This window comes from Chiloscyllium punctatum, chromosome 29 (genome assembly GCF_047496795.1).
Source record: "Chiloscyllium punctatum isolate Juve2018m chromosome 29, sChiPun1.3, whole genome shotgun sequence".
Taxonomy (NCBI): Eukaryota; Metazoa; Chordata; class Chondrichthyes; order Orectolobiformes; family Hemiscylliidae; genus Chiloscyllium; species Chiloscyllium punctatum.
Window position 1 is genome coordinate 58,606,167 of NC_092767.1, and position 72,089 is coordinate 58,678,255.

Below are 72,089 nucleotides of genomic sequence, written 5' to 3' on the forward strand. Positions count from 1 at the left end.
CCATGCTGGGCCTCTGGCTCACATTCGGTCTGTACATTGGGCCTCTGCCTAACATTTGGTCTGTATGTTGGACCTCTGCCTCAGGTTCGGTCTGTACGTTGGGCCTCCGCCTCACGTTTGGTCTGTACATTGGGCCTCCGCCTCACCTTCGGTCTGTGTGTTGGGCTTCAGCCTCATCTTTGGTCTTTGTGCTGCGAACCTCATCTTCAGCACATGCGCTGGGTCTCAGCGTTGCCTTTGGTCCATAGCCAATCCTTGATCTCACCTTCAGTCTGCGCACCAGGCATCGGGAACTCACCAAGAGTCCCGGGTCAGGCCGTCAGTCACTGCCTCGCATTGCACATCTAGCCGACTGCCATTCTCGAGAAGTTAATAGAAAGAAAACTAGAAAAAATTAGTAAAACTAGAAAAAGAAAAAGTGAATGAGAAAAGAAGAAAATGAAAAGGAAGAAGTGTGGACAGAGTTGAACCTACTCTGCCTCCATCTTGCAGAGATGTCTACTGACACAAATCCACGTTGGACCTACTCGCCAACTGTCATGAGTTCTCGCTGGGCCTACCCACCAGCCCGAATGAGTCCACACTGGGTATACTCGCCAACCGCCCACAAGTCCACGCTGGGCCGACTGACCGCCAATGCTGTCGCCACCAGTGTGTATGATTTATTCAGCAAACTTCAATCACATCTCGATGCATTCCATGCCAAAAAAGATACTTTTGTATTTTGCCCTGATTTTTTCTTACTCCCAAATGACCTTCTACTGGCAATACATGTGCTACCCACAACACCTCCTTTCTGTAACCCACCAGTAATACAACTTGATGATCTTCTGCCCATTTCTGCCTGAATATGTGATGGTCTCCATTACATCATCACGATGTCAGTTTTAATGCAGTAACATTTTGGGATACACTCAGATTCTTCTTCAAAGTATGCTTTTTGATGCAACTGCTTTAGTTTTTCACTTTCTGTTGTAATTCAGCTAGCTTTGTTGAACTAAACATATCTTTGTCCTCCACCTGTTCTTGTTTTGTCTCAATCATTTGATCAAAGATACTTTCTGATAATTGAACTTCAACTTCCTTACCTTTCCTCTTTGATTCCTCCTCCTGTTGCAAACTATGGCTTTGTTACTATACAGTCAGGAAAAAAACACCAAGACATACTTTCTGTAACAGCTCAGTTGTCTGATTTTCCACTGGCTTTTCAACCACAGTAGGCATCACTCTGCTATATCATGCCAAAGATAAACTGTATTTCCAGAATCAAGACTTTCTCCGTCATGCTAATTTAGACCACTCTCCAACCTCACTTTATATCATGGAAGACTGCTATCGCACCCTGAATTTCCAATCTATTCATATCTGCCTATTTTCCATGGTCCTTTGTAGTCTCTATCCCAATTTAATGGCTCAATCATTCGCCAGACCATGAATGTCAACTCACTAATATCCATCATGGGCTGACCTCAGGAATGATGAAAGATGAGATAAAATAAAGGTCTATAAAATTAAGTGATCAGTGTCTACTTTGCAATTTGACTTTATTGAAAATAACTCTTGTGCCGCACTAATCCAGTAATGTAAATTCTCGGGCTTCTGTCAATTGAGTGAAATGGCAAAAATTGTTTTTTCAATATTGCAACTGGGATAAATCCTGAGACAGTGTTAACATTTCCAATGAGGTTTGACAGTTTGAATGGTTCATTGACATCTCAACAGCTTTGACCATTCTTTGACGTGCAATTTTAAACACGTTTGTTAGCAGCATTAACAATCCCAAGAGACATCTGACCTCTTCCAAAGGGAATGTATCACTTCCAAACATGTCCTGGCACCATATCCTTTTGACTTCAAAAGTTATGCTGTCTCTCCAAATGAATTCTCAACTTTAGATCTGTTCCTACCATGTTTAAGTTGCACACTTTAAGATTCAGACTATTCCTCCCAAATGACATGACTAGAGGCTGCTGATGATTTAGATGAGTGGTTTCCTTCAGGAAAAATGATTGCATAGTTTAGAACACATCCCTATTCCACCCACCACACTCCCAACTTCCCACAAAAGCAGCAAAGGCTGGCTTTAATGGTGGGACTCTGAATTCAGGCATGATCATGTGACTGGAGAGCTTACCTATGTGAAAATTCAGGCCTTAGTCTCTCAAACATCTGGCAAGTCTCTCATACAAGCAAAGCAGTACAAAATGGTGAATCTAAAACTACTGTGTATCAGATTGTGATGGATATTCTCAAATGGGACAAACGGTTAGTGGAGTCCTAGAGATCAGATCAGACCAACCTCCCAGATGTTGCATATAGTTTCACTTCTTCAAATAAAAGAACACAACTAATTGAGTGACTGATCCTCTTCATGCAGTTAGCAGGTTTGTGTAATAAAGAAGACACAAGGAGGAGATGAGGAGAGATGTTTTGATGGTGACACAGCTGGCGGTGGCCGATATATGGTGAGGCATGATCCATTGAATGTAGAGGCTGGTGGGGTGCATGATGAGCAGGGCAAGTGTGAGGGTATTTGTCAGCCTAGATGAGCCTTCAAGGCACAGATAATCTTTGTACTGGAGAAATGCCAACTTCCAACTTTGCATGCAATGCGAATTAATAGATAGTTGCTTCTATATTGAGAACTCAAATTCTCTGCTGTATGAACATACCCAAGGACTGAGCAGGGCTGTGAATTAAAACTCAGCTAGTTAACCTCCAGTCACAGTTATTTATGGAAGTAATGAAAGAAGATTTGCATGACTTGGAGGTGCCGGTATTGTGTTGGGGTGGACAAAGTTAGAAATCACACAACACCAGCTTATAATCCAACAGGTTTATTTGGAAACACTAGCTTTTGAAACATCGCTCCTTCATCAGGTATTTGCAGTAGATTTTCACTAATCCTTAAAAACAACTCCCTGACCAGATCAGAAGTATTTTCTTTACTCATACATATGGTGTGCATGATTTGGAGATGCCAGTGTTGGACTGGGGTGTACAAAGTTAAAAATCACACAACACCGGGATATAGTCCAACAGGTTTATTTAGAAGCATTAGCTTTCGGAGTGCTGTGCATCTTGGAGCTGCTCGGAATGAACCTTGAGAAAAACCACTGCATCACTCTCCAGATACATTCCAGAAGGAGATCCTTTTCCCTGTATATTGTAACAAAATGCACATGACAAGAAATAAACAAATCAAATTGAGATGTGTGACATGCTCTAACGCCCTACATTCAAAGGCAACATGTGGTGGTGCACAGAGTCCAGGCATATTTGAAGGATCTCACAGGTGCTGCCTTTCTCAGAGACAGCCAAGCGATGTCACACAAAGTTCTGGTGATGAGGCATTCTACCGAAAGACTTTGACGATCTGTTCAGGGAACAACCCGACACAATCCACCCGCTCCTTTTCCCACAGGGTCTCAAGGATACTTCGTGCTGACCACTTCCTGATGGACATGTGGCCCAGTGAATCATCATAGGATCCCTACAGTGTGGAAGCAGGCTATTCAGCCCATCAAGTTCACCCAGACTCACCATCCTACTCCTGTATCCTCGCATTTCCGTGGCTAACCCACCTCGCCTGCACATCCTGGGATGCTATGGGGCAGTTTCGCATGGCTAATTCACCTAACCTGTACATCTTTCAACTGTGTGAGGAAACCCACACAGACACAGGGAGAACTTACCTTCCACTCCTGTCACCTTCGCTTGCCCACCGCAAGATTTGCTAAACCTGCACGCACACCTCCCCCCTCACCTCTATCCAAGGCCCCAAAGGATCCTTCCACATCCAACAGAGACTTACCTGTACTTCCACACACGTCATCCACTGTGTCCGTTGCTCTCGATGTGGTCTCTTCTACATTGGGCAGACAGGATGACAACTTGCGGAATGTTTCAGAGAACATTTCTAGTACACATGCACCAATCAATCCCAATGTGGCCGAACACTTCAACACCCCCTCTCACTCTACCAAGGACATGCAAGTCCTTGGCCTCCTCCACCACTACCAAACTCTCGCCATCCAACGCCTGGAGGAAGAACACCTCATCTTCTGCCTGGAGGCCTCCAACCACATGGGATCAATGTTGATTTCACCAGTTTCCTCATTTCTCCTACCCCCACCTTATTCCTGATCGAACCTTTCAACTCGGCATTGCCCTCTTGAACTGTCCCATGTGTCCATATCCCTTCCCACCTATCTGCTCCGACCTATCACTATCATCTACCTATCGCATTCCCAGGTATTTTTCCCCTAGCCCCATCCCCCTCATACCTGATGAAGAGATACTGCTCGGAACGTTGACTGTCCTGCTCCTCAGATGTTTCCTAACTGGCTGTGCTTTCTCAGCACCACATATTTTGTCTCTAATCTCCAGCATCTGCAGTCCTCACTTTCTCCTCGGCCATCAGGATGGGGAAAGTGCTGGGTACATTATTTTCTCCCTCCCCCCGCCTTAACCAGAGCTTTGTACTTGGTGTCCCTGTGGACACGGTCCACCTTATATCTCAAACTAAGTGGAAGGTGGCCCTGGTGACTGCAATGGCACAGGTTCGGGGAATGGGCCAGACCTGCGCCACGTACATCAACAGAGAGAGTGCCTCAAACCTGATGACCAGGAAATGGAGTGGGAGTACAGCTCCCAAGAACCTCAGCTTAGTGATGTGCCCCCTCCAAGTTTTTATGCACACCCTAGCCCCTCCAAAACATATTACCAGCACCTTCAGGTAACCTATCCTAACCTTGAAGGGGAGAAAGGAAGGATCAGACCAGGTTCCAAAGAACATGACCTCACTCTTACCTCGATGTATCTTGGCTGCCGAGATTGGTTCGAACTGGTCAGCAGAGGCTCAGGAGTCTGTTCACTGACAGTGGATCTGATCAGAAAATGGTGACATCATCCATGTACAGGGAGGCTTTGACCTGCAGGCCCGTGCTGCATGGAATAGTCACCCCTCCTAGGCTCACATCCTTCCTGTTGGACTCAGCAAAGGGCTCTATACTACACACAAACAAGGCAAGGGAGAGTGGGCAGCCCTGCCTGACTCCAGATCTGGTCAGAAAACTTTCGGATTCCCACCCATTGATTGGGACTGTGCTAACGATGTTGGTGTGGAGCAGTCAGATCCAAATACGGATTCCCTCTCCAAAGTCTATTTTGGAGTGCACGTCTCTCACGGAGGTGTGTAATATCTTGTCAAAGGCCCTCTCCTGGTCCAGGCTGATGAGGCAGAAAGGACCACCAGCACCACCACCACTACCTCATCCCTGCACATAGGAGATCATATCCCTGAGGGTCTCAGAGCTCATCCTGTTCAGTACAGCGCCAGTTTGGTCAGGGTGAAGTGCTGGTCCTACAGCAGACCTGACCTGGTTGGTGATGACCTGAATCAGGATTTTGTAATCTGCAGTCAGCAGTGAAATCGGTCACCAATTTCTGATTTCCCCGCTCTCCCCCTTTTCACTTGGAGACGAGATACATTTCCTTATGGATTTGCACCTGCCAGAAGCATACTGTCATACACCTCCAGCAGGCCCTGGCCAAAACAAATTCCACAGAGCCAAATACAAGTTGGCCAGTAAGCCATCCCTTCTGGAAGGGTTATTCTTTTCAAAGGACTCAAGAGCCTTAGTCAGCTCATCCAGAGAAAATGTATGGTCCAGCCTCTCCGTTTAATATTGCCTAAGACATCCATGATAGAGGATGGAAATGCATGAGAGACTGCTCTGCCTGTGAGCTTCATGTCATCTAATCTGGCGTAAAAGGAGTTGCTGATCCTCGGGATGGCGCAGTGAGATGACGCTGCTAATGACCAAATATGGGGCTGACACTGAATTATTTAGAATACAGGTCTCTTCCCATCCAACGCTCACCCCACCAAAGTCTTCCACCTGAGGCAACCATCTCATTTGCCCAGTAGCAGCACCTACCTTGACGGTGAGCAGAATGGGAACATTATTGTGGTTCCAGGAGACCAATAAAGTAACAGTGCTGGTGTTTGAATAGACACAATTGTGGGCTCTGTCAGCTGAGGTGCAGTTTATCACATAATCCCTGCAGTATGGAAACAGGCTCTTCGGCCCAACAAGTCCACACCAACCCTGCAAAGAGTAACCCACCCAGACTCATTCCCCTACATTTTACCCCTGACTAATGCTCCTCACCTACACATCCCTGAACACTATTGGCAATTTAGCACGGCCAATTCACCTAACCTGCGCATCTTTGGATTGTAGGATGAAACCGGAGCACCCAGAAGAAACCCATGCAGACACGGAGAGAATGTGCAAACTCCAACAGACAATCGCCCGAGGCTGGAATTGAACCCAGGACCCTGTGTGCCACTGTGCCACCTATTGGAATGGAAGTTGGGGGAAAAAAAGAAAATATTTGGAAACACTGCTGCAGATTGCTTCCTCATCTGAGCAAGCATGTTGGAAATGGAGAAACTGGGAAAATGGAATAGTCCTGATGTGAAGCTGTGCGGCGATATCACTACTCCCCATCACACTTCTCAATATCTCCTTCCAATTATGTTTATGTAAATGGCTCACTCTAACTACAATATCTAACCCTGCAGAAATACTTATTTCATTATTATATTTGTTTTCAATCCATTTGCCTATAACAGTTCAGGCAGCTCTGGTGAAGAAAGAAAAACAGGGTTAACAGTACAGGAATGTTATCCATATTCATTAGAAAGGCTAAATATTTGAAGGTGCGTGCAACAAATGGATTAAAGAAATGTTGAATTTGAATTCAGGAGGACAATGCAAAGGGAAAGGTTTGCCCTCACCTCGTCAATGATGCCACAATGTGAAAGCCAAGGTGGCAATTATTCATGGCAGTCAGGACTGGTCATTTACCAGCCAATATTCTTTATAGGATCCATTGCAACAGGCCCAATCCAGTAATCTATAGATGCAACCTTGGACAGAGCAATCACAGAATTCAGAATATCCCTTTCTTGTATTCCAGTCAGTTGAATTTCAAAAGTTCCAGCTACTGAGAGTTGTGTAAGGTGGAGTGGGAATGTGAGCAGTTACAGGGTGGGATGTCGGAGAGAGGTGCAGAGAGCCAGGTGAGCTGAGGGATAGGGTGGGTTAAGTTTTGAGGGTGGTCAGCTATCACTGGGAGAAGTCAATTGAGTGTCTTCTATTGGATGGTAGATGTCCAGGTGATTGGGCAAGTGCTGTGTGGTTAGTGGAAGAATGAGTGGATGGTTGGGGAGAGGGGTAGGGGTAAGATGGTTGGGTGTGTGAGATCAGCCCAAAGTTTGTTGTTGAGGGCTGGTGGTGGGACCAGATCAGGGGTTTGGAAGGGGGGGCAGCTGTGCAAGGAATTGGGAGTTTGTGGTGAGCCACTGGGGAGGCGGGGGAGGGGGGGGGGGGCGTTGGGGAGGCACTCAGTTTCATAAGTACCTGGGTGATGGAGCTGGTTTTATTTCCTCTAACATCTCCTAGGTTACTCTCAAGCCCTTCAGTTTAGTTGGGGATGAGGGGGGGATGCGGGTGGGAGTTGGGGTTTACTGTTTTGGAGTGTTAGACATTGCAAGGGGAGAGACTGGATATATCGAGGGAGAGTTGGCAGAGTCTCCAATTGCACTGGAAACTAGGAAATGAGTCACTGATCAGCAGAACACATGGTCCAACTGTTGCTTTCAGATCTTTCCTATGGCCTGTTAAATGGTTGAAGCCATTAAGTGAAGTGAAACATCATATTCTTCCAAGGGTCTCCTGCCTGCTTTCTTGCCTGTGGGTGGTTCATGAAGTCCAACCCAATGTTTCAGGTCAATGATTTTCCAGTAACAGGTTACCACCTCAAACATTAACCCTGCTGCTCTCTCTACTGAAACGACCAGACCCGCGATAAATAAGCAGGCAGTGAGATGGAGAAATGTAAGAATGATTGATACATGCACAGGATGTGAGCCATGTCACAGTCAACAGTGGAGAGAGAAATGGAGAAGCTTGATGGAGAGCAATGACACAGACAACATAGCTCACAATCAGCTTCCTATAAGAACTCCAATTCATTCTCCCAGTTTCTCCATTTTCATCACATCTGTTCAAGAAACACAGAAGCATTGGAAATAGGAGCCGGAGTAGGACATCTGGCCCTTCGAGCTTGCTCTATCATTCAATATGACCATGGCTGATCATCCAACACAGTACATTTGATTCCTTTGGCCCTAACAATTATATCTAATTGTACCTTCTTGAAAACATGCAATGTTTTGGCCTAAGTTGCTTTCTGCGGCAGAGAATTCCATAGGCTCACCCCTCTTTGGGTGAAATGTCTCTTTGTCCTCGCCCTAAATGGCCTGCCCTGATTCTGGAACCTTCCACACTAATGCTTCCAATGTGACTTCTCTTTCCCAAGGAGGATTCCTTGATTGATAGAGACACCAGTCTCATCCATTCTATTATCAACCCTTCTGCTCTCACCCATTTCTCTCTCTCTCTCAGAGGCTTTGCACTTCAATCTGCCAGAAGAGAACCATTGGGAGCCATGTATCTCCCCAATCTTCATTAAAGGAATTTTTCACAAATCGTTGTATGAACCTTGTTTTCTGGCATATTGATGCTCATCCATATTTTCAATGCTGGCCAATTACTATACATTCATCTTTTGATGTTGGATGAGAAAACAATAGAATTTGATGATTGCATCATTGAGTTGATATGGCAGACTTTGTGAATTTTGTTGTTTTCTGACAGAATACCTTACGTAAATCTTGTGCACCACTGGTACAGGCCTTGCATTCTGGAATGTCATCTTCCTTCATGTCTCTGAGAATGAGGTTACAGAGTTCTGTGGACAATATAACCAACACCCAATCACTCATCCTGTTACTTTCATCCCAGGTGAAGCCACTTGCTTGCTCTTCCTCTATGGATGCATTTGCTCCTTGGTAGCTTTTTTGTTAGGTTGACTGGATATCTTTCTCCAGCCTGTAATCACTTCCCATTTTACATTGAGCTGCATATTTGCTGTTCTTTCACAAAGGCCCCATATTAGATCATGTGGTACATATTGATCTTCTCAGTTGACTTAGAAATTGCTGCAAAACTTTTCAGAGGGAAATCTGAAGTTTCTACCTAAATATCAATTTTTACTCTTTAGAATTTGTGCATCTTTAAATGAATGAACTATGGTGATTACTGATAAGTAATTACACATTTGTACAATTACACATGTCTCAACACATTTCATCCCTGTGAAGTCAGAGTTTACATCATCATGAGGTGTATGAAAATCTGTGTTTTTGCTCAGCCTGGAATTAATAGAACATAGAACATAGAACATACAACATAGAACATAGAAGAATACAGCGCAGTACAGGCCCTTCGGCCCTCGATGTTGCGCCGATCAAAGCCCACCTAACCTACACTAACCCACTATCCTCCATATACCTATCCAATGCCCGCTTAAATACCCATAAAGAGGGAGAGTCCACTACTGCTACTGGAAGGGCATTCCATGAACTTACGACTCGCTGAGTGAAGAACCTACCCCGAACATCAGTCCTATATCTACCCCCCCTTAATTTAAAGCTATGCCCCCTTGTAATAGCTGACTCCATACGTGGAAAAAGGTTCTCACTGTCAACCCTATCTAACCCCCTAATCATCTTGTACACCTCTATCTATTCACCCCTAAAACTTCTTTTCTCCAATGAAAACAACCCCAAGTGCCTCAGCCTTTCTTCATAGGATCTTCCTACCATACCAGGCAACATCCTGGTAAACTTCCTCTGCACCCGTTCCAGTGCCTCCACATCCTTCCTATAGTATGGCGACCAAAACTGCACACAATATTCCAGATGCGGCCGCACCAGAGTCTTATACAACTGCAGCATGACCTCAGGACTCCGGAACTCAATTCCTCTACCAATAAAAGCCAGTACGCCATATGCCTTCTTCACTGCACTATTTACCTGGGTGGCAACTTTCAGAGATCTGTGTACATGGACACCAAGATCCCTCTGCTCTTCCACACTACCAAGTAGTCTACCATTAGCCCAGTAATCCATCTTTTTATTACTCTGACCAAAGTGAATCACTTCACACTTAGCTACATTGAACTCCATTTGCCACCTTTCTGCCCAGCTCTGCAGCTTCTCTATATCCCGCTGTAAGCTGCCATATCCTTCCTCACTGTCTACAACTCCTCCGACTTTCGTATCATCCGCAAACTTGCTCACCCAACCTTCTAACCCTTCCTCCAGGTCATTTATAAAAATGACAAACAGCAATGGTCCCAAAACAGATCCTTGCGGAACACCGCTAGTGACGGCACTCCAAGATGAACCTTTGCCATCAACTACTACCCTCTGTCTTCTTCCAGAGAGCCAATTCCTAATCCAAACCTCCAACTCACCCTCAATGCCATATCTCTGTATTTTCTGCAGTAGCCTACCATGGGGGACCTTATCAAACGCCTTACTAAAATCCATATATACCACATCTACCGCTTTCCCCTCATCTACCTCCTTAGTCACCTTCTCAAAGAATTCAATAAGGTTTGTGAGGCACGACCTACCCTTCACAAAACCATGCTGACTATCCTTGATCACATCATTCTTATCCAGATGTGCATAAATCCTATCCCTTACAATTCTCTCTAAGACTTTGCCCACAACAGAAGTGAGACTCACTGGCCTTTAGTTACTAGGATTATCCCTACTCCCCTTCTTGAACAAGGGAACCACGTTTGCTAGCCTCCAGTCCTCTGGCACTACTCCTGTCGACAAAGAGGACACAAAAATCAAGGCCAATGGCTCTGCAATCTCCTCCCTTGCTTCCCAGAGAATCTTAGGAAAAATGCCATCAGGCCCAGGGGACTTATCTATTTTCATCCTTGCCAGAATTTCCAACACCTCTTCTCTACATATCTCAAAGCCATCCATTCTACTTATTCGTGCCTCAGTATTCATATCGACAACAATGTCCTGTTCCTGAGTGAATACTGATGAAAAGTATTCATTCAGCACCTCCCCAATCTCTTCAGCCTCCACACGCAACTTCCCATTACTATCCTTGATTGGACCTATTCCTACCCTAGTCATTCTTTTATTCCTAACATACCTATAGAAAGCCTTAGGGTTTTCCCTAATCCTACCAACTAAGGACCTTTCATGTCCCCTCCTTGCTGCTCTTAGCTCTCTCTTCAGGTCCTTCCGGGCTACCTTATAACTCTCAATTGCCCCTATTGAACCTTCACGCCTCATCTTTACAAAGGTCGCCCTCTTCCATTTAACAAGGGATTCCAACTCCTTATTAAACCACGGCTCCCTCACACGACCCTTTCCTCCCTGCCTGATAGGTACGTACTTATCAAGGACACTCAATAGTTGCTCCTTGAACAAGTTCCACATATCAATTACGCTCTTGCCTTGGAATCTACTTTTCCAATCCACACATCCTAAGTCATGCCTCAACGCATCATAATTTCCCTGCCCCCAGCTATAACTCTTGCCCTGTAGTACACACTTATCCCTCTCCATCACTAGAGTAAAAATCACCGAATTGTGGTCACTGTCCCCAAAGTGCTCACCTACCTCTAGTTCTAATACCTGGCCTGGTTCGTTACCCAGAACCAAATCCAGTATGGCCTCACCTCTTGTTGGCTTATCTACATATTGTGTCAGGAAACTCTCCTGCACACATTGCACAAACACTGACCCATCTAACGAACTTGAGCTATAGCTTTCCCAATCAATATCAGGAAAGTTAAAGTCTCCCATAACAATCACCCTATTACTGTCACTCTTCTCCTGAATCATCTTCGCAATCCTTTCTTCAACGATTCTAGGACTATTAGGAGGCCTGTAAAAGACTCCTAACAGGGTGACCTCACCTCTCCTATTCCTAACCTCAACCCAAACTACCTCAGATGGCAAATCTTCATCCATCTTCCTTTCCACCGCTGTAATACTATCTTTGACAAGCAAAGCCACACCCCCCCCTCTTTTACCCCCACCTCTGACCCTACTAAAACATTTAAACCCTGGAACCTGCAACAGCCAATCCTGTCCCTGATCTAGCCACGTCTCCGTAATAGCCACAACATCGAAGTCCCAGGTACCAACCCACGCTGCGAGTTCACCTACCTTATTTCGTACACTTCTGGCATTAAAGTATACACACTTCAAGCCACTCTTCTGTTTACAGGCACCCTCCTTTAAGATTGATGCCATATTCCTAACCTCCCTACACTCCAGGTCCTGCACCCTAACGCTACAGTCTGGGTTCCCATGCCCCTGCAGAGTTAGTTTAAACCCCCCCCAAGAGCACTAGCAAACCCCCCCCAAGGATACTGGTGCCCCTCAGGTTCAGGTGCAGACCATCCTGTTTATAGAGATCCCACCTTCCCCAGAAAGAACCCCAGTTATCCAAGTACCGAAATCCCTCCCTCCTGCACCATCCCTGTAGCCACGCATTTAACTGTTCTCTCTCCCTATTCCTCAACTCTCTATCACGTGGCACGGGTAACAAACCAGAGACAACAACTCTGTTCGTTCTAACTCTGAGCTTCCAACTTAGCTCCCTAAAAGCCTGTCGAACGTCCTCAGCACTCCTCCTACCTATGTCATTGGTGCCAATATGGACCACGACTTCAGGCTGCTCCCCCTCCCCCTTAAGGACCCGGAAAACACGATCAGAGACATCACGTACCCTTGTACCTGGGAGGCAACATACCAAACGTGAGTCTCTCTCGTTCCCACAAAACCGCCTATCTGTGCCCCGAACTATCGAGTCCCCAATTATTATTGCTCTGCTCTTCTCCACCCTTCCCTTCTGAGCAACGGGGACAGGCTCCGTGCCAGAGGCCTGAGGCCTGAGCCCCGTTACTTACCCCTGGTAAGTCGTCCCCCCCACAAGTATCCAAAACGGTATACTTGTTCTTAATGTAGTTAACTTTTATATCAACTTTTACTTGAGTTGATATGGTGTACCTCAGTCTGTGTACATGTCTGTCCATCTATCAGATGACCTCTCAGCAGTGTGTTTTTTTATTTGTTCAATTATTCATTTCTGATCAATACTTTGACTGCATTTTATTCCTGGAATCGGTCACGATGGGGTTTGGAATGTTTACTCAAAAATGAATTCTGTTTACAGTCCTGACGGGATTGGGGATAACTCAGTTAATTTTTAATCACACTCCTGCCTTAAATCAGCCCTAAAATAAATTTAAAAATCACACAACACCAGACTGTAGTCCAACAGGTTTATTTGGAAGCAGGAGATTTCAGAGCACCACTCCGAAATAAATTTAGGAAGACACTAGTGGCCCACTTATAGAACTTGAAATTTTAATTATCCCAACACAACATTGGAATATGGATGAAGCTCCAATCAGAATTGTTCATATTGTCTCAGTCTTTCAGAGCTGGGCCAGATGAGTGAAGCTTGGTTCAATAGCTGTGGGATACCAATGTGTGTCTCTGCACAGTACGTGAGGAGACTGCCAAACAACCTTAGATCCCAGGGAACAAGAGTCCACTTTGAACCCACACAAGCAAATCAATTCATGTTGTTTCACTGTGAGGAAGAGACGCTTGCTGAAATACCTGCACTACTGTGTGTTTTAAAATGCCAATGGAAATGTGGTGAGTAAGAATGAAAGAGGGAAAAAGAGAAGGAAAGAAAGAGGGAGAGAGCAAAATTAAAGATGAAAGATAGCATTAAAAAGATTTGAGTTTCTATCATGTGCCTAACTGAACCAACAGGCTATGCAGATTCACTTTTTAACATATGTTTAATCACTGTTGCTATGTGGAAAATGTGGTAGGTAATTTGCATATAGCAAGATTCCGCAATTAGTAATCTGACCAGGTAATCCGTATTTTCTCATAATCATATTTGAGTTTTAAATATTGGCCTCAGGCACTATGCTGTATTCCCTTCTATGCCTCAAAGATTGTCATGAGATTTTTTATGTCTGGATGAAGAACAGATCTGGTGTCAGTTTAATACTTCAGCTAAAAGCTTGCACATCTGACAGTGCAGCACTCCCTCAGTAGGACACTCCAACAATGCAGCACTCCCTCAGTACTGACTCACTGACAGTGCAGCACTCCCTCAATACTGACTCACTGACAGTGCAGCACTCTCTCAGTAATGACTCACTGACAGTGCAGCACTCCCTTAGTAGGGCACTCCAACAATGCAGAATCCCTCAATACTAACTCACTGACAGTGCTGCACCCCTTCTGTACTGACGCACTGACAGTGCAGAGCTTTTTCAGTACTGACCCTCTGACAGTGCAGCACTCCCTCAGTACTTTTAGATCATATGGATAGAAAATAGGGAGACATATGCTTACTATGAACAGAGCATCAAATGAGTACCAACTAGTAGACAACAAGAAAGAATATTTGTGTCCTCAACATTCAGCACAATCACTCTGTGTGTGCATATCTCTCTCTCTCTTTCTCCTCTGCTTCTTTAGGATAATTGTGTCGCTCCTTCTCATGCGCCCAGTTTTCTGCAGCATTTCCCTGGATGGTTTCCATGGCCAGTTCACATCTCTCAATTACCCTCAAGGCTACCCTGACAATGAGCAGCAGAGCTGGGATATCCAAGTTCCGAGGGGCTATGGCATCAAACTCTACTTCAGCCACATCAACATTGAGCCATCAGCCAACTGTGCCTATGACTATGTGCAGGTAACCCATTTAGCTGAGAACAGCCTTTATTGTCAAGTGCACTTGAATCAATGCAGTGTAAAGTTTGTAATGTCGCCTCTCGATGCCATCTTAGGTACAGAACACCTAGTTACAGATACTTTTAAGTGTTGTCGCAGATTTAAAAGAGCAAAAAAGAGACTAGTATGGGAATACCGAGTTTAAGGGTTCAGAATAAGAATAAAAAGTGTCTTTAAAGTACTCAGGTTAAACTCATTTTCCAACAGGAGTCTGCGCCCGCTGGGCTTCAGAACACAAGGCCATGCTGCCTTCAGGCGCTGGCCTCTGTCCACGACTCTCTCTGCTATCCGCTCCGGGACGTGACCATGACTCGCTCTGTTCCCAGCTCCGGGATGCAGCCTGCACCTGCTCTGCTCCCAGTTACGGAAATCAGCTCGCACAATCTCTACTCTCTGCTGTGGGACCCGTCCCACACTCTCCCTGCTCCCCACTCCAGGACCCAGCCTGCACTCTCTCTGCTCCCTACTCCAGGACCCAGCCTGCACTCTCTCAGCTCCCCACTCCAGGAATCGGCCTGCACTCTCTCAGCTCCCCACTCCAGGACCCAGCCTGCACTCTCTCAGCTCCCCACTTCAGGACCCAGCCTGCACTCTCTCTGCTCCCCACTCCGGGACCCAGCCTGCACTCTCTCAGCTCCCCACTCCAGGACTCGGCCTGCACTCTCTCAGCTCCCCACTCCAGGACCCAGCCTGCACTCTCTCAGCTCCCCACTCCAGGACCCAGCCTGCACTCTCTCTGCTCCCCACTCCGGGACCCAGCCTGCACTCTCTCAGCTCCCCACTCCAGGACTCGGCCTGCATTCGCTCTGCTCCCTATTCCAAGACTTGGAACACACTCTCTCTGCTCCCCTCTCCGGGACTCTGCTCACACTCTCTCTCCTCCTCACTCCGGGACTCGGCCCAAGCTTGTCCATAGAGAGCACAAATTGCCAAATTGTTATTACAGTCCAAGTTGAGTGATGAACATGAATTTAGTTGTCAGGTTTTCCTCCTGACAATAAGATAACTTGCTTGCCTATCTTTATATTTATCATTGTACAAGTCTAAATTCTTGGTAATGATCTCTTTGTTTTTGTAACATACATCTCTATTATTTTAGGAACATGGGAACTGGAGTAGGCCATTCAGCCATTGAGCCTGCCCTACCCACTCGAGATTATTGCTGATCAACATCCCAATTCTACTTTAGAACCAGAAGTGGTAGCAGAAGAAGGCCTTTCAGTCCATTGAACATTTACTTTACTTTTCTCACAATAACAAATGATTCCCTTAATGGTTAGGAATTTGTCTATCTCAGCCTTAATGACCCAGCCTCAAGACTTCTCTGTGGTAAAGAATTTCACAAATTCATCACTCTCTGAGAGAAACAAATCCTCTTCATCATTGTTTTAAAAGGGTAACATCTTCCTTTGAGATTGTGCCCTCTAGTCCGAGGCTCTCCCACAAGGAGAGCAACCTCTCTGCATCATCCCTATCAAATCCACTATGAAACTTAAGTGTTGCATTAATGTAATCTCTCATTCTTCTAACTCCAATGTTTACAAGCCCAAACTACTCAACATCTCCTCATAAGAACATCCTTCCTTACACAGGATCAAAATAATGGACCTTCTCTGGACTCCTTCCAATGTCAGTATATCTTTCCTTGGATATGGGAAACCAAACCATGTTCGCAGTATTCCTCCTGTTGTATGATTAGTGCCTTCTATATATATAACTAGAACTCCTTATTTTTATAATCGAACCCCTTTGAAACGCTTTGCTGGACGATTTTCACATCCTTTGATGTGATTAGCTTCCAGAAATCTATTGATTCCTGTCTTGAATCTGTTTAATGATTAAGCTTCCACAGCCCTTTGGGGTGGAGAATTCCAAAGATTTACCACTCTATGAGTGAATAAGTTCCTTCCTATCTCAGTGTTAAGTAGCCTACCCTTGGTTCTAGGATGATGCCTCCCTTAGTGGCTCAGTGGTTAGCACTGCCGCCTCACAGCACCAGGGACCCGGGTTTGATTCCAACCTCAAGTGACTGTCTGCGTGGTGTTTGCATGTTCTCCCAGTGTCTGCATGGATTTCCTCTGGGTGCTCGAGTTTCCTCCAATAGTCCAAAGATTTGAAGGTTAGGTGAATTGGCCATGCTAAATTGCCCATAGTGTTCAGTGATGTGTAGATTAGATGCATTAGTAAGGGGTAAATGTCGAGGAATAGGGTAGGGGAATGGTCTGGGTGGGTTACCCTTTGGAGGGGCAGTATGGACTTGATGGGCCAAATGGCCTGTTTCCACACTGTAAGGATTCTATAAATTCTGGAGCCTCCATCTCCAGAGCAGACTCGATGGGCTAAATGGTTTAATTTGTGATCTTACAATTGAGGAGAAACATCCTCTCCATGTTCATCCTCTTACGTCCTGAAATCATTTTGTAACTTTCAATGAGACAACCTCTCATTCTTCAAAACTGTAGAGAATACCTGATGAAGGGCTTTTGCCCAAAACTTCGATTCTCCTGCTCCTCAGATGCTGCCTGACCTGCTGTGCTTTTCCAGCACCACACTCTCGACTCTAATCTACAGCGTCATTTTCACCTTGTGGAGAATATACCTCAATGTCTCCTCCTAAAACAATCCTGCCATCCCAAGGGTTAATCTGATAAACCTCCACTGTGTTTCCTTAACAGCAAATACATTCTTCTGTAAATAAGGAGACCAAAGCAATACACAATACTCCAGCTCCAGCCTCACCAAGTCTGTATACAACTGCAATAAGGCATCTTTACTTCTGTTCTCAAAGATTGGGCAGAATGAAAATGGATTTATGAAAGAGAATCATATTTGACACACTTGGGGTTTTTGAGGATACATTTGTAACATGTGTGTGGTGCACATGGATTTCCTGAAGGCTTTTGATAAGGTCTCACAGGAGATTAGTAAATAAAATTACAGAGTGTGGAATTAGGAAAATATACTAGAATGGATTGAGAATTAGTTAATAGATAACAAACAGCAATAAACAATTTAGCTTCCGAATTGCTTACTGCAGCTGCATGGCAGCTGTTAGAAACACATGGACAAGGAATGCCGTACCCTATTGGATATGCACATTACTCGACCTCTTACATTTTCACAAATATTCTACCTTTCCCATTTTACTCGTAAACTAAAATCTTCACACGTATTTACATATTCCATCTGACATGCTTTAACCCATTCAATTAGGCTGTCCAATCTTCTTGAAGCCACCTCACAATCTACATTCACACCTAGCTTGATGTCATTAGCACAGTTAGAAATATTACAATTGATCTCCACATTCAAACCGTTCCTATAAGGGTCGTAAAAACTTGTAGACAGTGCAGTAACCCTGACAGTATCCCATTTGCAAAAACCTGCTATCCTAATAATGATCCTTTTATTCCTAAACTCTGCTTTCTATCTATTAACTAATTCTCAATCCATTCTAGTATATTTTCCTAATTCCACACTCTGTAATTTTATTTACTAATCTCCTGTGAGACCGATCAAAAACCTTCAGGAAATCATTATGCACCACACACACATACCTATGTTACAAATATATCCTCAAAAACTCCAAGTGTGTCAAATATGATTCTCTTTCATAAATCCATTTTCATTCAACCCAATCTTGCCATTCTTTCCAAATGTACAGATATCACACATTTTATAACTCTAACATTTTTCCCACCACAGATGGCAAGCTAACAGGTCTGTTGTTCTCCACTTACTCTCTCTCTCTCCCTTCCTTCTTAAATATTAGGGCTATATTTACCACTTTCTAGTCAGCAGGAATCTTTCCAGAATTGTTCGAATTAAGAATGGTATTCACCAATGACTCTATTATCTCTATTGCTGCTTTCTTAAATACTTGGGGATTAAGCTCAACTGCTCCAGAAGGCTTATAAACCCTTAATTAATCCACGATGACCTCTTTACTAATACAAATGTCTTTTAGCTTTTCAGTTGCACAAGTCCCATGGTTGCCTCACTTCTGGGAGGTTTTCTGTGTCCTTGAAGACAGATGCAAAATAACTGGTTTATTTGCATTACCAATTCTCCATTATAAACTCTCTAAGCTCCACATCCAAAAGCCCTTCATTTACCCCTTCTATTATTTTTCCTTTCATGAGTAGGAGCTTGTATGGTCAGCATTTATGTTCTTTGCTAGCTTCCATCTACATTTTGTTTTTCCTTTGCTTGTCAGTTTGTTGGTTGTCCTTTGTTCAGTCCTAATTTTCTCCCAATCCTCATGCCTGCCACTATTTCTGACATTCTTATAAACATGGAAACAGACCCTTCAGTCCAACCCGTCCATGCCAACCAGATATCCCAATCCAATCTAGTCCCACGTGCCAGCACCCGACCCATATCCCTCCAAACCCTTCCTATTCATATACCCATCCAAATGCTTCCTAAATGTTGCAATTGTACCAGCCTCCACCTCATCCTCTGGCAGCTCATTCCATACACATACCATCCTCTGCATGAAAAAGTTGCCCCTTAGGTCTCTTTTATATCTTTCCCCTCTCACCCTAAACCTATGCCTTCTAGTAATGGACTCCCCGATCCCAGGGAAAAGACTTTGTCTATTTATCCTATCCATGTCCCTCATAATTTTGTAAACCTCTATAAGGTCACCCCTCAGCCTCTGACGCTTCAGGGAAAACAGCCCCAGCCTGTTCAGCCTTTCCCTGTAGCTCAGATCCTCCAACCCTAGCAACATCCTTGTAAGTGTTTTCTGAACCCTGTCAAGTTTCTCAACATCTTTCCGATAGGAAGGACACCAGAATTGCATGCAATATTCCAACAGAGGCCTAACCAATGTCCTGTACAGCCGCAACATGATCTCCCAACTCCTGTACTCAATACTCTGACCAATAAAGGAAAGCATACCAAATGCCTTCTTCACTATCCTATCTACCTGTGACTCCACTTTCAATGAGCTATGAACCTGCACTCCAAGGTCTCTTTGTTCAGCAACGCTCCCTAGGACCTTACCATTAAGTGTATAAGTCCTGCTAAGGTGTGCTTTCCCAAAATGCAGCACCTCGCATTTATCTGAATTAAACTCCATCTGCCACTTCTCAGCCCATTAGCCCATTTGATCCGGATCCTGTTGTAATCTGAGGTAACCCTCTTCGCTGTCCACTACACCTCCAATTTTGGTGTCATCTGCAAACTTACTAACTGCACCTCTTATGCTCGCATCCAAATCATTTATGTAAATGACAAAAAGTAGAGGGCCCAGCACCGATCCTTGTGGCACTTCACTGGTCACAGGCCTCCAGTCTGAAAAACAACCCTCCACTACCACCTTTGAGCCAGTTCTGTATCCAAATGGCTAGTTCTCCCTGTATTCCATGAGATCTAACCTTGGTAATTAGTCTCCCATATCGAACGCCTTACTGAAGTCCAAAAAAATCACATCTACTGCTCTGCCCTCATCAATCTTCTTTGTTACATCTTCAAAAAACTCAGTCAAGTTTGTGAGACATGATTTCCCATGCACAAAGCCATGTTGACTACCCCGAATCAGTCCTTGCCTTCCCAAATACATGTACATCCTGTCCCTCAGGATTCCCTCCAACAACTTGCCCACCACTGAGGTCAGGCTCACCGGTCTATAGTTCCCTGGCTTGTCTTTACCGCCCTTCTTAAACAGTGGCACCAAGTTTGTCAACCTCCAGTCTTCCAGCACCTCACCTGTGACTATCGATGATACAAATATCTCAGCAAGAGGACCAGCAATCACTTCTCTAGCTTCCCACAGAGTTTTCGGGTACACCTGATCAGGTCCTGGGGACTTATCCACCTTTATCCATTTCAAGACGATACAGACAGGACAGTATTTCTTTAAATATTTTCCATTGTCTGTCAATTATAAAATAATTTAAAGTATTTTCACCAATCCACCTCAGCAAGCTTATTCCTCATTGCCTCAGAATTTTCTTTGCTCAGATTTAATGTTGTAGCTTCAGAAAGAACTATGTTCAAACTTCATTTAAAATTCTATTGTATTATAACCATTATTTTGCAAAGGTCCCTTTACAGTGACATTATTAATTAATCCTTTTTCATTACATAACACCAAATCCAAAATAGACTGATTCCCTAGTTAGTCCCTCAACATATTGTCCCAGAAAACTATCTCACACATACTCCAGGGGTTCATCCATTTGTGGTGACTTGCTTAACCCTATTATATGCAGATTTACATTGCCCATTAATACTCAGGTTACACGTACTTGTAATTTCCTAATTTAGAGCATTCCAATATTAGAACTATGTTTTAGCATTCTATAAACAATTCACAGCAATGTTTGCTTTCTCTCACTGACTTGTAGGTCCATGCAAACTGATTCGACATCTTGATCTTTTAATCAAACACCCTATCTTACTAACACACTCATATATTTCCTTACTAGGAGTACTACTCTACTTCCTTTTGTTTTGTCCCAGACCCCTAAATAGAGAATATTCTTGTATGTTCAGTGCCAAGTCTCTTTAATGGCAACTAAATAATAACCATTTACCTCAGCTTGCACATTCAAATCATTAACTTCTTTTGTGAATGGTGCACGCTTTTATATGAAGTGCTTTAATTCATCCCTTTGAATATTATTTTCCATTTAAACCTATTTGATTTATCTGTCTGCCTGTCTATCCATCATCCACCTCATGTACCTATAATGTGTCTTTATCTGTCCATCAATGTAATTGTCTATCTTTATGTTTCTTCACAGCCATCATATGTTGTCTGGCTATTTTTAGATTTTATACATAAGATTATCTATGTTTCCATCTATCTTGCAGTCTATACCTCAATCTCCCCATTTTTCTATACAACAATTTCCATTGATTTTAGGGTCTCACAGTTGAAATTATGAAACTAATTTTATTGTGTCATTTCATTTTCCCAGATCTTTTGTGATGAAGCACTTCATCCTCCGATCTGTGGCAGTAGCAAAGAGGAGGAAGATTTCCAATTCCCCCAAGAATACCACACCACAGGAAATTGGATGAAAGTCACTTTTAAATCAGATTTCTCCAATGAAGAACGTTATACTGGATTTGTTGCTTACTATACAGCAGTTGGTATGAAGTTATTAGAAACTCAATACAGAATAGCATAAGGTCATTTGGGCCATCTAATTTGTGCTGATGTGTGTTCTAACATAATACTTCCTCCTTACGCTTCATTTCATGCCATCCTTCTATTCCGCTTTCCCTGTGCATTAAAACAGGATGTATGTCTTGTGTATGTGCCTCTGTGCATTTCTGTGGTTTTGAATCTGTGTGTATGAGTGTGTGTGTGTGTATGAGTGTGTGTGTGTGTACATGTGTGTGTGTGGTCATATGAACTTTGTGTATGCGTGTGAATCTGTTCATATATCCCAGTCTGTGAATGAGTCTGCGCGTGTGTGAGAACGTAGATGGAGGTGTTTGTATATCTGTGTGTACACATCTATGTGTGTAGGTCCATGTTTATGTGTCTATATTTAATTGTGTATGTGACAGTGTATGTGTGTTTGTTGTATACTGACATTGTGCATTATTCTGAGCATATATCCATGAATCTGTATCTGTGTGCATTTGTGTTTGTATGTGTCCATATGTCAGTGTGACACTAGGTGTGTGTTTTTTCTTTATGTGTAAGTATATGCTTTTGTTGTATTTTTCCAAGGGACGTGATGGTCCAGTAGTATTAACACCAGACTATTAATCCAGACACCCAGATAGTAATCTGGGGACCTCAACGTAAGAGTCCCTGACATCAAGGCCACATTTCACCACATGAGCAAACCTGGAATCAGTGGAATCAGGGTGGAAACTGTCCACTGGTTGGAGTCAATCTGAAAGATAGGATGATGATTGTGGTTGTTGGTTGTTGGTCATCTCAACTCGAGGAGATCTCTGCAGGGGTTACCTCATGTAGTGCTCTAGGCCCAACTATCTTCAGCCACCTCATCATCACATTCTTTCCATTATTGGGTCAGGTGTTCAAGAAGGCAGCTTACCACTACCTTCCCAAGGGCAATAAATGCAGGTGCCACAGTGATGCACTCATCGAAAGAATGAATTTAAATAAAAAATGCATCAAGACCTGAACAACATTCAGGCTTGAGCTGACAAGGGCTAAGTAAACTCACACCAGGTTAATGTCCATCTCCAGCAAGAGAGATTTTAACTATCCTCACTTGACATTCAATGACATCACCATTGCCGAATCACCCACTGTCACCATCCTCAGGACACCTATTGACTACAAACTGAACTGGACTTGCCATATAAATGCAGTGGCTGCAAGAGTTTGGAATCCTTTGGTGAATAACTCACCTCCTGACACCCCGAACCTTCCACTATCCACAAAGCACAAGTCAGGAATGTGATGGAGTAGGCCTCACTTGCCTGGATGAGTGCAGCTCCAACAATGTGCAAGGAACTTGATATTAAGCAGGATAAAAGATGCCCATTTTATTGGCACGATATCTGCCATCTTAAATATTTAGTCCAATGTCAACATGGTACACCATCTACAAGATGCTCTGCAATAATTCATCAAGGGGCCTTGAACAGCAGCTTTCAAACCACTACCACCTAGAACATGAGCAGCTGATGCAGGTGAACACCACTTCTGTAAGTTTTTTAAAATTCACTCATGGGACCTGGACATCGCTGGTTGGCCACCATTTTATTGCCCATACCTGTTTGCCCTTGCAAAGGCGGTGGTGAGCTACCTTCTTGAACCTCTGCAGTCGACATGTTGTATTTTGGCACATAAAGCCTTTAGGGAGGAAACACCAGAATTTTGACCCAGTGACAGCGAGGGAACATTTCCAAGTCAGGATGGTGAGTGGCTTGGAGGGGAACTTGCAGGTGGTGGTGTTCCTGTTTACCTGTTGCCCTTATCCTTTTCAATGGAAGTAGTCTTGCATTTGGAAGATGCTGTCTGAAGATCTTTGATGAATTTCTGCAATGCATCTTGTCAACAGTATAAACTGCTGTTATTGAGTGGTGCTGGTGGAGGGAGTGAATGCTTGTGAATGTATAGCCAATCAAGTGGGTTGCTTTAGCCTGGATGGATTAAGCTTCTTGACTTTTATTGGAGATGGGGAGTATTCTATCACACCCCTAACCTGTGCCTTATAGTTGGTGGACACTTTGGGGAGTCAGGAGTTGAGTTACTCACTGCAGTATTTCTAAACTCTGACGTGTTCTCGTGGCCACTGTGGTGGGTCCAGTTAGGTTTTTGGCCAATGATAACATCATTAGATGTCAAGGGGTAGTGATTAGATTGTCTCTTATTAGAGATGACCATTGCCTGGCATTTGTGTGGCATGGATGTTATGTGCCATTTCTCAGCCCAAGACTGGATATTGTCCAGAGCTTGTTGCATTTGAGTATGGACTACATTCACTATTGATGGAGTAAAGAATGGTGCTAGACATTGTGCATTCATTGGTGAAATTCCCACTTCTGACCTTATGATGGAGGGAATTATTAATGAAGCAGTTGAAGATGGTTGGGCGTAGGACACTATCCTAACTCCTTCAGAGATGTTCTGGAGCTGTGAATACTGACCTCCAACAATCTCAACCATCTTCCTAAGTGCCAGCCATAAATCCAACCAGTGGAGAGTTTGCCCTCTGATACCCATTGATTCCAGTTCTGCTGAGGCTCCTTGATGCCACACCTGGTTGAATGCAGCCTTAATGTCAAGGGCTGCCACTTTCACCTCAAAGTTCTCCTTTCTGCCACACAATATCCTGATTTGGAACTTTGTCATCATTCCTTCAATGTCACTGGGTGAAAATCCTGGAACGTACTTCCTAAGAGCACTGTGTCCTAACACGACCTGGAATGTAACAGCATGAGAGGGCATCTCACCACCTTTCTCCAGCACAATTGATGCTGTCCTATGCAGCAATGCCCACGTCCTTATATGATTAATTAAAAGATCTTTACCCCCATTTGTGATTCCTAATTCTGTCCCTGCACGAGCAACATCGCTGCAGTATTGTGAACAAGCATCAGACATCATGGGTGCTGAGCAATGGTGGTTCACATCAAAATGGTCTCACTTTTGCATGCTGTGAGACCATGTATGGTCTGAGGCCAGTATTCTCGACTATAATTGTCAAACTCTGCCTAATCAAACCTTCAACTTCAGTAACACATCAGTATCTGGTCAGCTGTCAATGGTGCCTTATGCATTAACACCATCACCACCACCATACTGGCATGTGTCCCTTCCACTGTCTTGAGAATTTGGGATAGGAATTTCAGCATCATTGACATTTCGAGCAGTGTGCAGCCTGCAGTGCCCATCATCAATTTCCCCCCCGCACAAAATAAACTTAACTTGTTGCCCCCATCTCAGAGCAGGGTGGGTCAAATGGAGTTCTGAGGAAGGGTCGCTGGACCTAAAACATGAACTCTAATTTCTCTCCGCAGATGCTGCCAGACCTGCAGAGGTTTTCCAGCAAGTTTTGTTTTTTTTTAAATCTGATTTCAGCATCTGCAGTTCTTTTGGTTTTTATTTAGAGGACACTGGCCTAGTCTGTCTAGCATTTCCTATTATGGCAACGTGCTCATTCCAGTCTGGGTGTTGAGTTATCAGCCTAAACTCAGCTGCTCGCATAATTTACTGCACTGCTGCAGATGTGTGACAGTGTCCAACCAACCATAACTCCCAAGAATATGAATACCAAGGAGAGGGCTAATCCTCTGTATAGAAATGGGTTTGAGAGTTGGGAAATTGCCCAACTCACAGTTACTGTTCCCTTGACAAAATCCTATATTTCAATTCTTGACTCTGTCTCTTTCCTCTTCCCTGTCCCACCTAATTGTCCCTGGCAATTTTGGTCTGCATCTGCCCAAAGCTCAAGGAGAGAAACCATAAAACTGACAAGTGACATATACCTGTCTCTATCTCATTGTAGATGTTGATGAATGTAAGGAAGAGGATCCTTGCAGCCATTATTGCAACAACTATATTGGAGGATTTCATTGCTCCTGCCGCCCAGGCTACCTCTTGCAAGAAAACCAAAGAATCTGTGGGGGTAAAAAGTTTTCTATCTTTCACTTAAATATTTCATTGTGTCATACCACCACAAAGTTGGAATTAGAGAATGGGAAGGATCCTATCCACCAATGCCCACATCCTTTGAATGATTAAATAAAAGGTCACCTCTATTTGAGATTCCTAATTCAATCCCTACCAGAGCAACATTACGGCAGTATTTTGAACAAGCATCAGACATCATGAGTGCCTGGCGATGGTGACTCACATTAAAGGAAAGGATCCATTTTGATTCACTGACTGCATCCCAGTGCACTAAATGAGCCAATCAGCTAAGCCTCCACCCTTCACCTACAATTTTGCAATATCGGTTTCTTTTTTGTTGCTTCCTTGCTTTTCTTGATCTCAACATTTCACTGCTTCCTAAATAAGCAATTTTCAAACTTTGCTCGTGTTAAGGTGCACACTTTTCTCAGCTCAAGCTTGTTGTGAGTTAGATCCCACTCCAGAGACTGAAGCACAACAATTTAGGCAGGGAAATCCAATGCAATGTTGAGGAAGTGCTGCACTGTCAGAAGTACTTCCAATTGGGACCGAGTTGTGTTCCCTTCTGTAATGCAAGATAACCAGACTACCAAATTGGGCACAACAAGATCCTATGTGAAAACCCAGGAGCTCAATTTCTATTTTGATTGAATTTTTAAAGGATTTCATATTGGCCCAGCGCAGTGGGGAGAACAACTATGTCATTTATGAGAAATAAAGAGCCTTGGGACTTCCTGAGTCATAGAGTCATAGAGATGTACAGAATGGAAACAGACACTTCAGTCCAACCCGCCCATGCTGACCAGACATCCCAACCCAGTCTAGTCCCACCTGCTAGCACCCAGCCCATAACCCTCCGAACCCTTCCTATTCATACACCCATCTGAATGCCTCTTAACTGCTGCAATTGTACCAGCCTCTACCACGTCCTTTGGCAGCTCATTCCATACACGTACCACTCTCTGTGTGAAGAAGTTGCCCCTTAGGTCTCTTTTATATCTCAACCCTTTCACTGTAAACCTATGCCCTCTAGTTCTGAACTTCCCAACCCCCGGGAAAAGACTTTGCCGATTTATCCTATCCATGTCCCTCATAATTTTATAAACCTCTATAACCTCAGCCACCGACGCTTAGGGAAAACAGCCCCAGCCTGTTCAGCCTCTCCCTATAGCTCAAATCCTCCAACCTGGCAATATCCTTGTAAATCTTTTCTGAACCCTTTCAAGTTTCACAACATCTTTCCAATAGGAAGGACACCAGAATTGCATGCAATATTCCAACAGTGGCCTAACCAATGTCCTGTACAGCTGCAACATGACCTCCCAACTCCTGTACTCAATACTCTGACCAATAAAGGAAAGCATACCAAATGCCTTCTTCACTATCCTATCTACCTGCAATTTCACTTTCAAGAAGCTATGAACCTGCACTCCAAGGTCTCTTTGTTCAGCAACACTCCCTAGGAGCTTACCATGAAGTGTATAAGTCCTGCTAAGATTTGCTTTCCCAAAATGCAGCACCTCGCATTTATCTGAATTGAACTCCATCTGCCACTTCTCAGATCATTGGCTCATCTGGTCAAGATCCTGTTGCAACCTGGGGTAACCTTCTTTGCTGTCCACTATATCTCCAATTTTGGTGTCATCTGCAACCTTACTAAATGTACCTCTTATGCTCACATCCAAATCATTTATGCAAATGACAAAAATTAGAGGATCCAGCACCAATCCTTGTGGCACTGTCACAGGCCTCCAGTCTGAAAAGCAACCCTCCATCACCACCTCTGTCTTCTACCTTTGAGCCAGTTCTGTATCCAAATGGCTAGTTCTCCCTGTATTCCATGAGATCTAACCTTGCTAATCATTCTCCCATGGGGAGGATGGGCGACAATATCTTCCTGAGTCTATCCTCAGCAATTCTTCTTTTGAAGGAGTCCCTGAATGGTGAAACTGGGGCCTATACCTGATTTGTGCACAAGAGTTAACCATTATTTTCCCATTGAAGAAAGAATGCGAGGTACATGTTCCAACATTACATAACCCTTGATTTTCCATTAGAGGCAAATGTTTTTGACAATACCCTCTTAATGGCTAATAGAGATATAAGACAATATCCTTTGACATTCCACATAACCTCCTGTAATACATCTACTGAATACCAATAGAGATTTATGGTATATACCCCTATTTAGGGTATATATGCTAATCTGATAGTGTAAGAGAACATGTCACAGAAATGTAACCCTATCTGATGTAACACTCCTTTTGAATTAACACTGATTACAGTTGTTATTCTGTCAGTCTGATATCTATTCTGTGCTTTTCCAACAATAGTGAACTGCAGTGGGGAAGTGTTCACAAAATTCAAGGGTATCATCACCAGCCCAAATTATCCTGAAGCTTATGCAGAGAATTCCGAGTGCCATTACAGAGTCCAGATCGACCCAGGATTTGAGGTGATCATGCAATTTGCAGAGGACTTCGAGGTGGAAGGGGATCCTTCAACTGGCTGTTTGTCTGATATCCTGAAGGTATGGCTATCTTTTATAAATGGCAAGTCCCTTAATCCCTACAGCAAGTTCCTAAAGTCAGAACTGGGCCTGTTCAGTCTCTTGATTGCTGGGCCTCTTGCTGAGATATTTGTATCATCAATAGTCACAGGTGAGGTGCCAAAAGACTGGAGGTTGGCAAACGTGGTACCATTATTTAAGAAAGTGGTAAGGACAAGTTAGGGAACTATAGAGCGGTGAGCCTGACGTTGGTGGAGGGCAAGTTGTTGGAGGGAACCCTGACAGACAAGATTTACAGGCAAGGACTGTGGAAAAGCAAAGACTGATTAGGGATGGTCTTTGTGCGTGGTAAATCATGTCTCATGAACTTGATTGAGTTTTTTGAAAAAGTAACATAGAGGATTGATGAGGATAGAGTGGTGTACATGATCTATATGGACTTCAGTAAGGCATTCGACAAGGTTCCCCATGGGAGACTGGTTAACAAGGTTAGACCTCATGGAATACAAAGAGAACTAGCAATTTGGATATAGAACTGGCTCAAAGGTAGAAGACAGAGGGTGGTGATAGAGTGTTGTTTTTCAGGCAGGAGGCCTATGACCAGTGGAGCCACAAGGATCAGTGCTGGATCCACTACTTTTTGTTATTTATATAAATGATTTGGATGTGAACATAGGAGGTATAGTTAGTAAGTTTGCAGATGACACCAAAATTGGAGGTGTAGTGGACAGCAAAGAAGGTTACCTCAGAATACAACAGGATCTTGACCAGTTGGGCCAATAGGCTGAGGAGTGGCAGATGCAACTAAGATAAATGCAAGGTGCTGTATTTTGGGAAAGCAAATCTTAGCAGAACTTATGCACTTAATGGTAAGGTCCTAGGGAACGTTGCTGAACAATGACACCTTGGAGTGCAGGTTCATAGCTCTTGGAAAATGGAGTTGCAGGTAGATAGGATAGTGAAGAAGGCATTTGGTATGATTTCCTTTATTGGTCAGAGTATTGAATGCAGGAGTTGGGAGGTCATGTTGCAGCTGTACAGGGCATTGGTTAGGCCACTTTTGCAAATATTGCATGCAATTCTGGTCACCTTCCTTTCGGAAGGATGTTATGAAACTTGAAAGGGTTCAGAAAAGATTAACAAGGATGTTGCCAGATTGGAGGATTTGAGCTATATGGAGAGGCTGAATAGATGGGGGCTGTTTTCCCTGGAGCATCGGAGGCTGAGGGGTGACCTCATAGAGGTTTATAAAATCATGAGGGACATGGATAGGATAAATAGACAAAGTCTTTTCCCTGGGGTAATAGAGTCCAAAACTAGAGGGCATAGGTTTAGGGTGAGAGGGGAAAGATATAAAAGGGATCTAAGGGGCAATTTTTTTCATGTAGAGGTTAGTGCGTGTCTGGAATGAGCTGCCAGAGGAAGTGCTGGAAGTTGGTACAATTGCAACATTTAAAAGGCATCTGGATGGGTATATGAAAAGAAAGGGTTTAGCGGGATATGGGCCAAGTGCTGGCAGGTGGGAGTAGATTAGGTTGGGATATATGGTCGGCGTGGACGAGTTGGACAGAGAGGTCTGTACATATCTATGACTCTACTTTGTGTAGGCATTGCCACAGTCAGCTGGCTTGGGTCTCTAACGTAGTACGGTATTACCTCTTGGCATCTCTAATGGCCTTGTGGAGATTGTATCTGGATTTCCTGTAAAGGTTTGAGTTGTATGACTTGAACACCGCACACCTGATCTCCAGTTGGCAATGGATTTCCTGGTTCATCCATGTTTTCAGGTTGGAGAACATACAGATTGTGTTCTTTGGCACGCAGCTCTATGCACTTGTTAATGAAGTCCGTGATGGTGGTGGCATACTCATCTGGTTGGCTGCAGAATTCTTGAATATACAATCAGTCCACCGATTCCAAGCAGTCCCACAGAAGGTCTTCTGCTGTCTCAGATCAGCACTGTCCTATTTCTGTGCTGGGACCTCACATTTCCACTTCTGCTTATAAACTGGGAGAAGGAACACAGCATTGTGATCTGATTTTTCGAGGTGCGGAGAGGTTATGGAGCAGCAGGCATCTTTGATGGCTGTGTAGGATGTCTGGTCCCTACATGGGACAGGAAACATGTTGATGATATTTTGATAGCGCCCTCTTGAGGTTGGCACAGTTGAAGTCACCAGTTATAACGAATCAGGCTTCTGGGAATTTCATCTTGAGTGGGTTTGGACTGGTATAAATTTCTTCCCTTCCATCTTGGTGGTAAGTAGACTGCTGTCAGGAGGTCAGTGATGAACTTGCGCAGCAGGTAGTAGGGATGACATGAATGGTCAATAACTCAATACAAATAAAGAAGCCTGAGGGACAAGGCCAAGGAAGAAAAATCTTCTCTCTGTGCAATAACTGACTGGGATTTGGAATGCACTCTCTGTACAGATGGTGGAAGCAGAATTAATTGTGGTGTTTAAAACTGAATTGGATAGATACTGAGAAAAAACATTGCAAGGTGAGAGGACAGTTTTTGTGAAATTAATGGGATTGCTCCTTGAGAGAGCCGGTTCAATCCTGATTGGCTGTCTGGCCTCCTTCAGTACTAGACTGTTCCATGATTCTGCAACTAATATAGATTTTCCTGATTCCAGATCACATCCAGAGCAAAGGAATATGGCCCCTTCTGTGGAGATAGTGCTCCGGTTATTCATGAACTTCTGTCAAATGAGGTGGAGATAACTTTCCGCACCGATGATCAAGGAGAGAAGAAAGGGTGGAAAATAATGTACAAATCAACCGGTAAAATGTAGAATTTGCCAAAGTAACATGAACTTTGCTGTACAGGAGGCCATGTAGCCTGTGGCTGTGCATCACTACACACATTCTCCCAGCCTCTCTATGTCTCACCCCATCAGCATGTCAATCTCTCTCCTTCTCCTTCAAGTCTGTATCCAATTTGTTCATTCAATCCATTTCTTATAATCACCTTAACTTACTCCCACTGGTACTTCCGCATTCTCACCACTCTCGGGATGAAGATGTTTCTGAATATATTTATGTGTAACTGTCTAACACTGACTTCCCCTAATTTTAGTTTCCTCCCAAAATGGAAACATCTTTCCCAAGTCTACTCTATTGAAACTTATAATTTTAAAGTTTAATTCTGATCACAGCCCCCATGAGCAAACTTTTTGAGAAGAAAATTCCAACCTGTTTTTCTTTTTACTTTTCTAATCGTTATTTATCCTTTAGTTCAGGTAGCATCCTAACTAATCATTTTCAAAGTTTTCTTCAGTACCTTTATACAATTCTTTACTTTCCCTGTAGAGACTCATTTTAAATTTGATTCTGAAACATGGTATATCTAACATTTCAATTCACCCAAAATACTTACCTTTCAACAATACCATGTTCCCTCAGTGCAGTACTGCCTCAGTACTGACCCTCCTACAGTGCAGCACTCCATCAACACTAACTGTTCAATGATACAGAACTCAATTAGTACTGACTCTATAATAGTACAGCACTCTCTCCATACTGTTCCTCTGACAGTGCAGCTTTCCCTCAGTACTGATCCTCCAAACATTCACTCAGCATTGACCCTCTGACAGTGCAGCACTCCTCAATACTGACCGTCTGACTGTCATTCCTTCAGTGGTGATTCTCTGACTGTACAGCATTCCCTATCCTTTGGAAAGGCAGCATTCCTTTAACACTGATCTTTCTACTAGTGTAGTACTGTGGAAGGTGATGGCTTTGACGTTTGAATCAGAGTAGTGCTAGACTTTTGATTCGGAGATTCAAGTGATTTTCTGGAGACCTGGGTTCAAATTCAGCAAAGGAAGATGGTGGAATTTGAATTCAATTTAAGCCTCTAATGATCACTATGAAACCATTGTTGATTGTTGGCTAAAAAAATGTCTAATTCGGTCATGTCCTTTAAGGAAGGAAACTGCTGTCCTACATCATCTGCAGCACTGTTGTTGACTCTTTATTACCTCTCTGGCCAATTAGGTATGGGCAATGAATGCTGGCCTAGCATTCAAAGCCCACAGCCTGCAAATTTTTTTTTCACAACTCCCGCAATATTGATTCTCTGACAGAGCAGTATTCCTTTAATAAGGAGCTTATGATCTTCTGACAGTGCAACACTCCCTCTGACCTGACCCTCCAATGCTGCAGCATTTCCACACTGGAAATGTGAGCTTGTCTCTAGAATGGGACTAGAACCCTCAGTATCATGAATTCTGAATGAGAGTAACAGCCACTGTCCCATGGCTGCTGCAGGAAGGAGACCCAGTAGTTAGTAGAGTTCAGTTGTGAAAACAATTTCTATATTGTCGATGCTGAAAATGTGTTGCTGGAAAAGCGCAGCAGGTCAGGCAGCATCCAAGGAGCAGGAGAATCGACGTTTCAGGCATGAGCCCTTCATCAGGAATGAGGAAAGTGTGCCCAGCAGGCTAAGATAAAAGGTAGGGAGGAGGGACTTGGGGGAGGGGCGTTGGAAATGCAATAGATGGAAGGAGGTTAAGGTGAGGGTGATAGACCGGAGTGGGGTTGGGGCGGAGAGGTCAGGAAGAAGATTGCAGGTTAGGAAGGTGGTGCTGAGTTCGAGGGTTGGGACTGAGACAAGGTGGGGGGAGGGGAAATGAGGAAACTGGAGAAATCTGAGTTCATCCCTTGTGGTTGGAGGGTTCCTAGGCAGAAGATAGACAAGTCCCACGGGCCTGACGGGATATATCCTAGGATTATGTGGGAAGCAAGAGAGGAAATTGCAGTACCGTTGTCAATGATCTTCTCGTCTTCACTGGCAACTGGGGTGGTACCAGGGGACTGGAGAGTAGCGAATGTTGTGCCCCTGTTCAAAAAAGGGAATAGGAATAACCCCGGGAATTACAGGCCAGTTAGTCTTACTTCTGTGGCAGGCAAAGTAATGGAAAGGGTACTGAGGGATAGGATTTACGAGTATCTGGAAAGACACTGCTTGATTAGGGACAGCCAGCACGGATTTGTGAAGGGTAGGTCTTGCCTTACAAGTCTTATTGAATTCTTCGAGGAGGTGACCAAGCATGTGGATGAGGGTAGAGCAGTGGATGTAGTGTACATGGATTTTAGTAAGGCATTTGATAAGGTTCCCCATGGTAGGCTTATGCGGAAAGTCAGGAGGCATGGGATAGAGGGAAATTTGGCCAATTGGATAGAAAACTGGCTAACCGGTAGAAGTCAGAGAGTGGTGGTAGATGGTAAATATTCAGCATGGAGTCCAGTTACAAGTGGAGTTCCGCAGGGATCAGTTCTGGGTCCTCTGCTGTTTGTAATTTTTATTAATGACTTAGAGGAGGGAGTCGAAGGGTGGGTCAGTAAATTTGCAGATGATACAAAGATAGGTGGAGTTGTGGACAGTGAGGAGGGCTGTTGTCGGCTGCAGAGGGACTTAGATAGGATGCAGAGCTGGGCTGAGGAGTGGCAGATGGAGTTCAACCCTGCCAAGTGTGAGGTTGTCCATTTTGGAAGAACAAATAAGAATGCGGAATACAGGGTTAATGGTAGGGTTCTTGGTCAGGTGGAGGAACAGAGGGATCTTGGGGTCTATGTACATAGATCTTTGAAGGTTGCCACTCAGGTGGATAGAGTTTGTAAGAAGGCCTATGGAGTATTATCGTTCATTAGCAGAGGGATTGAATTCAAGAGTCGTGAGGTGATGTTGCAGCTGTACAGGACTTTGGTTCGGCCACATTTGGAGTACTGTGTGCAGTTCTGGTCGCCTCACTTTAGGAAAGATGTGGAAGCTTTGGAGAGGGTGCAGAGAAGATTTACCAGGATGTTGCCTGGAATGGAGAGTAGGTCGTACGAGGATAGGTTGAGAGTTCTCGGCCTTTTCTCGTTGGAACGGCGAAGGATGAGGGGTGACTTGATAGAGGTTTATAAGATGATCAGCGGAATAGATAGAGTAGACAGTCAGAAACTTTTTCCCCGGGTACAACAGAGTGTTACAAGGGGACATAAATTTAACGTGAAGGGTGGAAGGTATAGGGGAGATGTCAGGGGTGGGTTCTTTACCCAGAGAGTGGTGGGGGCATGGAATGCGCTGCCCGAGGGAGTGGTAGAGTCAGATTCATTGGCGACCTTTAAGCGGCATTTGGATAGGTACATGGATGGGTGCTTAATCTAAGATAGAAGTTCGGCACAACATCGTGGGCCGAAGGGCCTGTTCTGTGCTGTATTGTTCTATGTTCTATGTTCTATAAGATGAGGCGCTCTTCCTCCAGCCGTCATGTTGCTATGGTCTCCAGCATCTGCAGTCCTCACTTTCTCCTATATTGTTGGCGATCTTGTACGTTTATTAAAATATAAAGAGAAGATGTAATATCACACTTTGTTCCAAAGAATGTCGGTCCGTGATGAGAGACTAATTCAAGATAATTGATGAACGACCCAGAGCATTAGTTGAGATAGCCTCCTTTTTATGAAGTGAGTTGTTATAATCTGGAATGTGCTGCCTCAAAGGGCAGTTGAGTAAGATTTAGTAGGAACTTTCAAGAGGGGAACTGATAAATACTTCAAATAGAAAATTATTTTCAAGCTTATAGGAAAAGAGAATAACTAGATTGCTCTTTCAAACAGTTACCGAAGACATGGTAAGTTGAATGTCAAATTTCTGTGCTATATTTCTCTGTGACAGTATTGCTTGTTTAAAATCTAATATGGTTTCCTGTGTGTTTTGTCTGCAGCCAAACAATGTCCCACTTACATCTTGGAGCATAATGTTATTCAGCCGAATAAATCAGAGTATGATTATAAGGACATTGTACAACTGAGCTGTGATGTTGGGTTTGAGCTCTACGTAAGTTGCATTCTCTTTAAACCAGTAATGAACATTGAGGGCTCTGTTAACTCTGGTCAACCCTGTTTTGATATTTAATACATAAACTTTTCATGCTGATTCAGAAAATTATGAGCACAACTCCCACTCTGGAGTATTATTAAAGTTATATACTACACATATTATCACCATTTGGGATTTTGATTTAAAATAGAGGCAGATATGTGGTTTCAGTTCTGTTCAGATTATTTTTTAGAAGATCAGATTTGGGAATAGTGACCTGAATACAACATACCCAAGCAGGCTTCAGTCAATTGTGTGACAAGACACCTGCTATGTCAATGGATGATTTGTTTATACTGTTGTGTTTATGCAAACCTGAAGCCATTAGTTTAGCTTTTGACTTCAGTTCCAAAGAATCAAGAGTTTAGTTCAGAAGAGTTTCCTCTTAGCAGGAGAATCATGGTCAGGGAACATTCACCCTACCTGAAGTGTTTTCATAGCATCAGGGAAGAATAACATAATCCCTACATTGTGGATTGGCTATTTAGCCCATAAAGACCACACCTCCGAAGCACATCCTACCCAGATCCAACCCCCTATCCTATAATCCTGCATTTGCCATGGTCAACCCACCTGCACTTTGTGACAAAGTGGAGATCAACACCCCTCTGATAATTAAACCCAAAACACCCAGAGGAACTCACCTTGTTTCATAATCACATTAAAAATAAGTGTGAAAAGTGATATAACCTACCTCTTACCCCCAACCCTGATAAAAGTATGATTAAATGAAATGGAATCCATTCCCCACTCTATAATTAACACGTAACAAATTATTTATGCAATTTCAACACTGAACAAACTAACAGAACAACTAACAGACTGAGCAGTTCCTCTCTAACTACCTCTTCCTGAATAAAGTAAGACTGTATGCTGTTCCAATAACATAGGTTCCACTTATCTGAATCCAAGTAATAAGAAAAAAATAAATTAAAACTTTGTCTCTCAAAGTTCACACAGAATAGATCCTTCTCAACTTTCTGTATCTTCTTTCATTGTCTTCCTCTGGCTGAAATGCTTCTCAGGTATTTTCTCTGATATTTTTGCCTGGAATATTATCGAAACGTGCCATGATACCTTTATGGGTGCCTTTTTCTGAGAGTGTGGAGATTTCTTATCTCTTCAGATGGCTCTCTCCTCTATGTCCAATTGTCCCTGTCTTTATACCCATGCAGACATACTGATTTCTGTACAACCAAATTGGTTCAAGGTTGTCAACACCATCAGATTTAAATTTAATTGTCTTTCAACCTCAAAGTGCTTAGTTTAAATTATTTGGATAAATTTGAAAAGACTTGTCATCTTGGTAAAAATGCTGCGTGGCTATTTGATACAAAATGTTTCAATCTGTAAACCTGGACTTTAATTGCTGTTCAGACATCTATCTTAACTTCTAAGCACTGAAAAAACACCATTGTCTAAAGGGACCATGCAATGCTTTCCCTCATTTTACCAGGTGCCCTTCTTCAGGCTCATGCCCGAAACATCGATTCTCCTGCTCCTTGGATGCTGCCTGACCTGCTGCGCTTTTCCAGCAACACATTTTCAGCTCTAATCTCCAGCATCTGCAGTCCTCACTTTCCCCCCTCATTTTACCATACCAACTTTACAACAATATTCCTGGGTGATTTTACATAGCCAATCTACTTAACCTGCATATCTTTGGAATGTGGGAGGAAACCCACACAGACATGGGGAGAACATGCAATCTCCACATAGACAGTTGCCCGAGGCTAGAATCAAACCAAGGTCCCTGGTACTATGAAGTAGCAGTGCTAACCACTGAGCCATTGTGGTGCCCAAGTTTTACTTTGTGAAGTTTCATTTGGGAGCATTTGTATAGAACTCTTCAAATTGTGAGAACTGAAAAAAAAGTTTTTAACGGTCTTGGTATACATACAATTTTATTTGGTTCTCTTTCTTTTGAATAATGAACACCTCTCATGAAAATATTTCAATGACTGACCACCATGGTGACCTACCACAAAAGTTTAACCTATGAACTATCAAGGTGGGGTTTACTCTGGGATCTGACTTGTCTAATATTACGATTACATGGGACCATAAATAAGAGATTTGAATGAAAGAATTTCACCCAAAGCATCACTGTAATATTGATTGAGTGCTGCACTGTATTTCAGACATTAAATGGAGGTCCAATAGTTCTCTCAGAGGATGCAAAGATGCCATGATCAGTATTTTAGGGAACAGCTGGGATCCTTTCCCCTCAGTTCCCTTATTCTCCAGTTCAGTTCACAAAAAAGAAGTGGCCATTATCCCATTTCTCTTTGTGGGAGCATTCTCTTTGCAATTTAGCTGCTGCTTTCCAACAATAGAACGGTGCATGCAATTCACTGATTGTAAAGTACTTTGGATTGTCCAAAGGGGGTGAAGGGTGACATTTAATTCCAGTCTTTATTTCATTTTAAAGTGCTTGAGAAACTCAGCAGGTCTGGCAGCATCTGTGGTGAGAGGCATTGAGTTAACATTTTGAGGATAAGATGAGTTTTAAACACAAGTCATATTAGAATCAAAATATGTGGGCGACACAGTGATTAGCACTGCTGCTTCCCAGCGAGAGACCTGGGTTCAATTCCCACCTTAGTCTGTGTGGAGTTTGCTCATTCTCCACATGGCTGTGCGGGTTTCCTCCAGGTGCTCCGGTTTCCTCCCACAGTCCAAAAATATACAAGTTAGGTGAATTGGCCATGCTAAATTGCCCATAGTGTTAGGTGAAGGGGTAAATGTAGGGGAACGGGTCTGGGTGGGTTGCGCTTCGGTAGGTCGGTGTGGACTTATTGGGCCGAAGGGCCTGTTTCCACAGTGTAAATAGTCTAAATCTGTTTCTCAGTCTCCTGAACTAGAACCAAAAAACTTGGGATATATATACACACAAAACGTTGTGGTCAAGTTGAAAACATTGTCAAAAAATTAGACTGATCTTTGACTTTATTAACTCAGAGATTGTGTACAAAAGCAAGAATAATATGATAAACCTTTATAAAATGCCATTTGGGCCTTCACAGGAGTGAGTTGTATTTAATTTTGGGTTCCATACCTTAGGAAGGAATCATGGTTTTGCAGAGACATATACCAGAATTGCATCAGGGATGAAGGGCCTCAGTAATATGTATAGTCTGGTAAATCTAGAAGTGTTCTTTTTGCAGCAGGGAAGTATTACAGAGGTCTTCCAAATCATGAAGGGTTTAACGAGAGTGTATCAAGGAGAAACTGATTGTAGTGGCTGAAGATACAGACTAAAGCTAATTGGCAACAGAACAAGGGGTGATATGAGTAACTAATGCTTTTAAACAGTGAGTGGTTTTCATCTGGAATTCAAGGTCAACTGTTGGAACAGATACGTTTGTGTATTTCAAACTAACTTGGGTAAATAATTGAATTTAACCTAAGTGCAAGGCTATGTGAAAAGAGCAGAGAAGTGGAGTTAATTGGAAACTTCTATCAAACAGCCAACGCATTGCATGAGGGACTTAATAGTCTAACTGAATCATAGACTGGTTTGTGTAACAGAAGGCAGGCAATTGGTCTATCGAGTCCAATCTGAATCTCTGCAAGAGCAAAGCAGGTAGTTACGCTTGCCACATTTTCCTATGTAACCCAGAGTTTCTTTTACTCATTATATAATTGTCTAATTCTCTTTTAAAAGCCTCAGTTGAATCTGTTTTTACCATTTTGTCAGGAAGTACTGCCAGATCAAACCACTCACTGTGTGAAAAATGTTTTTTCTCATGTTGCTGTTATTCTTTTGCCATTCACCTTAAAACCAGATTCCTCTAGGTCCTGCTCCTTCTACAATGCCAATAGCTTCTCCCAATCGACTCTGTATGGACCTCTCAATGTCTTCAACAGATCGATCTAATTGTCTCTTAATCTTCACTCCAAGAACAAGAGGATATATTTTCTACTCATCTTGAATACCTTCACGTCCTTCCTAAAGCATGGTGTCCAGAAGTGGTCACAACACTCCAGTCAAGATTGAATAATTGATTTATAGAGGCTTTTCTCATCACTTTGTTGTTTTTCTTACTCTAGACCCCTGTTTATGAATCCCAGGGTTCTGGACACATAATTAACCATTGTCTCAACCTGCGCTGCCACATTCATTGACTTGAGCACATATACTCTAAAGTTCCTGTGCTCCTGCCCTCACGTTTGGACTTGTTCTTGAACTAATGCTGTCCCTCCCTATTTTAACTACCAAACACTAATCTGCATTAAATCATTTCACAATTCTCTGCATTAAATTTCTGCAGCCACATGTCCCCCTATTCCATAAACCTGTCGAAATTCTCTTGATACTTGTGATATCCTCTTTCCATTTCACAATATTTCAAAGTTTTCCGCCATTCCCTGCTATATTGATCCCATGATTCCGTATACATTATTAAGGCTTGACTATCTCTGTCACACGTTCAGTCACCCTACTCTCTGACTCCCTCTGGTGGAGCCACAGCTGATGGCTGACTCCTGAGAACTTGCAGAAGGATTCCTTGGTATGCTTTAATTCTGTTCCATTAACTGTGCTCCCTGTAGAATTCAAAGCAAAAACAGCACATCAGTTCCGCCATGCTGCATTGCCAGAAGGATGGGACATGGAACAGTGACCCATATTCGTGCAGACGTAAGTGAAGTAATGTAATATATCCTAATAGGCTGGGGAGTCTCTCTGACCATCGTTCCTCCATTAATTGCTTCTTTCAATCTTATCTTGTTGACCAAGTGGATATTTTCTGGTGCATTGTAATATTCTTACCTCAAGACAAAGAGGCACAAGTTCAGGGCCCAACCTGTTCCAGAGATGTGTAATCTGAACAAGTTGATTCGAAAATATCTACCTTTTTGATCAAATAATTGTTTAGGAAGAGACATAACAACAGGAGTCAGTCATTCTGCATTTCAAACATGTTCCCATGTTCAATGATGTAATGGCCTGCCTGTCATAGTATCTCCTTATGTGGCAGGCTGTTCTGATTTACGCACTAATGAAGTATCTCGACAACAAGGGCACTTGATGTTTTGTCAGAACAGAACAGGAGAATGTTTGAGAATGGCAGAATGCGGACTGTGGTTCCAAAGATCAAAGCAGAGAATCAGTTTGCTTAGAGACAAGAGAAAGAAAAGGTGAGGTTGGATGCAAATGTTGCTGAAAAAGCCAGCATCTGTTGCCTATTCATGAACTGAGGAGCTTCTCAGCCAGTTCGGAGGGCAGTTAAGAGTCAATTACATTGCTGTGGGTCTGGATGAACATGCAGGCCAGACCAGGTAGGTAAAGAGATTTCTTTCCCTAAAGGCCATGAGTGTTTTAATCATAATTGACTATAATTTAATTGTTATTACTATTATCCAATATTGGGACTAGCTTTCAATTCAAAATTCATTTACTGAGTTTTATTTACATGAGTCACCATGGCGGGATTTGAATCCACATCCCAAGAGCCTGGCCTCCAGATTCAATGGCATGACCACTGTGCCTCCGTTTTCACATATAGATACCCCAGCTGTAGCTACATTGTTGGACTTGTATAAATCAAGAAATAGTGACAGTTTTTAAGGAAAGTGCCATCAGCATAGGTTAGCCTACACACTGCTTGGCATGAACAAATTGGCAAAGGTAGATTTGATGATGTGTTGTGGGACAATCCAGGAAACAGGCTGTTAGTAATAATGAATTAGCAGCATTAATTCATGATCTTCTAATGAAGGATCTTCTGAAAAAAGAGTGATCATGATGAGCTAGAATTTCATGTTACATTTAAGGTTGTGAAACCTGGTGTCTTAGAGTCATAGAGATGTACAGCATGGAAACAAACCCTTCGGTCCAACCCGTCCATGCCGACCAGACATCCCAACCCAATCTAGTCTCACCTGCCAGCAACCGGCCCATATCCCTCCAAACCTTTCCTATTCTATACCCATCCAAATGCCTCTTAAAACAAGTCTCTTAAACTTAAGTAAAGACAGTTAGAAAGGTACAAACACAGTTGGTTAAAAAAGACTGGAAAAATGGTGGAACGATAAATTGAACAAACAAATAAATATGTAAATATTATTATTGAAGTTATGAACCTTGAAAGATATCTCATGATTGATTGTAGCTTATTGCTCGACTGTTTCCCATTCACAGCTGTGAACTGCGGACCTCCCAGTAAACTGACAAATGGACGTGAGAACTTCACATCCACAGTTTACAGACACTGGAATACGTACAGCTGTGAAGAACCATACTATAAACTTGAAGGAAACGGTGAGACCCATTGTGTTCATGGCAGCCAACAAGCATCCACACAGTCTAAATCATATTTTCAGACTTGGAACTTACTCCATTCCTTGTAGTTTATGAAACATCAAGTGCTTGTGCACAAAACACAGAAAGCTAGTTTACAGGTGCAGCAGGTAATCAGGATGTTTCATGAATGTTGGTCCTTATTTCACAGGGTTGAGAGTTTAAAAGTAGGAATGTCTTACTCCAAGGTGTACAAGGTGTTTGTGAAATCACAGCTGGAGTACAGAGAGCAGTTTTTGTTCCTTTATTTGAGGGAAGATATCACTTCATTGGAGGCAGTTCAGAGAAGTTTCAGGAAGGTGATCCCTGGTGAGCAAAGGTTTAACAACTTGGGACTGTACTCATTGGAATTTAGAAGGAGGAGAGGTGATCTCATTGAAACATGTCAGATTCTTCAGGGGCTTGACAGAGTAAATGTTGAGAGGATGAGAAGACTCACAGGAGAGTCTAGGACCAGAGGGTATGGTCTCAGATTTAAGGAGCATCAATTTAAGATTGAGATGAGAAGGAATTTATTTTCTTTCACAGAGTTTTGAGTCTTTGAACTCCTTGCCACACAGAGCAGTGGGGAACAGAGTCCTTGTGTATATTTAAGGCTGAGAAAGATAAATTCTTCATCAGCAGGGGAATCAAGGGTTACAGGGAATGAACAGGAAAATGGATGTGAGGTTTATCTAATTAGCAAAGATCTCATTGAATGGCTTAGCAGGATCTCAGGGCCAAATGGTCTAGTCCTGTTCCTATTTTTCATGGTCTTATGTGTAGCAGTTAATATTGATGTCAGGATTTCTGGAATGACCCCTTTTACAAGCAGCAAGCTCCAGATCCCCAGTAAAGTTAGAGTAAGAGGCCCATTTAAGACCGAGATGAGGAGGAATTTTTCCTCTCCGAGGGTAGTGAATCTACACAACTCTTTACTGCAGAAGGCTGTTGAGGTCGAGTCATTAAGGTACATTCAAGATGAAGATACAATCAAATACATTTTGCAACTCAGAACTGGGCATCCCTTATGGATAGTGGGCCATTAGTAGCAGTAGAATTGAATCCAATTACAATTGGTAATTTCACGGTGAAGCATATTTCCTTCTCTACGATTACCGTAGGGTCAGGCGAATGACCCAGCTGCAATGAAGAATGCAAGAGGGCATGCCAGGGTCAGCATGAGGTAGACCTGAAAGTGAGCTGAAATGATGTGAAGCTACAGCCAGATCTATTTTCATGCTGTACAGTGATAGCCAGGGTTAAGCAATCCCACATTCAACAGAATGGATCAAAGCTCTGCAGTCCTTCCATCTCCAATCGTGCATGTTGGTGGGCAATTAAACAACTTACTGGAAGGGAAAGAGGTTCTTTCAATATTGCCACATTCAATAGTGGGGGAGCCCAGCCCCTTAGTGCAAAAGGCAAGATTGAAGCACTTAAGCAACCTTCAGCCAGAAGTATCAAATAGATGATCCATATTGGCTCCTTCCTGAGGTGCCTGTCATCACGGGTGCCAATCGTCAGACAAATTGCTTCATTTCACATGATATCAACAAATGGCTGAAGGCACTGGATTCTGCAAAGGTCACGAGCATTGACAACATTCCACAAATAATACTGAATATTTGTGCTCCAGATCTAGCCACACCTCAAGGTGTGCTGTCCTTGTAGAACTACAACATTGGAACCTACCAAATAATGTGGAAAGTTGCCTCTGTCTGTCCTTCTCCCAAAGGTGAGAACAAATTGAATCCATTATCTAAAGGTTCCAGTCGAAGTGTGTTACAATACACCTCACTTGTCCAGAGGAGTGCAGGTCTGGAAGCTTAACATCATCCCAGAGAAAACATGCATCCCATCCATCAATTTAAACATCAACTTCCTCCACCACTACTGCACATAGTAGCAGTGTGTACAGTCTACAAGATTAACCACAACAGCTCATAATCATCTTTCAACAGCACCTTCCAAACCTATAACTGCCAGGAAGGACAAGGACAGCAACTGCATGAAAACATCACCACCTGCTCATTCCCCTCCAGGACACTCATCATCCTGACTTGGAAATCCATCACTTGTCCTTCACTGTCACTGGATCCAAATCCTAGAACTCCCTCACTAAAAGCCCGACGTCAGTCAGCAACAGTCACAGAGCCAGCATTGATGTGAAGTGGATGGGGACGCGGGACTGGGACATCATAACTATTACAGAAACGTGACTGAGGGAGGGACAGGACTGGAAACTCAAAGTTCAGGGGTATCGATGATATAGAAAAGATAGAAGGGGAGGGAAGAGAGGAGGGGGAGTGGCATTTTTGATTAAGGAAAATGTCATGGCAGTATTTAGAGATGATATTCCCTGGAGGGTCTTCCAGTGAAGATACACAGAGGGAGCTGAGAAAAAAAAAAGTGTGATCACTTTGCTGGGATTGTACTATAGGATCCCCAATGGTCAGCAAGAAATTGAGAAGCAATTTTGTAGGGAGATCACAGATAGCTGTAAGAATAATAGAGTTGTAAGACCTGTGGGCTCACCCATCTCTGGACTCATAGCAGATGCAATGGTGCAAAGATTGCAACAAACAGCCCTACCACAAATCCAACCCAAACTCTGGATCAGGTATGGAGATGACACATTTGTCATCATTAAGAGAACAGCAATCGAGAACACACACCAGATTATGAACACCATACTCACAGGGATTTATGAGAGAGGAGGAAACCAACAATCAACTCCCATTCCTGGCTATGATGGTCCAAAGAACACAGAAAAGTGAATGCACCACAAAAGTGTATAGGAAAGCTGCACACACTGACCAGGTGCTGAACTACAACAGCAAGCAGCCAAACACAGACAAGAGAAGCTGCATTAGCAACCTGTTCAAATGGGCAGCAACACACTGTAGCACTCCTGACCTTCAAAGGGAAGATGAAGAACACTTCTATGGATTATTTGCCATGAACAGATCTCCCCACAACTTCATCGGCAGATGCCTAAGAAACAACATGACAAGGACATACCATGACTTAACTCACTAATCACACTACCCGACATGAAAAATGTCTTGGAATTGACAGCCAGACTTCTCCGACCATCAGATTCATGACAGCCCATAAACTGACAACCCACGCTCAGACAACTCATCAGGACAAAGTACCCATCATATGCAAGACAAATGTAATTTACAAGATTCCATACAAAGACCACACAAAACATATATAGGACAAACAGGCAGACAACTAACAATCCGCATCCACAAACACCAACTAGCCACTAAACGCCATGACTAGCTGTCCCTATTAGCCACACACACACAGATGACAGGGACCACAAATTCAACTGGGACAACACAACGATCACAGGACAAGCTAAACATAGGACAGCCAAAGAATTTCTAGAAGTATGACACTCAGCCACGGAATCCGTCAACAAGCACATTGACCTGGACCCAATATACCAGCCACTACAATGAACAACTGGAACCGGCAACCGGAAGCAGCAGGAACAAAACCAAATAAATTCCAGAAGATGCAGTACAGCAGCACTTCTCAGGAGGCTTCAAAGCACTGAAGGTGTCACCTAAACAGGGGACAAAACATCTGTAAATCAACTTCCCAGCTTGACAAACATACCCACAACCATAACAACCAGCATCCGAGCTACAACTCTTTCCATTAACCTTGAAGAGTTGCAATAGTAGAGGATTCTAATTTTCCAAACATAGACTGAGACTGCCATAGTGTTGAAGGCTTGAATGTGTTGGAATTAGTTAAGTGTGTTCAAGAAACCTTTCTCAACCAATATGTAAATGGACCTGCTGGAGAATAGTCGACATTTTTTGGAAAATAAAGTAGAGCAAGAGACTGAGGTGTGAGTGGAGGATCACTTTGAAGCTGCTGGTTACCCCCATTTCAGAACTGGAGCTGCGGGTGAGCTCACTGTTGGGCTCTCGCAATGCTGAGATCATCTTTCCAGCGCGCTCAGTGTGGTACTCAAATCACATCAGATAAAGACTGCAGAAGGGGGATAAGTGACAACCAGGCAGAGTTAAAGAAGGCAGCTAGTGCAGGAGACCCTGCGGCCAATTCCCTCTCGAAGATTTATACCATTTTGTATACTGTTGGGGGTGGGAGCACAGTCATCTCAGGGGATACCCAGTGAGAGCCAGTTCCATGGAACCACAGGGAGCATTGCTGTGTAAGACAGGAGGGTTGTATTGATAAGTATTTTGTGATAATGATAGATGATTAGTAAGGGGAAAAACAGGCATTTCTGAGGCAGTTAAAGAGATTCAAAGTTGGTGTGTGGTGCTGAAGTCAAAGATATCATGGAGAGGCTGCAGGGCATTCTGAAGGAGGAGGGTGAGCAACCAATGGTCATCATATATATTGGTACCAATGACATTAGTAAGAAAAAGGAGTGAGGTTGTACAAGCTGACTACAGAAAATTGATTGATCAGATGAATAAATGGACTGAATAAATGTTGTAGTGGGGAAGGATTCAGATTTTTGGGACATTGGGACAGGCTTTCTGAAAGGTGGAACCAATACAAATGGGACCAGCTGCATCGGAACACAAATGGGACCAAACTGTTTGAAGGGACTGTTTGCTCATGCTGTTGTTAGAGTTTAGACTAGAATGGAAGGGTTGGAAACCTGAACAGAGGAGGAGAAAACATAATATACTGGGGATAGTATTAGATCCAAAGATGGGGCATATAAAATTGTCAGAAAAAGCAGCAATTGTCAGAAAGAGCTGGCAAGAATCAGTTTATGCTAAGCACCACAGTGCACTACATGCAGGATCACAGAGCCAAAAAAATCTATAGCATGGAAAATGGCCCTTCAACCCGTTGTGTCCACACCAGTCAAAAACAACCACCAAGGTTGATTTGGTGGATTGGCTATGCTAAATTGTCCATTGTGTCCAGGGATGTGCAGGCTAGCTGAATTAGCCATGGGAAATGCGGGGTTACAGAGATAGTGTGAGTCTTGATGGGATGCTCTTCACATAGTCAGTATGAACTCAACGGGCTAAATGGTTGGCTTCCACACTGCAGGGATTCTATGATTCTACTCTAATCCTATTTTCCAGCAATTGGCCCATAGCGTTGTATGTGTGCAAATGTACATCTAAATACTTCTTAAATTTTATGAAAGTTTCTACCTCTGCCACCCTTAAAGGCCGTGAGTGCTTATAAGGCCAATTTAAGAAAATTGGAGAGTCCCCACAAACGGCAGCAACAGAACTCACAGTCAAAACTACAGCACTGCCTCCTCAGAAACTTGCTATAGGATAAGTAGAAGACAGTTACAGAATATGAATGGTGTGCATTAAAATCAAGAACTTCCACAATGACCAGGGGCAATGACCCCATGAGCCCATTTGGGAAAAAGGATGTAATTTTATGTAGCCTTCTCTCTAATACACAGCCTTACATTCTTCTCTCCACCAGCTGTCTTTGAATGCTCGGCTGATGCTGAATGGGTGGACGTTACGAGTCACCAGACGACCATGCCCAAGTGTAAACCAGGTAAATATTTAACAAAATACATTAAGAGAAAGACAACATGAAATCATTAAGTAATACCACCTACAAGGAGACCAGTCAGTCTGTCGTGCCTCTACTGGCTTGTATGTAGAAATTTTAAATTAAAAGCACTCCCCTCTGCCCTTTCCCCATTGCCCAACAAAGTATTTCCTCCTGCTACAGCTTCTTTTGCCAACATCATATATCTATTTGTCTATTTACCAAGCCTCCTGCTACAGAGACATTACTTTCTTGATTTTCAAAATCCAACAGTCTTGAACACTAGAATTAAATCTTCCCTTTGCCTTCTCAGCTCTAGGGAGAACAATTCCGGCTTATCCAATCTCTCAGCAGTAACTATAAGTTTATTGTCCTTGACACCAATCTGCCCAGGTGAAGGTGAGGACTACAGATGCTGGAGGTTAGAGTCAAGAGTGTGGTGCTGGAAAAGCACAGCAGGTCAAGCAGCATCTGAGGAGCAGGAAAATTGATGTTTCAGGCAAAAGCCCTTCATCAAGAAGGACTTTTGCACAAAACATCGATTTTCCTGCTCCTCAGATGCAGCCTGACCTGCTATGCATTTCCAGCACCACACCCGACACCAATCTGCTCAATCTGTTTCCATACCATCTCGGAGAGTTTCATACCCTTTTGATCATAGCACCCAGGATGAGACATCATTCTCCAGCTAGGATCTTAGCAATAACTTCAGAACAGGTTATCAAGTCTTTCAGGGCTCCTTGCCTCTCAGAGAGTTCAGCAGAGATTTTGCCTGGTCATCACATCCCATTAAATGGGGATGGTTTTTTAAAATGGGCAAAACTGTAGACGTTGTTTCAAATCTCTTGCAACTGCAGTTTCTTTGTTTTATTTTACAGTAGATATTCTTTGGTTCCATTTTGATTCAACACACAGAGGGGATTGTAGTGCGGCTCTTAATTTGACACCATCTGACTGTGTGCTGTCCCCAAATCAAACATCTGTCAGGGCTTTGGTTTTGGGTAATTAATATTTGCAAGTCTTGCATTTGAGAGGATTATGCTCTGATTTTCATCCCTTCACAGTTTGTGGGATGAGCCGACTCTCCTCTAAACCTGGGCGCATCTTCGGTGGCAGACCAGCTGGGTTGGGCGATTTTCCCTGGCAGCTGCGTTTGATCATTGGTGGATCTGCATATGGGGGTGGAGCCCTGATATCCGATGGTTGGGTGCTGACGGCTGCTCATCTCTTTGACAATTCGCATCAGGTGAATATCCATGGTGGGATTGTTGACATGAGACATAGGTCACGAGAAAATCAACTCCCTGTGGAAGAGGTCATTGTGCACCCAGACTATAGGAAACAAGTCAAAGAAGCACAACCCAACTTTGATCATGACATTGCCCTGATTAAACTCAAGCAGAAGGTCAAACTTGGAGAAAACTTGTCCTCTGTGTGCCTGCCTAACCCAAAAAAGGCTTCATCACTGCAGCATGGCAAACTGGGCTACATTTCAGGGTGGGGAAGGACGGAAAGACATCAGAAGGCTGTCTTCCTGCAGTATGCTGAGATACCTATCGCAAGCATGGACCACTGCACGGATTCAAACTATGAAGAACCAATGCCAGTTTTCACCTCCAACATGATCTGTGCTGGAAAAAGTGGTGTGGACTCCTGCCAGGGTGACAGTGGGGGACCCTTTGTGTTCAAGGAGGCTCAGGATCAGAATCGTTATGTGACCAGGGGCATTGTGTCTTTTGGACCCAAGAATTGTGGCATTAATGGGGTGTATACTGATGTGGAGAAGTATCTGGACTGGATTGAGACAACCATAAAGAAATACGAAAGCAACGAGGAGAACTGAATTAATCTATTTTGCCGTCAATCACAAGAAAGTGTAATGGTGAATTTGCATATTTCCCTCTTTCTCACCATTTCCCTTTCTGTCTCTTTGTGTTCCTCTTTTTGTCCTTCTGGGAAACAAGATGTTTTGTGGAGGTTATACCCTTCTTCCTATTTCTCAGTCTCTTTCTCACACTATCTCTGTCTTCAAATCTCTCTCTCTTTCACTTTCCATATGTGAAGTTAATTGAAATGAAATAGTTCTGCTTCCCATTTAAAATGATGACACCCCATTCTTGTGTGTGCATGTTTTATTTGTTTAAGGTTTAAGAAACAGAGAGTAAATGAGATAGGGAGAAAGAGGGGTAGAGGGACATAAAGAATAAGACAGAGAAATGGGTAGACATATAAAGAGAGGGATAGAGATATATAGAGAGGAGGATATAGAGGAACAAATGGATACACAAATTCACACAAAGATATACAAACACATCTAGCTAGAGACATATTTGGAAGGCAAAACAGAGAATGAGAGAGACACAGTTATATACAGACAGAAAGAGAAAGATGCACATGCAAGCAAGTGGAGAGAAATAGAAATTTAGGGAGAAAAATATGGGCTTTCAAAATGGAAAAGAGTGTCTTAGCAATGTCCTGAATTTGAGGTCAGAAACTTTTCTCAGAATCAAACGTAAAAAGGCTAGCTCAATCTCGGACTGTTACCAGGGATAGATTCAGTACCCAAGGAATAGAGAAGTGAATAAAAACAATAAATTAAATCTTATTAACATCTAATTGGATGAAATTTCTGCTCATCCAGAACTGAATGTTTGATAAGTTGTCTTAAAATTAACAAATTTGGAGCAGTCAAGAGAGATGTTGGTGAGGTTATCTGCATACATGAGAAAACTAACACTGTGCCTCAGGTTACATTGGTTCCAGTTGGGGCAGAAAGATTTTTAGGTTGTAAGTAACTATGAGTAATAGTTTAGAATGGAGCCAAGTGACAGTAGTCCCACCCAACTGGACACCAGAGGAGAGGTACTGGAGGAGGATTGTGTAATTGACTGGAGCAAAAGCTGCAGATGAATTGAGAAACACAGGAGGGAAGGTTTACCACCCCATAGGATATTTACCATAGGATGTCAGTTATGACTTTGGTAAGAATTATTTCTGTGTCTGCCAAACCTGATTGGATGAATTCAAGAACAGAGCTCCAAGAAAGACAGTAATGGATTTGGAAGGGATAATATGCTGAAGAACATTGGAGAAGAATGCGAGATTGGATGTGGATGAACAGAGCTCAAGGATTGATTTTTTTTAAGAAAAGAGATGATGATGGTAGATTTAAAGGAGAGACTGGCAACACTGGAAGAGAGAAATCTATTTATTACAACAGCTAAAATTGGCGACCCAGGAGGAAAAGATGGGTGATCAGCAATTTAGTGGGAAGAGGAGCAAGAGGAGAAGAATAGTTCATTTGAACAAACAGAGCATGAGAGGACACAACAAAGATGTGAGTTTGGAAATAGGACAAGGAAGAAAAATAAAATACTAGGCCATTGAGGCTAGTGGCAGGATGGGTGTGGCAGAGATGACATTAATTGTTGCACTCTCCATGGCAATGCTTCTATACCCAGAGTCCTATTCCAAAACAATCAGCGTAGAGTATAAATTCTGGTTTCCATTTTAGTTTTATATCTTGCAAATTGTCCTCATAGGTGCAAGGTGAAAACTTTCAACAAAACATATTTTTTCGGTAATATCCATGTTCTGCACTACCAATGAGTTCAAAATGAATTATATATTTGTTTCCAGTTACAGATATACAAAGTATTATTGAGGTGCAGAAGGGAATTGTGAATGGAGAAAGGCGTGAATATTTGAGCACAGATGCCTTTATCTGTGACTGAAACACAGAGTAGTGTGAGATGACAAGGAGAACCAACACGGATTGGGAGGTTTACATGGAGTGAGAGATTCAGGGAAGATTAGAGAATAGGGACCTTTATAATAAGAGGTATTTGGAGAATGAAGAGTGAGAAAAAGAGCGGAGGAGAGTGGAACAAGGCAAGATGCTGAAAGGAGCATAAAGTGCAAGAGGATTAGACAGTTAAGCCAAGGTGTGATCATAGAATCATATAGTACAGAAGAGGTCCTTCAGTCTATTAAGACTCATCAACAAAAACTACTCGAAATTTACATGAGTCCCATTTTCCTGCAGCTAGTCCATAACCTTGAGTATTCTGATAATTTAAGTGGTTATCCAAATATTCTTTAAAGATTGTGAGGTTTTCTTCCTCAACTATCCTCCGAGATAGTACATTCCACATTTCCACACCAGATGATAAATCTTTTCTTCAAATCCCCTCTAAATGGCCCCTTGTTACTGCCCCTTCAACAAAGGGGAACAGTTACTTACTATCCACCCTGTCCATGTCGCTCATAGTATGATTCAACTGAGTCAGGTTCTCTCTCAGCTTTCTCTGCTCCAAATAAAACAACCCATTTTAACCAATTGAACTGCTCCATTCCAGGCCACAACCTGATGAATCTCTTCTGCAGCCCCAAGTGCAATTACTTCCTTCCTATCGTGACCAGAACTGCATGCAGCATTCCAGCTGTGACCTAGGGGAAGTCTTATACAACTCCAGCATAACCTCCTTCCTCTGATAATCTATGCCCTGACTGATAAACGCAAGTTTCCCATATAGAATCATAGAGAGGTAGAGCACAGAAACAGACCCTTTGGTCCAACGCATCCATTTCGACCAGATATCCCAACCCAATCTTGTCCCATTTGCCAGCACTTGGCCCACATCCTTCTAAACCCTTCCTATTCAAATACCCATCTGGATGCCTTTTAAATGCTACAATGTATCAGCCTCCATCAGTTCCTCTTGCAGATCATTTCATACATGAACCATCCTCTGCGTCAAATAGTTGAGCCTTAGGTCCCTTTTATATCTTTCCCCTCTCACCCTAAATGTATGTCCTCTAGTTCTGGACTCCCCCATTCCAGGGAAAAGACTTGGTCTATTTATCCTATCCATGATCCTCATGATTTTATAAACCTCTATAAGGTCACCCTTCGGCCTCTGATGCTCCAAGGAAAACAGTCTCAGTCTCATCCTCTTCCGAGAGCTCAAAACCTCCATCCCTGGCAACATCCTTGTAAATGTTTTCTGAACGCTTTCAAGATTCACAACATCCTTCCAATAAGAAGGAGACCAGAACTGCATGCGATATTCCAAAAGTGGCCTAACCAACATCCTGTACAGCTACAACATAACCTCCCAACACCTATACTCAATGCTCTGACCAATAAAAGAAAAGCATACCAAACACCTTCTTCACAGTCCTATCTACCTGTGACTCTACTTTCAAGGAACTATAAACCTGCATTCCAAGGTCTTTTTTATTCAGCAATATTCCCTAGGACCTTACCATTAAATGTTTAAGCCCTGCTAAGATTTGCTTTTCCACAATGCAGCACCTCACATTTTTCTAAATTAAACCCCATCTGCCACTCCTCAGCCTAATGACCCATCTGATAAAGTTCCCATTGTACTTTGAGGTAATCTTCTTTGCCATCCACTACACCTCCAATTTTGGTATCATCTGCAAACTTACTAACTATATCTCCCATGTTCACATTCAAATCATTTCTATAAATGACGGCACCGATCCTTGTGGCACTCCACTGGTCACAGGTGTCCAGTCCGAAAGGCAACCTCCCACAACCACCCTTTGTCTTCTTAATTACCCTATTAACACGACCTGTTGCCTTCAGGGATCTGTAAACAAGCATCCCCTGATCCTTCAGTTGCTCTGAGCTTTCTAGTATCCCACCATTCATGTAGTTCTCCCTTAGCTTGTTATTTCTTCATAACTGTATCACTTAGCAGGGTTAAGCTCAATATGATGATTTTTTTTTGATTATTTTATTGTCATGTATATTTTATAGTGAGGAATATAGTAAAATATTTTCACTGTCGCCACAATCCGACACCATTTTAAAATTGTTTCAGAATTACGAAGAGATAAAAATAAAGGCTATAGCTGAAAGTGCATCTATCCTCAGCCTGCTCATTGTCAACAAAGCCTGCACCCCAATCATTCCCCCACCACCTCACTGCTACCTACACCGGACCCAAATGATGTCAAGGTTGCCACTCTCCAGGCACTATCTTTCATTGGTAGGCCAACTCTTCTCCTGCCTTACTACTACATGCACGAACCCACAAACATTGGACTCTCGTCTCTTGCTACTGGGCCCACCTCATCAATGTAAACATGATGGGCATTCTGCAACTACTTTACCGTAATCAGCACCAGACCCAACCAATAAAAATGTTGCCAATCCTCCGGCGCCATCTCTCACCACTGGGCCTACCTCACTGATGTCGTCTCCACCAATAAAACAGCCGCTGATTCCAATGCCAGTTCCTGCGCTTGCCCCAGAAAAGTAAGCGCCTCACTCAAGTCCACATTGGACTCAGTTGGGGATCACTTGCCACCTCCAAGAGGTGAGTGAAAGATTTAAAAAAAACACAAGAAAAGAGAAAAGAACAGAAACAAAAAGAAAGACCGAATGAGCCTTGGGCTCAAGAGCCTTACTCCACCATCAGTTCAAGAGTGTTCAAGCTCCAGGGCTCAGAAGCCTGAACACAGCGCTGCTTACTCTGCTGCCATGTTGACCAGAAGTTTGCCATTGATCTGCCAATGAGACCAATCCATTTATGTCTCCCTGTAATCTAAGACCTTTCTCCTTAGTGCCACCAACCTGAGCAATCTTCATGTCATCTACAAACTTACTTACCATCCCATCCCTATATTCTTCAATATCTATATCACAAACGATAAGAGATCTAGTACTAATCACTGTGGCATGCCACGGGACAGGAGCACCCAGAAACACAAATAGCTTCTTCCCACAACCTTCTGCCTTCCTGATACCAAGGTCATAGATGTTTTAGAGTGGGCACATGATATTTTTAAAGGAGATGGTAGGCAGCCAGAGATCGTTGTCCATATTGGTACTAACAACATCGGCAGAAACAGAGATGATGTCCTGCAAATGGAATTTAGGGAGTTGGGTAAGAAGTTGAAAAGCAGATCTCTAGGGTTGTAATCTCAGGATTACTCCCTGTGCCATGTGTGAGTGAGGCCAAAAATAGGAAGATAACATAATTGAATGCAGGGGCTAAAGGACTGGTGTAGGATGGGTGGCTTCAGATATCTAGATGATTGGGATTACTTCCAGGCCAAGCAGGATCTGTATAACAAAAATAGAAATTGCTGGAAAAGCTCAGCACGTCTGGCCACTTATTTGAAGAGAAATCATAGTTAATATTTTGAATCCAATGACCTTTCCTCAGAACTGATGGTAGCTTGGAAAATGTTGGTTTTATGCAGGAGATAGGGTGGGTAGAGGGATAAGGAGTAAACAATAGACGGGGATAGTGCCCAAAGAGAGAGAAAAACAGTTGGACAGACAAAGGAGTGGATAACAATCCTGGCTAGGGGGATGACTAGCTGTTAGTCGAGACTGTTTGTGGCTAACAATGGGTTGTGTGTAATAGCAGAATATGTGATAACAAGGCCTGGTGTTTGGGGTTGGGGTAAGGACATAGGAGAGTTCATGCTCTAAAGTTATTAAACTCAATATTGCATTCAGAATGCTGCAGGGTCCCCAACTGGAAAATGAGGTGATTTTCCTGCAGTTTATGCTGAGCTTTGTTGGAGCACTGCAGCAAGGCTGAGGGAGAGAGATTGGCCAGGAAACAGGGTGGTGTGTTGAACTGACAGGCAACTGGAAGCTCAGGGTCATTTTTGTGGGTAGAATGTTGGTGTTCTGTGGAGGCATCACCCAGTTTACCCTTTGTTTCCCCAATGTAATGAAGTCCACATTGTGTGGACAAGCTGTGTGAAGTGCAGGTAAAACGTTGCTTCACCTGGAAAGTATATTGGATACTGAGGATGGAGGAGGTAAATGGGCAGGTGTTACACCTTCAGAAGTTGCAGGAGAAGGTACCAAGGAGCTGTGGGAGGAGTGCGGGTAGGTGGGTATTGGTAGTGAAGCAAGAGTGGACCAGGATGTCCTGGAGGGAACAGACCCCCACAGAAGACAGACAAGCGAGGGGACGGGAACATATACCTGATGGTGGCACCTCACTGGAGGTGGTGGAAATGACAGATAATGATCTTCTGGATGTGGCTGCTGGTGGGATGGTAGGTAAGAACAAGGGGAACCCTATCGCTGTTGTGGGAGGGAAGAGGTGAGGGCCAAAATGTGGGAGATGGGTTAGACCCAGTTGAAGGCCCTGTCAACAATGCTGCTGAGGAATCATCAGCTGAGAAAGAAGATTAACATTCTGGAGGCTCCCTTGTCGAAGTTGGCCTCATTGGAATATGTGTGTCGGAGAGACAGAAGAATTGAGAGAATGGAATAGAGTCTTTCCAGGAAGCAGGGTGTGAGGATGTATAGTCCAAGTAACTATGGTAGTCAGTGGGTTTATAGTGGGCAGTCAAAACCAGAAATAGAAACAGAGATGTCGAGTAAGGGAAGGGAGGAGTCAAGGATGGGCCAGGTGAAAGTGAGGGCGATTTGGAAACGAGACGCGAAATTGATAAACCTTTCCATTTCTGGATGTGAGACGAAATCAGCACCGATGATATCACTGATATATTAGAGAAACAGTTGTTAGTGGGGGCCTGAAGAGGACTGGAACAAGGAATGTTCCATATACCCCACAAAGAGACAGGCATAACCAGGGCACATGTGGGTTACCATGGCCTCCCCTGTGACCTGAAGGAAATGAGAGGAGTTAAAAGAGACGTTGTTGAGGGTGAGGATGCGCTTGGCCAGGCGGAGGAGGATGGTGGTAGGTAAGGATGGTTCAGGCCTTTGCTCCAGGAGGAAGCAGAGAGCCTGAGACTATCGTGGTGGAGGATGGACGTGTAAAAGGATTGCACGGCCATGGTAAAGAGGAGGTGGCTGCAACCTGCAAACTGGAAATTCCAAAATGGACATAAAGCAATAGAGGAATTGTGGATGTATGCTGGCAAGGACTGGACCAGGGCAGAAAAAAACCCAGTCAAAGTCAGAAGAGATGAGTACCTTTAATGGATGAAGATGAACATGCTGTATCCTTTCTTTCCCACCTTGTCCCACCTTATCTACTTGTGTTGCCACTTTCAGGGAGCTATGGACTTGGATCACAAGATCCCTCTCCGTAAGGGAAGCCTACCCTGACAAACCTTGTCAAATGCTTTAGTAAAATCCATACAGACAATATCCACTGACCTACTCTCATCAATCATCTTTGTCACTTTCTCAAAAACACGATCAAATTTGTGAGACAAGACCTCCTTTGCATAAATCTTTGAGGAGAAAGTGAGGACTGCAGATGCTAGAGATCAGAGCTGAAAATGTGTTGCTGGAAAAGCGCAGCAAGTCAGGCAGCATCCAAGGAACAGGAGAACCGACATTTCGGGCATCAGCCCTTCCTGAAGAAGGGCTGATGCCCGAAACATTGATTCTCCTGTTCCTTGGATGCTGCCTGACCTGCTGCGCTTTTCCAGCAACACATTTTCAGCTCCTTTGCATAAAGCCAAGCTGACTATCCCCAGTAAGCCCATTCTTCTCCAAATGCACGTAGATCCTTTCCCTAAGAATCTTCTCCAAACGTTTCCCAACTACTGATGTAAGACATACCACCCTATAAATTCTTGGATTATCCCTGCTGTCCTTCTTAAATAAAGGAGAAGCATTGGCTAATCAGCAGTCTTCTGAGACCAGGCCTAGGCTAAAGAAGATACAAAACTCTCTGTCAAGGTCCCAGTAATCTCCTCCCTTGCATCCCTCAGTATCCTGAGACAGATCCCATCAGGCCCTGGTGACTTACCTACTTTAATGTTTTTCAGGACACCAACACCTCCACATTTTTAATATCAATGTGCCACAGAGTATTAACAAACTCCTGTCTAAACTTACCATCATCCATGTCCTTCTCTGTGGTGAATACTGATGTGAAGTACTCATTAAGGAGCTCACCCAACTTTGTCTGTGTTAGGGAGAGCTGTTCAAGATGAGTCTCAAGTCCCAGATTAGCAGCACATATCAACCTTTACTTGGAGTTCTTACCATGCAGCATGGACCATTCTGCCTTTTCCAGGTAAATACAGCATTTTTGTACATTTCTCATTACAAAACTTACATTGAGGTTATTGGTAGCCTCGTCCCCCTAATCTATACATCCAAACCTGTAAACAAACAATCAATGATGGACATCTCTATGGACAGCCCTATGGACATCCCATGATCTCCTGATGTTCACCAAGACGCCTTTATCATCTATCCTTGGACCCTTACAATGCATCCCACTAATTTATATTCCAATGCTGGCAGTTATATTTCTTCCTAGATGTTTGTCAGCTGCATCATCGCCAACAAATTAGACACTTGCTTATTTCAAAGGACTCGTCCAATTCCATCATTCATAGCATTCCCTACTATCCTTATTATAAGAGACACGAAAAGATACTAATTTCTGCTAATTGCTATAAAATTCGTAATATCAGTTCCAATGTAAAGTTGTCACTTACTGAATTAAGGAGAACCTCAAAGCCTTTTATTCATACATAAGAAGCAAGAAAGTAACTAGGGCGGCACGGTGGCACAGTGGTTAGCACTGCTGCCTCACAGCGTCAGAGACCAGGGTTCAATTCCCGCCTCAGGCGACTGACTGTGTGGAGTTTGCACGTTCTCCCCGTGTCTGCGTGGGTTTCCTCCGGGTGCTCCGGTTTCCTCCCACAGTCCAAAGATGTGCAGATCAGGTGAATTGGCCATGCTAAATTGCCCGTAGTGTTAGGTAAGGGGTAGATGTAGATGTAGGGGTATGGGTGGGTTACGCTTCGGCAGGGCGGTGTGGACTTGTTGGACCGAAGGGCCTGTTTCCACACTGTAAGTAATCTAATCTAATCTAATAAAGCATTGGTCCACTAAAAGATCAGGAAGGAAGGTTGTGTGTTGAACGTGAGAAAATGGGTGAGATTCTCAATGATTACTTCACATCAGTGTTCACTGAGGAGAGGGACATGATGAATGTTGAGATTAGAGATTGACATTTGTTTTCTCTGGATCACGTTGACATAAGGAGGGAGGATGTGTTGGGTAGGCTAAAGGACATTAAGGTGGACAAATTCCCAGGACCAGATGGGATCTATGGCAGGTTGCTGAGGGAGGTGAGAGAGCTGGGGCTCTGAAAGATATCTTTGTAGCATTCTTAAACACAGGTGAAGTTCCGGAGAACTGGGGAGTTGCTGATGTTGTCCTCCTGTTCAAAAAGGGTAGTAAGGATATTCCAGGTAACTGCAGACCAGTGAGTCTGACTTCAGATACTGAGGGATAGGATCTATTTATATTTGGAAGAGAATGTGCTTATTGGCGAGAGGCAACATGGTTTTGTGCTGGGGAGATCGTACCTTACCAAATTAATAGATTAGATTACTTACAGAGTGGAAACAGGCTCTTCGGCCCAACAAGTCACACTGACGCGCACCCACCCAGACCCATTCCCCTACATCTAACACTACATGCAATTTAGCATGGCAAATTCACCTAAACTGCACATTTTAGGACTGCAGGAGGAAACCAGAGCACCCAAAGGAAACCCATGCAGACACAGGGAGAACGTGCAAACTCCACACAGTCAATCGCCTAAGGCAGGAATTGAACCCGGATCTCTAGTATGTGAGGCAGCAGTGCTAACCACTGTGCCACCGTGCCACCCACAATCCAATTCCACTGTCTAAACCTATTGCTTAACTCCTAAGGATCTGTATCCCTCTGCTCCCTACCTACATGTGCATCTGTTACGCATCTATTAATTTGGTAAGATACGATCTCCCCGGCACAAAACCATGTTGCCTATCACCAATAAGCCCATTCTGTTCCAAATATAAATAGATCCTATCCCTCTGTACCTTCTCTAGCAACTTTCCAACCACTGAATTCAGCCTCACCTCCCCCCCACCCCCCCCCCCCCCACCCCCGCATGGCCTGCTGCAGACAGGGACTGTGATGTTTGGCATTTTAACCGATGGTATTACTTACAGAGTGGAAACAGGCCCTTCGGCCCAACAAGTCACACCGACGCGCACCCACCCAGACCCATTCCCCTACTATTAGGAATGAGAGGGTAAGTCGGGAAAGGGTAGGGTCCACTCAAGTACAAAGGACAGATGTTGTGTGTGGAGCCGGAGAGTTGGAGCAGCCCATGGCCAGATGTGACACAAAATGGCTGCCCACAATTACTATAACAGCTGTAATGTAGCTTTTTCTTCTTTTCTCTATTATGTAACTAAAGACTGTACTTAGGTATGCTGTCCCTAAGATGGTACTGTGAGTAGTGACTTATAAACTTTCACTGCATTCATTTGAGTACATGTGACAAGAAAGCTAATTCAATTCGATTATAGAAAACGTTATATGGCTAAATGTACTGTCCCTACTCTAAGTATTTCTACACTAACTTTTTTTAACTTAAAAAGACAACATCTACTCAAATTCCATTTATAAGACTGAAATTCAATCACTTTCACAACTCAAGAAACATTTTTAAATTCCGAACGTTTTACAAGATATAAGCTCCCACTGTTTATTTTCTCGCAGTCAAGCTGGTGCCCTTTAGGGGTTATCTGTTTTTCTCCTTTTGTTATTCAATCCCTCTTGCTGACGGGATTGTGGCTCCTCTCCACCACCTTTGTTTGAAAGAATTTAGCCAAATTTCTGAATGTTTAGTTGTAGATTGTATTTTTTAATTATTTCTTGATACTCAGTTACCTAAACAGTGTGTTGCGGGATCATAGTTTTCTTTTAAACCTTGCAAACTTCAAACTTTGGATTGTCTGTTCCTAAACATTTCTTGTCAGACTGGCTATTACAAACTTTTGCAGCTGTAGGTTTGTACAAAACTGTTTGTATATTAATTTGTAAGTTAATTTGTTCTATCTGGAACTTGTTATTTTGGAATTACCTTATTCACAAAGTTACAATTGTCCTAACTTATGATCTAACTTTATTACTGAACTGAACAAGCTATTTCTATTGCTACAGCTAAAGAATCTTCTCCGCCATCTTTTTGTCAACTAAGAATTGTGGGCAGCCATTTTGTGTCACATCTGGCCATGGGCTGCTCCAACTCTCCGGCTCCACACACAACGTCTGTCCTTTGTACTTGAGTGGACCCTACCCTTTCCCGACTTACCCTCTCGTTCCTTATGTACATATAAAATGCCTTGGGATTCTCCATATTCCTCATTGCTGATGACATTTCATGGCGCCTTCTATCCCTCCCAATTTCTTGCTTAAGTTCTTTTCTGTTTCCTTAATACTCCTCAAAAGCCTTGTTTGATGTAAGTTTCTTAGACTTTACAATTTCTTCCTTTCTGTTTTTGACTAAACATCTCTTTTTATCAAAGATTCCTGAACCTTGCCATTCTTATCTCTCATCCTCACAGGAGCATGCTGATCCTAAACTCTGACCTTTAAAAGGTTCCCAGATGTCAGATGGGAATTTGCTCCCTCTATCAGCTGCCCCGGATGTAATTTCTTTTGTTCCTGCCTTGTAATTAGCCTTTGCCCAGTTTAGCACTTTCACCTGAAAACCAGTCTTATTATTCTCCATAACTCTGCCAGAATTGCGATCACTGTTCTTTTTAAATGCTTCCCAACTGAAACTCTGACCACCTGGCCAGACACATTCTGCTGTGCAAGGTCTAATATGGTGTCTTACTTCATTATCTATGTTTCATGAAACCCTCTTGGATGCACCTAACAAATTCTACCCCATCTAAGCACCAAGGGAGTCCCAATGAATACTGGGGAGGTTGAAATCACCCACTACAATAACCCTGTTATTTTTATTTTGTTTCATGACCTGCTTACAGGATGAAAAAAACCCAGTCAAAGTCAGAAGCAGGAGGTTGGAAGAACACAGCAAGCCAGGCAGCTTCAGGAGGTGGACAAGTCAATGGTTCGAGTGTAACCCTTCTTCATCAAGGAATCAAATATAAAAATTGGAAAGTCATATTGCAGCTGTATAAAATTTTAGTTAGGCCACATTTGGAATATTGTGTCACCACCCGAGAGGAAGAATGTGAAGGCTTTGGAGAGGGTGCAAAAGAGGTTTACTAGGATGTTGCCTGGATTGGAGTGTATTAGCTATCAGGAGAGGCTGGACAAAATTGGGCATTTTCACGAGATGTCAGGGGCTGAGGGTGAACCTGATAAAAGCTTATAAAATTTTGAGATCTATAGATAGAGTGGATAGTCAGACCCTTTTCTCCCAGGATGGAAATACTAGGGCGCATAGGCTTAAGGTGAAAGAGGGAAAGTTAAAAGGAGATACACGAGGAAGGTTTTACATGCAAAGGATGGTGGATTCCTGGAACATGCTCCCAGAGGAAGTAGTAGGAACAGGTAGGTTTGCAAAGTTTAAGAAGCATTTTGTCAGACACATAGACAGAAAATAGAGTGATATGGACCATATGCAGGAACATGGGATTAGTTTAGAATGGTACCATGATTATCACAAATGTGGTGGGCCAAAGAGTCTGTTCCTTTGCTGTGCTGTGGGAGGTGTAAGTTAGAGAAGATTGCAAATGTTAGAGATTACACTGTGTACAACCCAGGGGAAATTTCAATGAAATATAGAAAGCTATGCCGCATTAATGGTTTTACAGAAATGCAAGCTACAGAGGCAATGGCTATTAACACCCGTGGAATGTTTAGTCAGAAATAAATTAAACAGACATAAATGAATTGAAACCAATAAAAAACGTTTTTCAAAACTGCATTGTTGTCAAGTCAAGACATTGGAGGAACATTTTACACATGGTGGGGAAGCTTGGAGAGTTGATTGCTGTGATATGAAGATAAGGATTGATTTGTTTTAAGAAAAATATAAATTTAATTCTCCAAAAAGTCCTGAAATAATTTTGCAAGTCCTAAGAACTTTGCAAGTTGACACGGATAGATAAAATGCAGGGAAATGCAGGGAAATGAACAGATGAGTGTTCATTTATAAAATGCAGGGAAATGGACAGATGAGTGAGAGACACCAGCAAAGAATGACTGATAGCCATTTTGTAACAGCTAAGAGAAATGGGAAATTACTGAAGGAAGTTTTAAACATCATCATAAAGAGCGTCTCATTGTAGTTTGAACAAAGAAATCAGGTACTTCATTAGGCAGTTGAAGCTTCGGCTGAATTTCGACAGGACAACAAAGTATTCGGACCACTTGAAAAGAAAGATTTTAAAATTGTTGGAAATAATTATTTGATTTGATGTTTAACTGAGGCAGCTGATCAGGCGCTGGAAGGTACAAATGACAGGAAGTTAATCCGTGAGTAAATGTGTGATTTCTTGTAATGTGTTGTGACTAGAAGATGCATTGTAATAAATGTGTTCTCCTGTCCCAGCAGGAGAATAGCCTGTCAAGCTATCTTAATTAAGAGAAACCGTCTCAGGAGAACAATATGTACTCAACGTTATTACAGAGAGCAATAAATTCATTAGGAATTCCACTCTGTCTGACAGCATGCAGAATATCAAGGTACACTGGGAGGCTCAGTGTCGTGGAAGCCTATCCTGTCCAGTACTGACTCAAGACATTTTCAAATCAACCTTTCCAGAGAGATTATTACTCAACCCTGCAGTACATGGACCTTAAACCCGGGCCTCACAGTTACTTCTAATAATCATTTCTTGTATCTAATGGGGTCCTCTTCACACAAATCTGCAAATCAAATAGTTATCTCCACAGAATGTTGTGGAAGTTAAGTCAGTTGAATATATTCAAGAAAGAGTTTTTTTATTCTAACATCAGTGTTCTGGAGAGAAACCGGGAATAGGGCATTAAGAGAAAGGATCAGCCATGAGGATAATGAATAGCAAGGCAGGTTCAAAGTTCTGAATGGCATACTCCTACTCCTAGTCATTATACTTCAATGCTAAATGCTTAAATCCTGAAACAGTTTGCAAAAGCTGCTTTGCTTTCCCTTGGCAATGGAATGAAAGGGGTGAACTGGCTTGCAGTAGTTTTTTGGCATTCCACTATGAATCATTAGCATTTACAGAGAGGTTCTTTTTGCTGTCAGTCAGGCCTTAATTTCAATTTCCTCTCTGTCCTCATGGTCCCTTGTGAATCCAATATCCAACTTAGCCTCAAATCTATTCAATGAGGTAAACATCACTGCTCTCAGGGGAAGTGAATTCCAAAGTTTAATGCTTGAGAGACTAAAACAACTCCTTATCTCAATTAGATCTGCCTTGTCTTCAAGCTGTCTCCCAGTTCTAGACTCCTTGACATGAGGGAAAACATTTTGTTTTAGTTATCCATCCTCTCAAGTCCCTGTCGAGTCTTATACATTTCAACACAATCACCTCTCATTCTAGTAATTATAGGCCCAACCTACTAAACTTTCCTCATAAGGCAGCTCTGCCATCCCAGGAATCAGCCCAGTGGACCTTCGCTAAATTCCCTCCAATGTAAGTGTATCCTTCCTTAAATGAACGAAGGAAAACTGTGCACAATATTCTAGATGTGGTTTCACTAATGTTCTGTACAGCTGCAGCAAAACTTCCTCATTTATAACAAAGGGCAACATTCCATTTGCCCTCTTAATTACTTGCTCCCCCCCAAGACAAACTTGTATTTGTGATCATGTTCATGCATGAGGAGACCCAGAACCTTCTGTATTGCAGCATTTTTCAGTCTCCCTAATTCTATTCTGCTTTTCTATTTGTTAGGGCAGTCCATAACTGAGCAGCACAAAATGGCTGACAGCTGCCCCTCCAGCCCTGCAGAATATGGCTGACAGTAGGTAGGGAGCTTTGGAAGTATTTTCTTAATGTAGTCTTCACAAGTGGAACAATAGCAGGTCTGTATAATCAAGGCCACTAGCTGGGATAGAATTGCAGCTGCTTTGGCATACATGATAATGACATTTCACATGAATCAGTTGTTTCTCTTGAAATATTTCATGAATCTGACACAATATTAAGAGCACGTTATAGTTAAGATTCTTGTTATTATCATAGATGTGGATTCCGAAGTAGTTATGGATCCCCATATACACAAAAAGGTCACTAAAAGCATTAAAGAAAGAGATGAAAACAAGTTTCAGGCAATAGAAACTCCACTACCCCTTCATCATTACAGGGAAGACAGATGATCATACATTGGAATCTGGATTGAATGAACACGTTGAGATACAATTTGTGAGCTTAAAGAAATCTAAAATTAGATGTAACAAAATTAGTATGTTGAAAATCAATATTCCTTTGTATTCCCTGCAATAAGAAATTTAAAAGTTCCTGATCTAATTAATTGGCAGGTAAACACACAGCAGCAAGCATATTGCTGATGTAGAATGATCCACACTTAGACATCCCAGCACTACTGATCAATTGTATACAGAGGGAGTGGATGTGCAGAGTGTTTCCAGAGAGGGACAAGGAAAATATACAAAACTAAAAATCTGCTTGCACTAGGGTAGGGTGCATTTGACACATCCCGATATGGAGTTCTCGAGTGCCTCTCCCTGCATATTACCAGTAATTGCTTGAATAAACAGGTATGTGTCTGAACTCTGTTGCCTTCTGAAATTTAGTCCTGGTCAGCTCACTCCCACACTATTCATCTTGAAAAAATCCAAGACTTTACCTTTTTCCACATCACAGTCTACCTTCCAAAATGTTTCCTCACCCACTTCACCTACATTTTATCTATTTGCAGACTGTTTGTCATGGCATGCTTTCCTCCTGTTGTATTCTGACTTCAACAATTGGGCCTTCAACAAAATCTTTTATAAAATTTTAAATACTTAAGACTTCAGCACTGATCTCTCTGTCATTCCACAAGTTACAGTTTGTCAATATTTTTCCGAGTTTTATTAACACTTTTTGGATAAAAATCTTCAATAAAAAAAGTGCTTTACCACTTGTATCTTGTGTTTGTGTAAATTATGTTTATATTCTTCCAAAACAACCTTCAATAATAAACAAAGATCAGGCCAACACACGAACAGGTCTTTCAGCCTGCCATGACTGCACTGACATATGATGTTATTCTGAACTAAAAATCTTTGCTTCTACATGGTCCATATCCCTCCAACCCCTGCCTATTTGTATATCTGGCAACGTACCTCTTAAATGTGGTTATTGTATCTGCTGGAACCACCAACCCTGGCAGTGCATCACAGGTATTTACCACCCTCTATACAAAAGGTTGCCTCTCACATCTTTTTAAAAACTTACATTTTCTAGTAATTGATATGTCTACCCTGGGAAAAAGACGCCAACCATCCACATCTCTCAATTTTTTAGGTTGCACCTCATCTTTTGAGATTCAAGTGAAAACAAATTAACTTTATCCAAAATCTCGTCATTATTAGTACCCTCCAATCTAGGCTACATGCTGATTTGATAGAGACATACAAGATGATCAGAGGATTAGATAGGGTAGACAGTGAAAGTCTTTTTCCTAGAATGATGACATTAGCATGTACGAGGGGGCAGAATTACAAATTGAAGGGTGATAGATTTAAGACAGATGTCAGAGGCAGGTTCTTTACACAGAGTGGTAAGGGTGTGGAATGCCCGACCTGCTAATGTAGTCAGCTCAGCCACATTAGGGAGATTTAAACAATCCTTAGGTAAGCACATGGATGATTTTGGGATAGTGTAGGGAGACGAGCTGAGAATAGCTCACAGGTTGGTGCAACATCGAGGGCCGAAGGGCCTGTTCTGTGTTCTATGTCTATGTAAACTGTTACTGTACCCTCTCAAAAGCCTCCACATCCTGCTAGTGTTGTGGTGGCTGTAATTGTACACAATGCTTGAAATGTAGCCAAACTAAAGTTCTATACAGCAGCAACATGATTTGCCAATTTTTATAGTTTGTGCCTGAATTGATGAAGGCAAACATGCCATATGCTTCTTGACCACCTTATCCACTTGTGTTGCCACTTTCAGGGAACTGTAAGCCTAGATCCCTTTGTATGTTGATGCTACTCAGATTTCTGCCATTTCCTGTATACTTCCCTTCTGCATTAGATCTTCCAAAATACTATCACCCTGCATTTTCCAGATTCAGCTCCACCTGACATTTCAATACCCATGTCTCCAGCTTATCTATATCCTGCTGTCCTTCTCACTATCTACAGCTCCCTCAATCCTTGTGTAATCCATAAATTCAGAAATCAGGCAACCTACATTTTCCTCCATATCATTTATATATATATTACAAACTACAGGGTTCTCTGCACTGATTCCTGTGGAACATCACTGGTCACAAGTCTCAAGCCAGATACACAGCCTTCCATTGCTACTCCCTGCCTTCTATGACTAAGCCAGTTCTGTATCCTTCAAACTAACTAACTGCACATCACATGTGACCTTTTGTATCAGCTGACCAACTTATCAAAGACCTTGCTATGCCCCATATAGAAACCATCTACCGCCCTGCCCTCAAACATCTTTGTCACTTCTTCAAAAAAAAAACTCAATCAAGTTTGTGAAATACAACCTTCCCTACACAAATCCATGCTGCCTATTGTTATGGACCAGAGTAAACCACCTCAAAACATGTCAAGGAGATAGCCTAGATTCTAACTTTCTTATTTTAAAAACAAGGGGTAAAATTCAATTGGTCAAGACTGCAGATCTGAAGCAAAACACACTTTACTCAGATTACAGTTAAAGTACAGACAGACTAAAATAAAAGAAACGAATTGGTTTAACTGTAACCATTGGAATACTGAACAAAATAATGAACTACTCATTAACTGTTCCAATATAGTAACACACCATAAACACACCTTGCAAAGGCAAATTCAGTAATATCAATTGTTTCACATGTATATCTAGCAGCAGGATGACAACCCCAGCTTTTAGCTGCACTAGAGAGAGAGAAACAAGAGCTTCCACACATCCAGCTTCAGGATCCCAGCAACAGGTACTAAAAGCTAAACTAAAAATCCTGGTTCTGTGGGATCTTGGCCCTACACATTCAAGCTGCTTTGATTGTTCCAATTTGAAACTAAAACCCCAAGGTCTTACAAGCTATTTATTTCATTGGCTTTGAGCTGACTACTTGACACCTCTGTCTCAACCTTCCTTCATAAAAAAAACCTGGACCAAATACCTAATAGATCCATATTTTCCAAATGTGAGTAAATCCTATCCCTAAGAATTTTCTCCAATTTTTCCCCTGCCACTGATGTAAGGCTCAACGGGCTGTAAGTTTTTGGATTATCCCTGTTGCCCTTCTGAAATAAAGGAATGTTATACTGGCTATTCTCCAGTTCCCTGGGATCTCTGCTGTGACTAATGAGGATACAAAGATTTCATACAAGGCCCCAGCAATTTCCTCACCTGCCTCCTTCAACATTTTCAAATAGAATCCATCAGGTCCTGAGAATATGTTTACCTTCATGCATTTTAGAACACTCAAAACCTCCTCCTTTTTCTTATTGACATGCCCTCGAAGATCAACATAACTCTCCTGAGACTCGCCATCCACCATGACCTCCTCCTTTGTGAATACCAGTGCAAAGCACTCAGCAAGGACCTTAACCACTTTTTCTGACTCCATCCATAAGTTATCTCCTCTGTCATTGAGTGGACCTACTCTAAACCTAGCTATTGTCTTGCTCCCTATGTATGAAATATCTCTGGATTTTCCCTTTATCCTGTTTGCCAAAGATGTTTTATGACCCCTTTCATCCCACCTAATTCCTTTGAGTTCTTTCCTGTTCCCTTTGTATTCGTAATGGATTCTTTAATTCATCTGACAACTTCTTTTGTGTCCAAGGTTCCCAGTCTTATCATCCATCAGAACATGCTGGTCCTGAACTCTATTCAACTGGACTTTAAAAGATTCCCACTTGCTGGATTTACCTTAAAATAAACAGTTCCTGTCTAATACTAATTTAATACTTTTTTCACCCAAGAACTATTCTTACCCTTATCCACTTAAAATTTACAGAATGAGGTTTACTGTTCCTAAAATGCTCCTCCACTGAAATTTCCATCATGTGACTGGTCTCATTCTCCAATACCAGATCTTGCATGGCCCTTGCCTAGTTGGACTATTGATATATTGTTTCAAAAAACTGTCCTGGACACCTAACCTATTCTCCCCCATCCAAACACCTGACACTAAGCGAATCCCAGTCAATATGGGAAAAGTTAAAATCACCCACCAAATCAATCCTGTCGTCACAATCTTTTCAATAATCTGTCCACATATCTGTTCTTCTATTGAGAGTTGAATCCCGTTAAAGTGATTGCATCCTTCCTATTCCTGAGCTCGATCCACACAGCCTTTGGTTATGGTTCCAGTGAATTTGAGCCTGGCGCTTCCATAGTATTGTCGCTCCACAATCCATCAAGGTGTCTTGGCAACTTCATACTGCCGGCAGCTCCCTATCATCCAATCAGGGAGGGTGGGGCTGGGAGGATACTGGCATGGTGCGGGGTTATCAATGTGGGCAAAAGGGAAGGGCGAGGCTCTCAATCAGAGGGAGGGGAGGTGCACTGTATTTCCAATGCCGTCTCACCAATGATAAAGATTGCTCAAAAAAGGGAAACTTAAAGTGGAAGATGTATCTGGTGCTCGCTCTGTTCATCGCGTTTCACTGTAAGGGACTCTAATTTGCAATCATATTTCAACCTGTAAATTTCTTTCAACTGGCTATCCTGCACTCCTGCTCTAATTCTACGTCTCTGTATTGCTTTCTTTTCCACATTTGTTACATATCTTTTTTTTCTTTCTCCACGACTCTATCCCCATTTACTGACCTCTTCCTCTCCCTGTCTTTTCCTCAGATGTGAAATCACAGACTATCCACCAGAACCCCGCCGCTGTCTCCAAATTTCACGGAGAGGGAGTGAAACTGGAGTGCAATGTGGAGGGCAGCAGCGGTAGTACTCTCTACTTGTACTGGTACAAACAGTCCCCAGGAAAAGAGCTACAGCTGATGTTTTACTCCAGTACAGCACAGTACGTGACTCCACAGGAGCCAGTGGACGGTTTCACCGCTGACAGACCGAGTACCACCAAGTTCAGCCTGATGTCCTCCAACCTCCAAGTGAATCACTCAGCCGTGTATTACTGCGCCTGGAGTCTTCACAGTGACTCAGAGAGAGGGAGCAGCTCAACAAAACCCCCAAACTGTGACAGGAAGCAACTGTTATCATCAAAACCGGACGGGTTTACATTTTTTTTCCTGTTCTTATAAAATCATGGGCAACAATGGAGGGGATAGAAAGCAATGACGTGTAGAGATATTGTTAGAACAAAACATAAACCACAGGAACAGATCCTTCAATTCTGTCCCGACACACGACATCTTTCTAAACTAGAAACCTCTCCACAGTCTCTATCCCTCGTTCCCTGCCTATTCATGCCTGCGTCACAATGACTCTTTAACAGTTGTTGTTGTTGTATCCGCCTCCAGCACCTTCTGTACTAGCGCATTCCAACACTTGCCAGCCTGAGTTTTTATTTTTCAAAAAAAAAACTTGCCTCTCACATTTCCTTTAAACTTACTCCTTTTGCCTTAAACTTATGTCCCCAAATAAATAACATTTCTACCTTGAGGAAAAAGACTTCACTGTTCATTGTATTATAAACTTCTATCAGATCGCCCTGCATCCTCCGACGCTATAAAACCCTCCAAACTAGGCAACGTTCCAGTAGATCTTTTCTGCAACCCCTCAAAGTCTCTCCATCCTTCCTGGTAGTGTGATAGTGCTGAGGGTGAATGTGAAATTGAATAAAGATAAAGCTCTCAACCACTATGGAAGTTTGAGCAGGTTCGTATCTGTTGAAAAGCAGGAAGCTGTTGAAAACTGGGTTCAATAATTTAGGCATTGCGGAACTTCTAACTCGAGGTCACGACAGTCTCTAAGAGTAAATCTAAACGGGAAGTCAGGAGAAATGCGTTTTTCTTTGCCGAGATAGTAAAAATGTGGAATTCGCAGAAACACGATGAATTCAGAACAATGCACTGAATAGAAGCGATTGATAGAAAATGGAAGGGAAATTAATGGAAATCAGAGGAGAGCAGCGCAGACTTCACGACGACTTTGAATTACTTTTCTAATGGTGCACTAGAGGGCACTTTAGCACCATGAAATGTACCCGGGGCTGGTACAGAGACCAAATTGCCCCTCAAGCTTGCGCCGCCAATCAAATGGACCAGAATGCATCAATGCAAAAATTCAATCTCCTCACCTCCACTAACCACTCGTTTACACACTGACCCTATTAAAACATAGGAATCTCCGATTTGAACTGGCCGTGTTTTGGGAGAGAGTAAATGCCAGACATCTTGACTGAGTGAAAATAAGAACTCTCAGTGAAGGCAAAGAAATCTTCCTTTATTTGCACAAGTCAATTAATCTCTCAACTTCGGTCGCCAAGGGAGATTTAAGTACAGCGTAAGTTATTCATATCTTCGAGCCTTATCTGCCATTCAATATGATCACGGATGATCGTCTGTTTCAATACCAAATTCTTGTTTTCTCCCCCAAACCGCTGACGTCTTTGGAATTAAAAATTGAATATATTCACGGGGCTTTCCATCAAAGGGGAGGGGCATGTGCACACCCAAGTCATTTCCTGAATCTGTCAGGTTTCGCTCATTGATTTGAAAGCAGCTGGTTCCAGTTCCTGACAAGATTGGACTCTGTTCGCGTTCATACAGGAAAAGCTTAAAGTAAAAAAGATGTATCGCTTACTGAGCCTCATGACGTTATTGCAATGTAAGTGATTGTTCATCTAATAATTTGCGGGAACAACCCTCATTTACGCTTTATTAATTTCCTTTCTCCTTCTCGGTAACAATTGCTCTGTTTACTGACCTTTTCCCTTTCTCAGATGTGAAGACAGCGAGAGTTGATCAGACTCCCAGCAGCATCTCCAGATCCCTCGGCAAGGCAGTGGAGTTGAGGTGCACGGTGAAGGGTGAGAGTACCGGCGACATGTTCTGGTACAGACAATACCCGGGAAAGGAGCTGCAGCTGATGTTTTATTCTGTAGCTGCAAGGAAATGTGAATGAAGAAGGAGCGGCGGACGGTTTCACCGCCACACGACCGAGTGGCTCTGACATTAAACTGGAGTCTCGCAACCTGCAGGCTCATGACTCGGCTGTTTATTACTGTGTCTGGAGTATTCACAGTGACTCAGAGAGATGGAGCAGCTCAACAAAAACCCCAAAGACAGCAGGAAGCAGCTGTCAACGACATCGCTCATTCGTCCTGTTGAGGACAGCCCTAAACGCCATCTCTCTTCCCTCCCCATTTACAGCGACAAGACAAATGTACAGCCCGAGATTTTAAAAACAATGATTTCACCGCAATGATACCAGAGCGGAGGAACGATAACTATCGAAAAGAACTGAACGAGGTTTACGAACACTTTTCTGTATCGACCTCCTTCCCAAAAACATGCATTTTTTTTGGTCTCAGAGAAGTCCATCGGTTCATTATGTTCTGATGAATAAATTTCCCTTCGTTCTCATTCGTAAGAGGCCTACAGGTGACCCCTGGTTCTGGACTCCCTGGTCATCGGAAACGTACTTCCGGCGTTTAGCCGTCTCAAATCCTGTTGCTATTTTGTGGATTTATATGAGATCCCCCGGTGATGGACAAGATCAAACCCCCTCAAATTACATTAAAGATAAGGCGTTACTTTCCGGTGCAATTTGATTGGTCAAACAATTCAATTTTAAGCAAAACACAATATTGTAACAGTTAAAGTACAGACAAAATAAAAAAAGTAAAGAAAATAATTGATTCAGCTGTAACTTCATCGAAATGCTGAACAAATCTATGTATATTAACTATTACTAATGAGCTGTTCCAAAATAGTAACATCCCGTCGACACACCGACAAAGGCAAATTCAGTAAATTACATTGCCACATATGTTATTGTAGCAGCAGGAACAGAACCCCGGCTTTTAGCTGTAGCAGAGAGAGGAATAAGAGCTTCCACAGTTAAGATCCCAGCAAATGCCATAAGTTAAATCTAAAAATCCTGGTTCTGTGGGAGCTTGATCCTGCCCACCTCAATTGCTTCTATTGAGCCAAATTTAAACAAAAGGCCCAAGGCCTCACTAGCTGTTTACTTCATTGACTTCGAGCTGACTGGTCAGCACCTCTGTCTCAACCTTCTTCA

At 42.8% G+C, this 72,089-nt stretch overlaps 1 protein-coding gene across 2 annotated transcripts; it reads left to right on the forward strand.

Annotated features, from left to right (window-relative positions):
- Positions 1-13,427: 13,427 nt before the first annotated feature.
- Positions 13,428-49,123, forward strand: LOC140454437 (complement C1s subcomponent-like). 2 transcript variants are annotated; one of them, XM_072549168.1, is made up of 11 exons: positions 13,449-13,630; positions 14,474-14,690; positions 21,661-21,835; positions 25,684-25,803; positions 28,142-28,338; positions 30,957-31,104; positions 35,037-35,149; positions 39,746-39,833; positions 41,337-41,456; positions 46,935-47,012; positions 48,074-49,123. In XM_072549168.1, exons 1-11 carry the CDS (start codon positions 13,614-13,616, stop codon positions 48,850-48,852), a joined length of 2,052 nt encoding a protein of 683 aa, XP_072405269.1. In that variant the 5' UTR covers positions 13,449-13,613; the 3' UTR covers positions 48,853-49,123. The 2 variants fall into 2 exon arrangements, with proteins under 2 accessions (XP_072405270.1, XP_072405269.1); XM_072549169.1 differs by lacking the exons at positions 35,037-35,149; positions 39,746-39,833 and having other exon boundaries at positions 13,428-13,630.
- The last annotated feature ends 22,966 nt before the right edge of the window (positions 49,124-72,089 follow it).

Excerpts from the sequence above, each read along its gene's own strand:
- LOC140454437 (XM_072549168.1), top strand. Across the intron at positions 28,339-30,956 it reads GTTTGTCTGATATCCTGAAG|ATCACATCCAGAGCAAAGGA; the intron begins GTATGGCTATCT and ends TCCTGATTCCAG. Across the intron at positions 31,105-35,036 it reads AATAATGTACAAATCAACCG|CCAAACAATGTCCCACTTAC; the intron begins GTAAAATGTAGA and ends TTTTGTCTGCAG.